This window comes from Coenobita brevimanus, chromosome 62, assembly GCF_032717465.1.
Source record: "Coenobita brevimanus isolate Jiangsu-jjx chromosome 62, ASM3271746v2, whole genome shotgun sequence".
Taxonomy (NCBI): domain Eukaryota; kingdom Metazoa; phylum Arthropoda; class Malacostraca; order Decapoda; family Coenobitidae; genus Coenobita; species Coenobita brevimanus.
Genome location: NC_137015.1, coordinates 23,729,887 through 23,801,975, shown reverse-complemented (window position 1 = coordinate 23,801,975; position 72,089 = coordinate 23,729,887).

Below are 72,089 nucleotides of genomic sequence, written 5' to 3'. Positions count from 1 at the left end.
TATACTGCCCAGGTCTCACCACCATACAGCATCGCACTCCTTACACATGCCACACACGTCTCATTCTCTGCACACAATCTATCTATCTGTAACCCGACGCTCCAATCCCGTAAAGGGTGGCTGCAGACAAAACATCTCCAAGTCTCTCTGTCACCTGCCATTTGACTGCCCCCCCTCCAACTCACTCCTCCCTCCCTTATATACCTCTCAACTCCATCCCTTTACCTCATCCTCGGTCTTCCCCTCCCTTTTCCTCCCTCCACTTCACCTACATACACCCTCTTAGTCAGTAATTCATTCTCCATTCTCTCCACATGTCCAAACTACCTCAGTGTATTTCTCCTACTTTGCTCAATCACATCCACATCCACCCCTCAACGTTCTTTCACTTCTTCATTCGTCAACCTGTCCCTCCATGTCACTCCACATGCTCCTCTCAAGTAACTCATTTCCACTGCTCTCACTCTTGACTTGTTCCCCTCTTGCAAGGTTCATGCCTCGCTTCCATACGTCAGGGTAGGGATCACAATACTAATCATGCAATGACTTCTTAACTTCCATACTCACCTCCCTATTTCTCATCACTGCTTTTAGTGAACCAACAACCTTCCTTCCCTGCTGTACCCTTTCATGCACTTCATCCCCAAAAGTTCCATCCTTACTCATGACACTACCCAAGTATATACTTGAATGCACTCCATCCATCCATCCATTGCCAGACGCCTTAATCCCGTACGGGGTGGCCACAAACAAATCGCCTCCATGTTGCCCTGTCCCATGCCATTTCGCTGCCCTGCTCCCAACTCACACTGCCCTCTGTCATATACCCCTCCACTCCATCCTTCCATTTCATCTTTGGTCTCCCCCTTCCTCCCTTCCCCTCCACCTCACTCACATACACATTCCTAGTCAGTCTCTCGCTCTCCATCCTCTCCATGTAGTCCAAAAAATATTGCAGGTGGAAAATACACAAATCGTGGTAAGTTTCTCGTCTTTTTCCATATTTGAATTAGTGTTGTGTAATGGCTTCCCTTTATTTTGTTCATGTGATTCTTTTTACCAGAATTTAAAACAATGAACCTCACACCCTTTTTTTTCTGTCTATCTATCTATCTATTGCCAGACGCCTCAATCCCGTTTGGGGTGGCCACAAACAAATCGCCTCCACGTCGCCCTGTCCCCCGCCGTTTCACTGCCCTGTTCCCAACTCACGCCCCCCTCTCTCATATACCTCTCCACCCCATCCCTCCATCTCATCCTCGGCCTCCCCCTCCCTCTTCCCCCCTCCACCTCACTCACATACACTCTCATCGTCAGCCTCTCACCCTCCATCCTCTCCACATGGCCGAACCATCTCAGTGTGTTCCTCATAACGCTTCCTATCACATCCACATCCACACCACAACGCTCCTTTATATCCTCATTCGTCAGCCTGTCTCTCCATGTGACTCCACAGGCTCCTCTTAAATAACTCATTTCCACTGCTCTCACTCTTGATTTATGTCCTTCCAACAACGTCCAAGCTTCACTTCCATACGTTAGAGTTGGTATCAGAATACTGTCATGTAGTAACTTTTTCACTTCCATGCTCACTTCCCTGTTTCTTATCACTGCTTTCAAAGAACAAGCAACCTTTCTTCCCTGCTGTACCCTTTCAAGCACTTCACCCTCCAAACCTCCATCCTTACTCATCACACTACCCAAGTACTTAAACGTACTCACATTTTCCAATTCCTCACCATCCAACCTCACTGTACATTCACTGACTTCACCTCTCTCAAGGACCATCACTTTACTCTTCCCTACATTCACCTTTAGATTCCGTTTCTTACACACTCTCCCAAATTCATCCACCAAGCCTTGCAGCTCCCCTTCGTCTTCACTCAACAACACAGTATCATCTGCAAACAACAGTACAGGGAGTTTCCAAACACTATCCTCTCTCACCAGGACCACTCCAACATTCAATACCCTACCTTGTACCTCTTTTATTACCCCATCCATGTACAGATTGAACAACCACGGAGACATGACACATCCCTGTTTCAACCCAACCTTCAAAGAGAAAAATTCACTTAGTTCACCATCCACACGCACTGCAGCCTTAGCACCATCATACATACTCTTCACAGCATTCAACAACTTCCCATCTATTCCATATATTCTTAATACTTTCCACAATCCTTGTCTATCCACCCTGTCATATGCTTTCTCCAAATCCATGAAAGCCACATACAACTTCTTTCCCTTCTCTAGAAACTTTTCCACTAAAGATCTAAGAATGAATATCTGATCTACACAACCTCTTCCCTTCCTAAAGCCTCCCTTTTCTTCTCCAACTAATTCCTCTGTTCTTTCTCTAACTCTGTCTATAAGTATCCTACCATACGCTTTTCCTATTATACTAAGAAGGTAAATGCCCCTATGATTACCACACACTTCTATTTCCCCTTTTCCTTTGTACAAGGGAATAATTATACCTGACTTCAAATCCTCCGGGACTCTACCTTCCTCCCAAGCCAATCTGCACATCTTCCACATCCATTCTACTACTATCTCTCCACCTTGCTTCAGCATTTTACCACACACTCCATCAATTCCTGGGGCTTTCCGCAATTTAACTTTCTTCATTGCTTCCACAACTTCTATCCTACTGATTTCTTCCTGTCTTCTCACCTCCCTCCTTCTCCCAGCCATTCCCCAGCCACTTATACTCGCATTACTTCCATCCTCTATGTTCAGCAATTCCTTAAAGTGTTCTCTCCATCTGCTCATTTTTTCTCCCTTCTCCACTAGTAATCTACCATTTTCATCTTTCACTCCCCTGCTAACCTCACGTCCACCCTGTCTTACTCTCTTCACCTCTTTCCAGAGCATTTTCTTACAGTCCCTCCACTTTACAGTCAAATTCCTTCCAAATTCCTCATCCACTCTCTTCTTACTCTCTCTTACTAATCTTTTCACCTCTCTATTACTTTCTACATATAACTCTCTCTTCCGCCTCTCAACTTCTTCCATGCCCCTATTTCTCATCCATTCATTGTATTCTTTCTTCTTTTGTCCCACAGCCTGTCTCACCTCTTCAGTCCACCACGCTGTTCCTTGCACCCCCGTCCGTCTTCTCTTCCTCCCACACACCACATCACATGCTGCACATATTTCTTCTGTAAATAACCTCCATACACTTTCCACGTCCCCCATCTGCTCCAATTCATATTTGCCCAATCGTTCCTCCACTTCTCTCTTATACTCTGCCTTTTTCTCATCCTCTTGTAACCTTTCCACTCTCCTTGCAACTACTCCTTCCTCTCGTCTTTCCCTTCTTCTCTTCCTCCATCTTACTTGGATCCTAATTCTGGCCACCACCAAGTAGTGGTCAGAAAGTCCACTCCCCCAACCTCTATAAGCTCTTGCATCCATTAAACCTCTTCGCATCCTTTCATCCACACACACATAATCAATCATTGCCTTCCTTTCATTCAGTTCACCACCCACCCTTCTCATCACTCGCCATGTATACCTGTGGATCATTTTATGCCTGAAGAGGGTATTGGCTATCACCAACCCCCTCCCAGCACAAATGTCCACTAATGCACTGCCATTCTCATCTATCTCAGCAGGCACACCCCACTCACCAACTATTTCATCCACCTTCACATTCCCTACTTTACCATTCAAATCACCGATCAAAAACACTCTCTCATTCCTTCCAAACTTTTCCATGCACACTTCCACATTTGTCCAGAACTCTTCTCTCACTCTGCTAGCACGATCTTGCATTGGCACATACACACAATCGCCCACATTTGTATTCCAACTTTCAACTTTACCCACACAATCCTTGACCTTTTTTTTTTCTTCTTTTATTTTTGGTTTAGGTTAAAGATTTTCATGTTTTGATTTTTTTTTTTCTTTTGGCAATGACATACAGTAGATTCAGTACTCAATTTACTGAACTCCAATGTAGCTGATGCCCGTGATAACTAAATTTTTCTTCCGGTATTTTTGCTGTGTTTAACAGGAAATATCCATTGATAGAGCATAATTCTGTTAAGGAAATTATGTACACAGTAAACATTCCTGGGGGTATTAATTATGGGTTCAGACAGCTGTGTGTAGCAGTGAGAGTTAGCATAGTTTGCTAGGTTTGGGTGCACATTCTCAGCAACTCGGCTAGACCGCTGGTTTCAAGGATTTAGCAGAAAATAGCTCAAAATACCGGAAAATTTTCCAGTATACTAAGCCTTGGTTATGGAACTCGATTTAGTGGAAAATTTGAGATAACGGAATGGGGGTTGGCTGAATTAGTTTGTTAAATTAAGCATCTACTGTATTTTGCTGTTTTTTACTCCTTCCCATGGCGGAAAAGAATAATCCAACAAAAATGACGATTAAAAATAGATTGAAAAGCATGAAGGATGGAACTAAGACTGGTGTGTGCTGTTAGATATGAGAAACTAATGATACAAGGAGGGAAGGATGGAACGAAGGCGGGATGGCTGGATGCAGGTGCAAGGAAGGAAGGAGGGAGGGATGCAAGGAAGGAAGGCGGGTTCTGTTATATGCGCATCCACTGTACAAGAAACCAGTTATACGAGAAGGGAAGGATGGGTGGAAGGAAAGAAGGAGGAAAGAAAGGAAGGAAGGATGGATACAAATGCAAGGAAGGAAGGAAGGTGGGTTCTGTTATATGAACATCCGCCATACAAGAGACCAGTGGTGCGAGAAGGGAAGGATGGATGGAAGGAAGGATGAAGGGAAGGAAGGAAGGCAGGCAGGCAGGTTCTGTTATACAGACATCCACTATACAAGAAACAATGATATAAGATTTTTTTTAAATAATAGAACAGAGGATGGAAAATGAATTAAAAAAAAATAATCCGTACTCCTGATTGCTGGAGTCCTCCATTCATAAAATATCTGTAACAGTTGGATTTGAACAGCTGTAGGTTGAAGTTTGGAGGGAAACAACTCTGGGGAAGTGAGTTCCAGAGAGATGCAGTTCAGAGAATAATAGATTTCTGATAGGCAGAAGTTCTGCAATATGGCTGTGTGACATTCCAGCCATGAGCACTACCAGATGTCCATGTAGCAGGGGGAAGACATGGAGAGGTGGCACAATGGATGCAACTTCGTCTGAGCATTTGCCATAAAAGTATCTGTAAAATAATGCAAGGGAGGCAACATTCCTTCTTACCTGTAGGGGAGGTAGTTTATTTGTAATGGCAGGGTTATTAATAATTCCAACAGCTTTGTTCTAAAGTTTGTCTAGTTGCTTTAGTGCAACCTTCCCACATCCACTCCACAAGGGTGAGCAATATTCAAGCTGAGAATGGGCAATTTAGGCTCAAATTTGGTGATGCCAGCAGGGTCAGTTACCCTAACCTTATTTTTCCATGAGTTATATACAGTAATCTCTCACTTATCCGGATGTGCAGTATCCGGACCTGTCCATGATTCGGATACTGGGCCTTGGCTCTATTAAACCATTATCTGAATTTACTTGCTATTATCCGGACGTAAAAGTCCCCGAGAACTTCGGCCGGCCAGCTAACATGTTCAAACATTTGATATTGTGGCCACTGGGCTCCAGCTGCAAGGGGGATATAGGCTGTAACCCACAACCAGAGCTAAAATGTCCATCCACCCCTGTAATGAATGGTCAAAGTCGCATGCTGGTCCCATCACTCCCTATGAACTTCCACTACCCGAGTAATACCGACCGCAACCCACAAGCGGTGTCAAAATGTCTGTACGCATCCCCACTGAATGTCCAATGTCACACAGCCACTGGGATTAGCCTTTTCCAAATGTCACCGCGTGTCTAACAGAGACCACAAGCCACAAGTCAGGTGAAAGCACCCGTCCTTCTCTACACCGAACGTTCAAACTCACCCATTCACAGGGAGTTGTGTTTCCCAATGGCGAATGCGCTTGTAAGACAAATCACAAGCCACAAGGCCGGTGAAAGCGCCATCTTCCTCATGACAGAAGGGTGAAAATCCTACCCACGCCTTGCTTCTCCCCCCTTCCTGTCCCTCCTCCATACCCTCCCGTGCTCCCTGCCTTGCTAGCCAGGCATCCCAGCACCCCCTTCACTCCCTCTGTCCCTCCCCTCCTTCGCACTGGAAGCACTGACCCGTGACATTTTAAAATTTTTGGCAGTTTATTTGAATACTACTGGTTGTATCAGAATTTTGTGAAATCCACAAGAAAGCTCATGAAATTCTGCAGCTAGACTTATGCTTAACTCATGGAAGGTACGGGCAAAATTTTGCACTTGGATGGTGGGAAGTTATTTGAAGGTAAGTTGGATGGTGGGAAGTTATTTGAAGGTAAGTTTTACTCTTGAACACCATTTATTCTAACAGCAGTTTTGTTATTTTACTCATCAGTTTTCTGTGTTTTTATTAGCTAATCATACAGTAAAGATGATGGTATATCATTCATACCAATATAACCAATTTCTGGTGGCATATTTGGCCATGGAATTTTTGTGTGTGCACCAGGAGCAGCTGTCACAAAGATAACTGATTTTCCAACCATCTTCAGTTTTTTTGTTGGTTTTTGTTGTTTCTGCATTGTGTAGCATTACTTTGGATATTGCTATGTGTTTTGATGTCTCAGTGTGGCAGAATGACCTGAAAACTGTGCCAAAATTAGGAGGGCTACTGTACATACAATAGTGTATAGCTAGGGGGTTTGGGGGTGTTCAGTGTTTTTTTTGTTTTTCATGGTTTTCTTGGTGTTAAAAATTATTTTTGATATTCCTGTGTGTGTTTTGTCTAAATATGCCTGAATGACAGGAAAACACTGGCAAATTAAGCCTAGGTACTGTACAAATAGGTTAGGTATAGGTTGAAGGTTGGGTATATGTAGGGTCTTGGTATAGTAGGGGGAATATTGGTCATTATTTGGACATTGCCACTACCCTGACACACCTTTGCCTTTATTATGTCGGATAATTGACGGATTGCATCACTCCATTATACCAGTTTTCATTATCCTATTTTTCACTCCATTATACCAGTTTTCATTACCCTATTTTTCACTCCATTATACCAGTTTTCATTACCCTATTTTTCACTCCATTATACCAGTTTTCATTATCCTATTTTTCACTCCATTATACCAGTTTTCACTACCCTATTTTTCACTCATACTAGCTTTTGCTGCGGTATTTTCGTTGTGTTATACCAGTTTTCACTCCGTCATACCAGTTTTGCCATCCAACAATCCTCATTAACATATCCCACTGGTATAACAGGACACGGCTGTATAATGTGGATATGTTATACAAAAACAGTCAGTATTTCAGTACAGGAAGAAAAGACTTCTAGCCTTTGGTTCCTTCTTTCTTGAAAAAAATGTAAGTGGATGAAAGAGGACTTGAATAGCTGGTTTTCTTGGTTGTTAAGGAAGCTCCCTAACACCTCATCCTTATTGATTTATTTTTGGATATGGCTGGCTAATATAATTTTGTATGTTATTTATGCAGTATAGTGATATTTGAATAATTTATGTAGCACAGAAGAGGATGGCAAGATGGAATAAGCAAAATAAATCAGTTGGGAAGAGGTGTTAAGGAGCTGTAGGCAGAGTTTGGTGATATTAGAATGATTTAAGTAGGAAGGAAGAGGATGGCAAGATGGAATAAGCAAAATAAATCAGTTGGGAAGAGGTGTTAAGGAGCTGTATGCAGAGTTTGGTGATATCAATAATTTAAGTAAAAGGGAAGAGGATGGCAAGATGTAATAAGCAAAATAAATCATTTAGGAAAATGTGTTAGGGAGCTTTATGTAGAGTATGATGAAATTAGAATGATTTAAGTAACACAGAAGAGGATGGCAAAGTATAATAAGCAAAATAAATCACTTAGGAAAATGTGTTAGGGAGCTTCATGCAGAAACAACCACAGAAGAGAACAGTAAGGTGTAGTAAGCAAAATAAATTACTTGAGAAAAGGTGTTAGGGAGCATCCTTAACCATATCAGGGCAGAAAGGATGATGTTTTATTCCCTTTACTACAGATCCAATAGTGGCAGTGTGGGCTGGAGAATGTGACAAGGATAGCACATGAATTGGAGGACAAGATGAGGTTATTCCAGGAGAAGACTTTGAGGATGAGACCAGGATATTCCAGGAGAAGACTTTGTAATAAGACAGCAGGGCCAGATACTTCACTGAGTTGGTACCACTGCCTCCATTTATACCTGGTACACTGGTCATCAGGTATTATAAACTGTACTGCATGTGTGTTGGTGGTAGCTGGTGCTGACTATCATCCACTCACTTGATGTACTGCAATCTCTTTTTTCCTTCACCTTTATCAGTATTTTTCTGTCTGTCCTCCTCTCTTCCTGTTTCTCACATCATCCACCCAATTGATGTAGTGCTGCCTACTTTTTCCTTCACCTTTATCAGTGTTTTTCTGTCTGTCCTCCTCTCTTCCTATTTCTCACCATCATCCACTCACTTGATGTAGTGCTGTCTGCTTCCTTCTCTAACGTTATCATTCTTTTTCTGTGTCTGTCCTCCTCTCTGCCTATTTCTCACCATCATTCACTCACTTGATGTAGTGCTGCCTGCTTCTTCACCTTTATCATTCTTTTTCTGTGTCTGTCCTCCTCTCTTCCTATTTCTCACCATCATTCACTCACTTGATGTAGTGTTGCCTACCTCTTCCTTCACCTTTTTCATTCATTTTCTGTGTCTGCCCTCCTCTCTTCCTATTTCTCCCATTTTTCCTGTCCCTTTTTATTATTCTTTCCTTTTCAGATGGCTTTACATTAAGTGACAAGCCTAATGGTTTCCTGTAAGCCAGGAAACCATTTACAACGCTGGGTGGTTACCATATAACCAAACCATATGTGTTCCCTATGTGTCAACAAGTGGGTTGATGGAGGGTTAATGCCCCTCCCCGTAAAATAACTAACTCAAAGACAAACGGCCGCCCCTTACCCGATTATGGCGTCGTGATATAGTCAGATAGATAAAAGAGTGATAGGACATATGTTCAGGAAAACGAGGAAAAAATAAGAGGGAAGGAGACTTAGAAGAGACTTAAAAGATGAGAGATATTAATGTGTAGTGTATAAAATAAATCACCAAGGAAGAGGTGCTAGGGAGGTTCGTAAAATTAAAACAATGCTATGGTATTTTTTTTGTATTGGGAATTGATATAACTCCAGAAGGAATTATTTATGAAGGATGTGTTAGATCAGTGAAGGAGCGTTGTGGTATGGATGTGATAGGAAGCGTTAGGAGAAACACACTGAGGTGGTTTGGCCATGTGGAGAGGATGGAGAGTGAGAGACTAACGAGGAGAGTGTATGTGAGTGAGGTGCATGTGGAGTCACATGGAGAGACAGACTGACAAATAAGGATATATAGGAGCATTGTGGTGTGGATGTGGATGTGATAGGAAGCATCAGGAGAAACACACTGAGGTGCTTTGGCCATGTGGAGAGGATGGAGAGTGAGAGACTAACGAGGAGAGTGTATGTGAGTGAGATGGAGGGGGGGAGAGGAAGGGGGAGGCCAAGGATGAGATGGAGGGATGGAATGGAGAGGTATATGAGAGAGGGTGTGTGTGAGCTGGGAGCAGGGCAGTGAAATGGCGAGGGAGAGGACGACGTAGAGGTGATTTGTTTGTGGCCACCCCGTATGGGATTAAGGCGTCTGGTAATAGATAGATAGATAGACATAAACCACACAGACATTACACCTCTTACCATACTCCTTTCACCTTAACTTGGCCCAGATTTTCATGGTGATGTGGGTCAGTGGCAGAAAAAGTCATTGGTTTCTTAGCTAGCACTTCTTTGTGACTAGCACCATATTTGTATTGTACTGTTTATAAAGACTTCAACCATCTATCCATCTATCTGTCTATCTGTGGAAGGGGAGAGGAGGCAGAGACCAAGGATGAGATGGAGGGCTGGAGTGGGGATATAATTATGAGAGGGGGATATCAGTTGGAGGGAGTGAAGCTAAATGACAGAGGATAAGGTGACGTGGAGACGATTTATTTGTGGCTGCTCCTTACAGTATTAAGGTGTCTGGCAATAGATAGATAAACAGACAGATACGTAGATAGACAGTGGAATGTGTGGTATTTGCACTGGTCATCATTGTATTGTGAAGAAGTAATGATGAGACGATGTTGAAAAAGATGATGATGATGATAGTGATGACGACGATGATGATGATGACGATAGTGATGACAATAATGATGATGATGACGATAGTGATGACGACGATAATAATGATGACGATAGTGATGACGACGATACTGATGATGATGATGACGATAGTGATGACTACGATAATGATGATGATGATGGTAGTGATGATGATGATGATGACAACAATAATGATGATGATGATGACGATAGTGATGATGACGATAATGATGATGATGATGACGATAGTGATGAAGACGATAATGATGATGATGATGACGACGATAGTGATGATGACGATAATGATGATGATGATGATGATGATGACGATAGTGATGATGATAATGATGATGATGACGATAATGATGATGATGATGACGATAGTGATGACGATAATGATGATGATGATGATGGTGATGATGATGATGGTGATGATGATGATGGTGATGATGATGATGATGACGATAGTGATGACGACGAAATGATGATGATGGTAGTGATGATGATGATGGTGATGATGATGATGATGATGATGATGATGGTGATGATGACGATGATGATGATGGTGATGATGATGATGATGACGATAGTGATGACGACGATAATGATGATGATGACGATAGTGATGACGACGATGATGATGATAATGATGATGATGATGACGATAGTGATGACTACGATAATGATGATGATTATGGTAGTGATGATGATGATGATGGTGATGATGATGATGATGATGATGATAGTGATGACGACGATGATGATGATGATGATGACGACGATAATGATGACGACGACGATGATGATGATGATGATGATGATGATGATGATGATGATGATGGTGATGGTGATGATAATGATGATGGTGATGAAGATGAAGATGAAGATAACGATGATGATGACGACAATGATGATGATGATGATGATGATGACGATGATGAAGGTGGTGGTGGTGGTGGTGGTAATGATGATGATGATGATGATGATGACGGTGACAACAATGATGATGATGATGTTGACAATGAAGATAACGATGATGATGATGATGATGATTTATTTTATTTTTGCCGCTCTCAAATTTTCTCTCTGTGGACAGTGATGTTGTGGTGGAGGCGGAGGCACAAGAGCTGCTGCGACTACCTTCTTTCAACAGTTGGGCGCGGGATGAGCCGGAGATATTACTGATGCTGCAACACATGTGAGAGAGAGAGGGGGGGGGGAGGGAAGAGTGAGGAAGAGGATGGGAAGGGAAGGGAAGAGAGAAAATGAATTGGAAAGAATGAGAGAGAGAGAGAGAGAGAGAGAGAGAGAGAGAGAGAGGGGCAGGAAGGCGTGAGGAAGGAAAGGGATAGAAAGGGAAGGGAAGAGAGAAATGAATTGGAAGGAATGAGAGAGAGAGAGAGGGGGGGGAAGGAATGAGGAAGAGGATGGGAAGGGAAGGGAAGAGAGAATATGAATTGGAAGGAATGAGAGAGAGAGAGAGAGAGAGAGAGAGAGACGCAGGAAGGAGTGAGGAAGAAAGAGGATTCCAAGGGAAGGAAAGAGAGAAAATGAATTGGAAAGAATGAGAGAGAGAGAGAGAGAGAGAGAGAGAGAGAGAGAGAGAGGAGTGGTGAAGAAGGAAGAGGATAGGAAGGGAGAGAAAATGTGAGTTTATGAGACCAAAATTGAATTGGAAGGAATGAGAGAGAGAGAGTATACAAGAACTCTGCTGTGTTTATATATTGCTGTTGATTCTGGTTGAACTAAACTTACCAAGTGAGAGACTAACTAGGAGAGTGTATGTGAATGAGGTGGACTGGGGTAGAGAGGGAGAGGAAGACTGAGGATGAGATTGAGTGATGAAGTTGAGAGGTATATGAGTGAGGGGTGTGAGTCGGGGGGGATGGAGAGTGAGAGACTAACTAGAAGATGTATGTCAGAGAGGTGGAGGGAGGGGAAGACCGAGGATGAGATGGAGCGATGGAGTAGAGAGGTGTATGAGAGAGGGGGGGGGTGAGTTGGGGGGAGGGCTGGGAAATAGCAGGGGACAGGGTGACGTGGAGGCACTTGGTTTGTGGCCACCCCTTATGGAATTAAGACATCTGGCTATAGATAGGTGATAGACAGATAGATAGATAGATAGGTAGATAGACATACATGGATAGATAGATAGATAGATAGATAGGTAGGCAGATAGACATACATAGATAGATAGATAGGTAGAGACATACATGGATAGATAGATAAATAATTACCAATGTCTCCCCTCCACAGGTATACAGATCTAGGCCTGCCGTCCTAGTTGGTTATAGAGACACAAGTGCTGTGTAATTTTCTGTGTCGCGTCTGCCACTGTTACAACCAGGTCCCTTTTAACAACTTCCAACATGCCTTCTGTGTTGCTCACATGGTAAGTGGCTCGTATCCTTGTCATAGATTTTCATTATTGTTAGTATTTATTATTATTATTATTATTATTATTATTATTATTATTATTATTATTTTATATTATTATTATTATTTTATATTATTATTATTATTATTATTATTATTATCATTATTATTTTATATTCTTCTTCTTCTTCTTCTTCTTATTATTATTATTATTATTATTATTTATATTCTTATTCTTATTATTATTATTATTATTATTATTTTATATTCTTCTTCTTCTTCTTATTATTATTATTATTACTGTATTATTATTGGTCACTCTCATCTTAAATGTCAGGACCAACTGTCTAGCCCCGGGCTCCTACGCTCCTCCTGGGGCAACGTAGGATTGCATGATGGATGGATGGATGGATGGATTATTATTGGTGGCAGGTGGGGGCGTCTACCATCCACTCACTCAGTGTAGTGCTGCTCTTGGGTGTCTGCTCTTTCCTCTCCTCCATCCTTATTTCCTTCATCCTCTTTTGTCTTTCCTTCATTCATTCCTCATCCCTCTGCCTACGGGTGACTTTACACTCCCTCTTCTGTCTTTCTTTCCTTCATTCTTTCCCCTACCATCTGCCTGTGAGTGACTCTACACTGAGTGACAAGCCAAATGGTTTCCTGTACACCAGGAAACCGATTTACTACACTGGGTGGTAACCATATAGCCAAATTTTGGCGCCTGGTGGTTTGGTGGATAATTATGGTGCTCCAATCGGATTGAGCCGTTGCAGGTTTATATCCAAGGGATGGTTGGGGTTTATTGCTCACATAATGCCACTCAGGGATGAGTGAGGCTGGTCACTCTCATCTTAAATGTCAGGACCACTTGCCTAGCACAGGGTTCCTATGCTCCTCATGAGGTAATGTAGGATTGGATGATGGATGGATGAATGAATTATTATTGTTATGCTGGGTGTTTTAGCGTCGGTTTCCTGTCCCTCTAACACCTGGTGTGTAGCTGGGTTCCCTGGCTAGACCGGAGCTTAGACAAATAAGAGAGAGGCAGGACACAAAAACTCATTGCAACAATCTTACACATGTATTGACACATTCTATGTGTGGAACAGGTAGATGTCACGAGAACAGGAATCTGGGTAATTATAAGTTATATGTAGAGATCATGGGTAGTAGTATCACGCAGGATACTGTTGGGACAATATTGGGAATAAAAGTGAACAGTGCACTAGTCAGCACTGGGGGCAGGGGGCAGAGAAACCACTAGTCAGCACTGGGGGCAGTGGGCAGAGAAACCACTAGTCAGCACTGGGGGCAGGGGGCAGAGAAACCAATCACTGTTGCTTCGTGGGAAGTCTGTCTCATGCTTAGTGTGGGCAGCGCACTTTATTGGTCTTAGGTGGAAGCTATGCTACTGGGGGCCGAGTCACACATGTATAGGTGGGCACTGCCATCACTGTTTGGCCGCATACACTAATTCACTGTTTCGCTGTTAATCCACACCTTGGTTCTGGTAGCACCGATTGATCTTAGAGCAAGGCTATGTAACTGAAATCGAGATATGCTTGTGTAGGCAGACACTACATTCACTGCTCAGCCGGGTTCACTGTTTCACTGTTACACTGCTATTCCAGCTTTCGTTACATTAACACTGACAGGTCTTACTCTAGGCTTCCCTTACACAGAGTAGCTCACTGCCCAGCCCTAGTGTCACTGTATCACTGTCACGGCACTTTCACTGTCACTCACCATCGGGACTGGGTGTGGTGGCGGTGAGGGTAGACGGGCGGCGGGGAACTCACAGCCCGGCTGCTGATGGGGGCTGAGTTCCACCAGGGGTCTTAGCATCCAGGGGCCACGGAAACACTCGTAGGGGTGTCCTGTCTCGTCCGGGGCTATGTGGGGCAAAGGGCCCCTCACTGTCCGGGCTGGGAACTGGAGTACGGCCCTCAGGACTGGGGCCAAAGAGCTGCCTGAAGCGATCACTCAAGTGCCTGACGGAGGACGAGGGTCTCCGGTGTCGGGGTGGGGAGATGTCCCACCTGGGGGTCCTAGGGGCAGTCTCGAGGTCCTGTTGGCTTCGGTCTCCGGCAGTTGGGGACGCCAACAGGAGCTGGCTGCAGCGTTGTCCTCCATTGGGGTCCGTCAGGCTGGGCACCTCGGGGACCAGCTGCACAGAGAAGAGCCCGGTGGGAGCCACAGGGCCTCTCCAACAGTCCTCGGGGCTGGGACCTTCCTCCTGAAGGTTGTCTCACTGTGGGGATGTGGCAGCACCTGACGGAGGAGCGGCTACTGGCCGTCTCCTTCAGTAGGCCCAGCTACTGGCTGTGGCCTTTCAGGAGCGCGGCTGCAGGCCGTTGCTGAAGCCCGGCTACTGGCTGTGGCCCGTTTGGGGGAGCAGCTACAGGCTGTCTCCTGAAGGAGGAGTGAGCAGCTACTGCCCGTCTCAAGGGCACCTTCAGAGTGGCTACAGGCTGTCTCCTGAAGGAGGAGTGAGCAGCTACTGCCCGTCTCAAGGGCACCTTCAGAGTGGCTACAGGCTGTCTCCTGACGAAGGCGGGAGTGATACAGGCCGTCTCCTGATTGCCTCCCGAGCGGCTACAGGCCGTCTCTTGGGCACCTTCTGAGCAGCTACAGTCCGTGTCCTGAAGGAGGTTTGACCGGCTACAGGCCGTCTCTTGGGCACCTTCTGAGCAGCTACAGGCCGTGTCCTGAAGGAGGTTTGACCGGCTACAGGCCATCTCTTGGGCACCTTCCGAGCGGCTACGGGCCGTGTCCTGAAGGAGGTTTGAGCGGCTATAGGCCGTCTCTTGGGCACCTTCCGAGTGGCTACAGGCCATGTCCTGAAGGAGGTTTGAGCGGGTACAGGCCGTCTCTTGGGCACCTTCCGAGCAGCCACAGGCCGTGTCCTGAAGGAGGTTTGAGCGGCTACAGGCCGTCTCAAAGGGCGCAGCTACAGGCCACCACAGGGGTGCTGCCTTGAGCTATAGGAGTAGCTCCACCCCGATCCTGTTGGGGGTCAGCTCGCCTGAAAGGTAGTCTCTTTTTCCTGCTGTGGTGGCGGCGGGTGAGTTCCGGGTCATAGGGGCGCTCGGCACGGGCGGACTTATGTCCCTGTCACTAGGGGTTGGGCCGCGCTCTATTCGCCCCTCCGTAGGATCCTCCTGGGGGTGTTGAGATGCCCTTGGCAACGATGTCCGGCATTTTTATTATTATTATTATTATTATTATTATTATTATAGTGGTAGGTGGTGGTGACTATCATCCACTCACTTGATGTAGTGTTGCCTACTTCTTCCTCAGCCTTTATCATTCTTTTTCTGTGCCTGTCTTCCTCTCTTCCTGTCTCCCATCTTTCCTGTCGCTTCTTATTGCTCTTCTTTCCTTTACAGGTGGCTTTACATTGAGTGACAAGCCAAATGGTTTCCTGTAAGCCAAGAAACCATTTACAACGCTGGGTGGTAACCATAGGCAAACCATACGTGCTCCCTACGTGTCAACAAGTGGGTTGGTGGAGGGTTAGTGCCCCTTCCCATAAAACAAATAACTCAGAGTCAAATGGGCACCCCTTATGGGATTATGGCGTCTGGCAATAGATAGATAATAGATAGATTATTATTGTTTTTTTCTCTATCATACCTCACCCTGTCCTAAGGTGATGATGATGATGATGATGATAATGATGATGACAGTGATAATGATAATGATGATGATGTAAATGATGATGATGATGATGATAGTGATAAGAGTGATGATGATGATGATGATGATGATGGTGATGATGATGATGACTTCTTGACAGATGTATGGTATGGTGTGGATTGCAGGAAGGACTAGGTAATTTAGATGTGTTCATTCTCCCTACATCCTGCATATTCCACGACCCTGACCATCCTGGATTTAATAACATGTACCAGGTAAGGGAAGCACTGTATTGTTTATTTATATTTGGCCTGGGTTTTATATTACAGTATAGACAAAGCAGCCTAAGGGATATATAGAAAGAGCTGTTTAGTAGATGGATTGATAGATAGAGTGTAGTGTTAAAAATAGGTAGATAGATAGATATACTGTACTGTTAGAAAAATGATAGATAGATTGATAGATAGCAATACTTGATGCATTTATATTCACTCATTGATCAGAGCTATCTAGTAGATAGATAAATAGATTATAGTGTTAAAAAATAGATAGGTAGATATATTGTACTGTTAGAAAAATAGATAGAGAGATAGATATACTGTACTGTTAGAAAAATAGATAGAGAGATAGATATACTGTACTGTTAGAAAAATAGATAGAGAGATAGGTGGATAGATAGCAATATTTTATGCATTTATACCCACTCGCTGATCATTGTGAAGACAGAATTGGCCCTGAGTGTGCCGCACTGCTCAAGCAATAGATAGAGAGATACATACATACATACATAGACAGTTAGATAGATGCACAGATAGTTTAAAAGATTCATTTTGGCTACAGATCAGTGCAAAGACAGAGTTTGAAAATCATCATTGTTTTGTTGCATTTGCCACTTTCAAGCAATAGATAGATAGATAGCCAGATAGATAGATAGACAGATACATAGATAGAGACAGCACCACGTAATAGATTCATTTTGCCCACAGATCAACACAGTAGATAGACAGATAGATAGATAGATAGACTGATAGATACACAGCACCACCTATTACACTCATTTGGGGAGGGGTAGACCAAGGATGAGTGGAGCAACATGAATGCAACATATTCAGGTGGGTGTGAAGAGAGGATGGAGAATGAGAGACTGACTAGGAGAGTGTATGTGAGTGAGGTGGAGGGGGGAAGAGGGAGGGAGAGACCAAGGATGAGTATTCTAGTCCGGACTGTTAGTAATTACGGATACTATAAACCCTTTTATGGTAGGGACAACTCCATGACCTTACTCCAGTTGGCACAAAGCCATTTTTAATCCACAGAAACGTATCGGCCGAGGAGCACAAGAAAATTCGTGAAGGGATGATCCGCTGCATCCTGGCGACGGACGTGGCGCGGCTCAGTGGGCTGCTGTCCAACTTTAAGGACATCATTGAGGATTAGATGTCAAGAACCAGCTCTTGTTAACCTTGTATGTATAGACTGTGGCTGATTTGGACTGTTTTTTGCTCCCTCATGATAGGCATAACTCATATTATTTGTCATATCATGCATAAACCTACAGTATAATTGCATGAGTCTACCCTGGTCACCTAATGGCAGCAGCTGTCCATGCTGCTTGATCTCTGGCAGCCTCTGGTATTTTATCCCAGCTAGTGCAAAAGGGCCTGAGAGTTAGCCATAGGAATTGTGGTAGGTAGGGGCAACTACTATCCACTCACTCAGTGTAGTGCTGCCTACAGGTGACACAGCACTGAGTGACAAAACAAATACTTGACTGTAAAGGGGTGATTACCATACCGTCAAATGGAGCCGTGGTGGTTTAGTGGATTAGGGTGCCCCAACCAGATGTTATGGTGCCCCAACCAGATGTTATGGTGCCCCAACCAGATGTTATGGTGCCCCAACCAGATGTTATGGTGCCCCAACCAGATGTTACGGTGCCCCAACCAGATGTTATGGAGCCCCAACCAGATGTTACGGTGCCCCAACCAGATGTTATGGTGTCCCAACCAGATGTTACGGTGCCCCAACCAGATGTTACGGTGCCCCAACCAGATGTGACCCAATAGGGTTTACATGCAAGAGGTGAGTCTTAAGAGGCTAAGGAGGTGAATACTGTTACCACGAAGGAGGGAAGGGGAGGCCAAGGATGAGATGGAGGGATGGAGAGGTATATGAGAGGGGGGGGGTGAACTTGGAGCAGGGCAGTGAAATCGCAGGAGACAGGGCGACATGGAGGCGATTTGTTTGTGGTCACCCCTTACAGGTTTAAGGAGTCTGGCAATAGATAGATAGACAAAGACTGTTATGGTAAGGTGGTAGATGGATGACAATGAGAGAGGGGGATGTACGTTGGGGGGAGGACAGCAAAATGGCAGGGGACAGGATGACATGGAGGCGATTTATTTGTGGCCACCCCTTACTGGACTATGGCTTTAGGGTATAGATAGATAGATAGATAGATGGATTGATTGATTATGTATGCTCAGTACAACTCTAGCATTTTATTTTAGCCAACACCAGATATCTTATTAATCAAAGAGAAGCCTGAGAGTGTTAATACTGATTGTAACATCCTGCCCAGCTGAGCAAGGCAGCAGACCTCAGCACTGAAGCGTGGCCGCTGGACACTGCTGAACCCTGGCTGCAGTGTCTCAGTACTGATTAGTCCTGCCCAGCTGTCCAAGGTGCTGATCAAGGCAGCAGACGTCAGCACTGAAGCGCGGCCGCTGGACACTGCTGAACCCTGGCTGCAGTGTCTCATCCAGGTAACGTGTTTTTTAACTGTGATTGAGAAAATTAGGAGAAATACACTGAGGTGGTTTGGACATGTGGAGAGAATGGAGAATGAACGACTGACTACGAGGGTGTATGTAGGTGAAGTGGAGGGAGGGAGAGGGAGGGGGAGACCAAGGATGAGGTGAAGGGATGGAGTTGAGAGGTATATGAGGGAGGGGGAGACCAAGGATGAGGTGAAGGGATGGAGTTGAGAGGTATATGAGGGAGGGGGAGACCAAGGATGAGGTGGAGGGATGGAGTTGAGAGGTATATGAGGGAGGAGGAGACCAAGGATGAGGTGGAGGGATGGAGTTGAGAGGTATATGAAGGAGGGGGGAGTGAGTTAGGGGGAGGGCAGTCAAATTGTGGGTGACAGAGCGACTTGGAGGTGTTTTGTCTGCAGCCAGCCTTTGCAGGATTAGTGCGTCGGGCTATAGATAGAAATTTCTTTTTCATTATAGGTGGTGGCTTAGGCAGGTAGTGTTCTGTTTATTCCTTTTTTCTTTTTTTCTTTTTTTTTCTTTTTTTTCAAGGTGGAAGTGCGAATATCTCAAATTTGTTGTATGCTGATGATGTAGTGCTGCTTGCAAGTACCGGACAAGAACTTGGTAGGCTAGTGCAGAGTTTTGCTGATGTCTGTGAGCGTCATGCCTTGAGAGTAAATGTAGAAGAGTGTAAAGTGATGGTTACTGAGAGAGAAGGTGACTCCCAGTGTGATGTTACAGTGAATGGAGAGAGACTGGAATTGGTGAGAGAGTTCAAATACCTGGGTACAGTGATAGAAAAGAGAGGAAAATGTGCAAAAGAAGTTGAAAGTAGAGTGACACAAGGAAGAAAAGTAGCTGGTGCAATGAAGGCCTTGATAAGAAACAGAGGCTTGAGTGTTGCAGCTGCACGAGGGTTACATGAAGGAGTGTTAGTGCCAACTTTAACATATAGATGTGATACTATAGTGTGGCATGAAAATGAAAAGTCAAGAGTAAGAGCAGTGGAGATGGGACTGCTGAAGAATGTATGTGGAGTACAGAGAGTGGATAGGATACGAAATAATGTGATTCGTGAAAGATGTGGAGTGAGGAAGTCGGTGGACACCAGAATTGAAGAGAGTGTACTGAGATGGTATTGTCATTTGGAGAGAATGGACAACAATAGAGTAGTGAAAAAGGTATATCTGAGCGAATTTGAAGGAGGGAGGAGGTGAGGTAGGCCAAGGAGAAGGTGGAGAGTTATGGTGGATGAGTGTGTGAGGAAGAGAGGTTTGGAAGTCGGTGAGGCTAGGGAACTGACAAGAGATCGAGCTGGCTAGATAAATGTTGTGAGGAGAAGTGTGTGATCTGGGATTCTGGCACCCCTTTTTAGCATGGCAGCGTCCTGATCGACTCAACCGGATACATTTATGTGAAGCTACAGAACGTGGTGAATGTTTTGGCATGTCCGATGGAGCCAGGATTCTGGGGGCTTGAATGATGAGTGAATGGAAGCGTGGCCCATTGGATTGGGCAAATTTGGGCTGTCTGGACATTGCTGCTCCTCACCCTGCCCTTGGGTGGGAAGGGAGGTCCGAATGATGATGATTTTTTTTAATGCAAGGGAGAAGGAATCAAAGGCCAGGAGCCTGCAAACAAGGCTGACCAATGCAAGAATGGAATATGTTTTGAAAAAATAAGTATGATTTGTATACGTGGTTGGGATCACCAGTGGGTTGAGCTGGTGAAGGTTTATATTCAAGGGGTGGTTGGGGTTTATTGCTCACATAATGCCACTCAGGGAGGAGTGAGGCTGGTCACTTTCATCTTAAATGTCAGGACCACCTTGCCCAGCCCCGGTCTGCTACGCTTCTCATGGGGCAACACAGATTTTGGTTGATGATGATAATGATGATGATTATTATTATTATTCGTTTATTTATTTACTCATCCCTTCCAAGAGTGGGCAAGAGGTATAAATGATGACGATGATGGTGGTTCTTTGTGGTGTAATATTTGTGTAATGTGTGATGTACTAACAGTTGCTGCAACATTTGTATGTGCTGGCTGCTGAGCCTTAACCGGTCATGCCAGTATGTGCTGGCCGCTGAGCCTTAACCGGTCATGCCAGTATGTGCTGGCTGCTGAGCCTTAACCGGTCATGCCAGTATGTGCTGGCCGCTGAGCCTTAACCGGTCATGCCAGTATGTGCTGGCCGCTGAGCCTTAACCGGTCATGCCAGTAGACGTTGACACCGGTTGCCTCTGTCAGGTCAAGGTGATGATTGGGTAAGTCACACCATCATGCCACTTACATATTCCCTCTTTCCTTGTTTCTGAATCCTGCATAACCTGTTGTACTTTTCTTTTTCCATATTTCTGGACCCTGCCTTACCCCCATTTGCTAAATAGAACTGTCTATATTTTCCTATTGGCCAAAGTGCCTGGAACTGACAACAATGACAGAGACTGTTAGTGCTGGTGGTGTTTTGGTGATGAAGTGGTGGTCTGGACGGGTTTACATTCTAGAGGTAAAAGAAAACCTGGAGAGGAAACTGTTCAATTTATTTTTATGCCAAAACTTTCTCCTGTCAGTTTACCTCAGAATCTGAAGATTTTCATTGTAACAGTTGGGTTTTTAAGCAGTCTGTATGATTTTTATGAGACACACACACTAGCAGCGACCTTTGATGTTGTGCTGTCAGGAAAGTTGACACACAAACAGCCTACTGTATATAACATTCACGCCTCATTACTATTCCATCCAGATTTCAAGGAATGTGTGAGTATCCTGGTGTGACGTACGTGGTGGTGGTGCCAACGCTGCTTCCTGAATTGAGTAAACTATCCACAGTGACCCTGGAAGCAGACACCCCTGACCACCACTACTGGCCTGTCACCACCCAAGGCCACGCCAGCTGGGATGTCCTGGCTTGGCTGCTGAGATCTGGGGCAGGTGTAGCAGCTAAACTTTGAGATGGCTGCCAACTTTATACCAGAACCACCACCCCTATCCCAGAACTACCACCCCTCACCCTGCTGCTGCTGCTGCTAACCTACCAGCACCTTCATATATAACTGATCCAGCTGCTGGTTGGGCCATTAAGGTATGTTGGTTGGTAAATTGTGGCAGACACATTTGGTCTTCCCACAGAGGTTGTCCCTTGCTTATTCAGTCTGTACAGTTGGTCATCCATTTCCTATCTTTATGTGAAAATCTTGTATGTACTTGTAAGCAGACTTTATTAATAACCTTGGTGTTTATTCCTGTTAATAACCTTGGTGTTCATTCCTGTTAATAATGTTGGTGTTCATTCCTGTTAATAATGTTGGTGTTCATTCCTGTTAATAACCTTGGTGTTCATTCCTGTTAATAACCTTGGTGTTCATTCCTGTTAATAATCCTGGTGTCCATTCATGTTAATAATCCTGGTGTTCATTCATTTTTTCCTAACGTGAAAATCCTTTACATACTTGTATGCATCAACTTACACTTTCTTTGACACTTCAGTTTACATACTTAATGGGTGAATAAGAGTTGAGATGAATTGATGTAGTTGTTTATTTATTTGTCATACACTATATCTTTTCCAACATTTCCACAGCTGTGTACTTAGTGAGGTCAGTGGCTGCTCTGCTCAGCTGGTGCATGTTGGTGGAACATCACCCTCATCGTCGGCAGCATCAACCAATATGTCATCCTCGTCATCAACCAAACCATCTTCAGCATCATCCAGGTCACTGGGGTCATCTGAAGGCTGCAGCAATGAGAGGAGAGAAGAGGACAATGAAAATGGGTTCACTGCAGCACTTATGACAGTTGTATATAAGTACCTGTCTGTTGGAATGCCCCAGGCCGTACCCCACTCCCTGGCGGCACTACAGGTGATATTCTAATTTGTCAGTGTAATGTACAAATCCTGCACCAGCACCACACAACACATTTAAGTGTAATGCATAAATCCTGCACCAGCACCACACAACACATGTAGTAGTGTCCTAAAGCACATCTGAAATGTGAACCCAGTGAACTGTGGGCTGAAGCTGCCCTCCTCCTGTAGTTCACCATCCACTTTTCTGGGGATAGGGAGGTAGCTGAGGAATGTTTGTCAAACCTGGCAGTGGCACTGACCAGCACACCACATGAAGCCATCCCTCTTTATATACTTTATTAAGCTTAAGCTGTTTTTAAAATGGCTTGTGTGCTACATGTCTTTATTCAGTTACCAAGCACTGCATAATGAAGTCATTTAAGTGGAATATCAAAGTAACAAAAACTAAGCCATTTTTGTTAACAGTAAACTTATGGAGGCTTGTTGATGCTGTTATTTGGGTAGGCACCATTATAAATACTTGCCAGTGTATCACCTCAGACATTACAACAGCCTGGAGTTTGGTAACATGTTGGGAATAATTTTCTGTGAACTGGTGGGTTAATCAAGGACATAAATTACTGGCCATGTGGGGAGGATGAAGAATGAGAGACTGGCAAGGACAGTGTGTGTGCATGAGGTGGAGGGGGAGACCAGGGATAAGATGGGAGGATTAACTGAAAAGATAAATGAGAGAGGAGGACATGAGTTGGAGGGAGGGCAGCCAAAGGACAGGACAATGTGAGAGCAGTTTGTTTCTGGTCACCCCATACAGGATTAAGCTTCTGGCAATAGTAAGATAAATTATTCCTATGTATTGCCAGCAGCATTATCCTTTAAAGTTACTTCACTCGTGTTTATAATTGTTGTATGCAGTCAGTAGTCAGAGTCAGGAGTCTGAGGATGTGGCTTTCATTCCAATAGCCTTTCTTGGGATCTTTATGCATCTGTTACAATAGATATTCATTATTATGTCATACGTTAATTTGGATTGTGTGTTTTAGATATAACTAACCTTTACTCTTGTTTATAATTGCTTTATACTTATAGCATTATAGTGTAAGTTGGTAGTGGTTAAACACCCAGTCCCCATTTTTGCCCATAGGTTATGTACTCTAGTGGTAGGTGGTGGCAACCATCATCCACTCACTTGATGTAGTGCTGCCTACTTCTTCCTTAGCCTTTATCATTCTTTTTCTGTGCCTTCCCTCCTCTCTTCCTATTTCTCCCATCTTTCCTGTCACTTCTTATTGCTTTTCTTTCCTTTACAGGTGGCTTTACATTGAGTGACATGCCAAATGGTTTCCTGTAAGCCAAGAAACCATTTACAACGCTGGGTGGTAACCATATAACCAAACCATACGTGCTCCCTACGTGTCAACAAGTGGGTTGTTGGAGGGTTAGTGCCCCTCCCCGTAAAACAAATAACTCAAAGTCAAATGGCCACCCCTTACGGGATTATGGCGTCCAGCAGTAGATAGATAGATAGATAGTTATGTACTCTTTCATACGAATGGATTTCCATAAACGTAACTACTCATACCATCAGGAGCCCTTTTGTATTAGGCTTTTGTATGAGTAACCACAGTGTCATTTTCAGTCGTGCATGTGTGGATGGTAGGGAAAAAGTTGAGTGGTACCTTTAATCGTTTATAAGTGTAGGTGTTACAGAAGCAGTTAAGAAGTGGTAAAGGCAAGATGATTAACCAGGTTGTACTTAAGGTGGAACCATTACTTCAGATTGTTTGGTGATGTGTTAATGACTGTGGCATATGTCACTGGGTATGCTGTGTGATTGTTATGTCACTGGGTATGCTGTGTGATTATGTCACTGGGTATGCTGTGTGATTATGTCACTGGGTATGCTGTGTGATTGTTATGTCACTGGGTATGCTGTGTGATTGTTATACTCTCTCTCTCTGGTGGGGAGGAAGGGGCATCCTACCTCATCCTTTTTCTTAGGTAGGAATTGGAGGAGAAATACTGGGATGCAGTGTATGAACAGGCAGTTCTGGTGGTGTGTCTGACCTCTCCGGTTTGTTACATTTACCCCAAACAGAATAAAGTTGTCTGTACATAGCAGGATTATACAGTACTGAAAATCAGTGTAATTGCAGAGAAGGGATTAAAGTGACTTGTTATCCCACAGGGCATTCGGCAAGTATCAGATCTGAGCCAGCGAGCAGGATTGTTAGTGTGGCAGGCCAAACTGATCAGCCAAGCTGCCCACTTCCTCCACCCTGTCACCCCTCATCCCCTGGCCAGCCCATCATTCACTGTGGAGGGGCAGCAGCAACACACAAGGCCAGCCCATCATTCACTGTGGAGGGGCAGCAGCAACACACAAGGCCTGCCCATCATTCACTGTGGAGGGGCAGCAGCAACACACAAGGCCTGCCCATCATCCACTGTGGAGGGGCAGCAGCAACACACAAGGCCTGCCCATCATCCACTGTGGAGGGGCAGCAGCAACACACAAGGTCTCAAGTGTCACCCAAACAAGTACTGTCTCCTGGTAAACGCCTCCAGTCACTCACTGATACTTGGATGATGCAAGGTTAGTCATATCTGCCTGTGTTTGCTGTCACTGTATGCAGTTAACTTTGTTTGTCTGTACATGTCCAGCTGTGTATTTATCACAAGGTTCACGAAACTTCACTGATTTATCTAGATGATGCAGTGTTTGTCAGGTGGATTTACTGTATATTACTGACAAGTCTGGCATGTCATTTTTGGCATAGTTGTTACTGTTATTATTATCATCCATTCATCATCCAATCCTATGTTGCCCCATGAGGAACGTAGGAGCCAAGGACTAAGCAAGTTGGTCCTGACATTTAAGATGAGAGTAACCAGCCTCACTCATCCGTGAGTGACATTGCGTGAGCAGTAAGCCCCAACCACCCCTTAGACGTAAACCTTCACCGGCTCAATCCGATTGGATTTCTTTCCTTCATTGTTTCTTCTCCTCCTCCTTTCCTTCTGTCACATTCCCAGCCCCTTCCTCCTCCATTGTCCTCTGTCAATGCCAGTTCCCCCTCCTCCTTTTCTCATAGTGCAAGCCTCTTCCTCTTCCTTCTCGTCATCTTCTCTCTCAGTTCCAGCCTCCTCCTCCTCCCTTCACTGCCAACACTTCCCATATTCAACAAAGAGCAACTGGTCACTTGCATCATAATCTAGCCTGGACTAAGTAGAGTAGACCCAGGCACCTGTGTCCCTGATGGGGCACTGAAGGATATAATATTGATTGGATGAGTGATTTTCAACAATTTTATTATTAATTTGTTTTTAACCAGTTCTGTTGCAAAAATTATGCTACCAATCAAGAGTTATTCACTTAATCCCATTCACAACAGAGGTGCGAGGACAAGTGATCAGCCACCTTAAAGGCGAGACAGACTGCCAGTTGACACCTGAGTGTGCCTTCATATTTCACCATTCATGATCTTCCTACACCTTTTGATGTACAAGGTAATTAATGTATTGCAGTTTACAGTTGTTTTTATTTTGAGTAAAATACATTTTAGGTCCACTGGATTAAAAAAAAAAAAAAAAAAAAAACTTTTAGGCCCACTTGATTAAAAATTATCTTATTCCTTTTATATATATAATTTGTCTTGTTTGTGAAAGTTGTAATATTGATAGTAATGGTGGTTGTATTTATCATAATGAAAATAATAATTATAATGATAGGTGGGGGAGCAGTCATCCTATCCCTTCTGTCAGTCTCTTCCCACATTCAGTGCAGTCTCCCCCCCCACCCACCCCCTCATAATAATGATAATAATAATTGAAGATGGGGGAGCAGTCAACCTTTCTCTATCCCCCCTCCCACCTGATAGTGACCCCCTCCCCTCTGCTTGATGCAGCCCCCCCCCCTCTTTTCCCTTGATGTAGTCCCCATCTCCCCCTCTCTCTACTTGATGTAGTCCCCATTCCTTTCCCTCTCTCTACTTGATATAGTCCCCCCTCCCTTCTACTTCATGTAGTTCCCCATCCCCCCTATCTGCTTGATGTAGTCCCCATCCCCTCTACTTGATGTAATGCCCCATCCCCCCACTCTCTGCTTGATGCTTTCTCCTTCCCCATCTCCTTGATGTACACACTCTCTCTCTCTCTCTCTCTCTCTCTCTCTCTCTCATGTAGTGCCCCTGAGTGACAAGTGAAATGGTTTGCTATATGCCATGTCATATGCTATGGTGGGTGGTGGTTTAGTGGGTTAAGGTGCTCCAGGTGGATGGACACTGTAAGGGTTACATCTGAGGGGTGGGCAAGTGAGGTTGGTAACCGTTGCCTCATTGGCACTGAGTACCTCCAGCTGCCTGTGTATAGAACAAAATGGCATTAGATGTTGTATTATTGTAACTCCCGGGGCCATATTCTTGTCAGTTAAGGAAGCTGCTTGGCATCTTTTCCTTAGCTAATTATTTTTGGATAGGGCTGGTTAGTATCAGTTTGTGTCATTTATGCTGAGTATGGAGGTATTGTAATGATTTAAATGACACAAGAGGATAATAAGGAGTAATAAGCAGAATAATCACTTAGGAAAAATATTAGGCAGTTTCTGTAACTGTGGAGAATATGGGCCTTACTCACCCCATCCCCCCATCCTACCATTCACCCAATAATATTTTTATTTAGGGTTGAGATGATTACTGTTATTATTATTGTTTTCATCATCCTTACTACACTAACTCCACTAAAAGACTGGGTTAGGTAGGATCCAGAACCAGAAAGCATACAAGTAGGATTTTGTTGTATCAAGATGCATTTGAAGGAGGCCTTCATGCAGTGGCACTGATATAACCATGTACCCAGTCTTTTTATCCCCTGAAAGGAGGAAGACTGACTGTAAGATAACAGCTTGTAGTTCACTAGTTCACCTTCAAAGGAGCCTGGGACTACAACAGCAGGAAAACCATCATATTGATAAAGATGATGAATATGATGGTAATATTTCTTAATGTGCTGATGATCAGTTATTTATGATCATCGGCACAATAAGAAATATTACCATCATATCCATTATCTTTATCAATATGATGTTTTTCCTGCTGTTGTACTAAAACATTTGGGGCCATATTGTTATCGGTTAAGGAAACCTGTTAATATCTCTTCCTAAGCAGTTATTCTGCTTCTTACTCTAGTAACACATTTTCTCTCCCCAAACCAGGCTGAAGCAATCCACTGCCTGTTGTCCAAGCTCTGCAACTCACAACTTCCATTGTCCGTCACATCACTTGCTAAAGTTTTATTTATTGACCATAGGTAGAAGGTGGTCATGCATATACTGTACAGCAGTGTTGTATGTTAATTGAACTGGACTATAATAATGTACAGGGCATTTTTATACTGAAGGTTGTGTGGGAGGGGGGGGGATTTTTTTTTTTTTTAATCAGGTTAGAGCTCTAATACATATATAAAACAATTAGTACCGGTAGTTAGTTCATACTTTGTCACTGATGTGTGCAGGCAGAAAATTAAAGCAGCTTTAACCACTTCACACTGAATGTTTACCGAGGCCATTCAGTATGGGGCATAAAATGTTTGCTTTCAGACACAACACAGCAAAAGCCAGTCAGTTTGCCATTAGTTTCTTGTGATGGCCTGAATAAGTTAACGTAAGATAGATCCACAAAGGCTTCAAAGAATGTCAGAATAATACAAAGTTTGAATGCACAACTAATATTACAATACTCTTTTAACTCTAACTTGGCCTAAAATAACATCTCTTCCATTATCACTGTACAGTACTTGTAACAAGAGATTAACTAGAATATTGTGCTAGTCATGAGGAAGTGCTATGAAAACGATGTATTGTTTCTGGCACTGAGCTTCAAGAAATTAAACTACAAAATTATGAAAATTGGGCCAAGTTAAGGTGAAGAGAGAACAGTATAGCCATGAACCATATATGTATAGTAAATGAGTGTTTTTATGTAAAAAAATAAACTCTTGTATGTACATTGTTAAAACCTTGTTTCAATTGCCAAATTTCTTTCAGTCTTTTGTTCTTGTGCTAAACCCTGTGATGTTGGTATTGTCAATCAGTTATACCATTGTTCTGTACCACTATATAGTGGAAGTATTAGTGTACAATGGAACATTAAAGTTGCCACTATTCAAGCTGGCAGCAAAATAGTAATAATAGCTTATGGAGACTTCAAAACTTACAGATTTTATACATATATATATACATATATATATATATATATATATATATATATATATATATATATATATATATATATTTTGAGGCCAAATAATTATATTGGAGTGGCATCTTTAGTATTACATATTATTGATACAGTACTGTATATAACCACCCCACACTGCTTAGACCTGTACACTGTTAAAAGTTTACCCCCTACACCTTATGCAGGAGAGAGAGGCAAGGTAAACAGAAGGGGAGATAGGATGGGATTGTCTGTGTGTGTGAGAGAGAGAGAGTAAGGGGGAGACGTATGATAAAAGGATGAGTTAGGGAGGGGATGTATAATAATAGGATAGAGGGAGAAGGGGGAGTTGAATGGGAGGAATGGGATGTGTGTGTGTGTGTGTGTGTGTGTGAGGAGAGAGAAGGGTACAAATAACAAGGGGAAATGGGATATGTATGTGTGTGTGTGTGTGTGTGTGTTAAGGGGGAGATGTATGATAAGTAATATGAGAGAGAGAGAGAGAGAGAGAGAGAGAGAGAGAGAGAGAGAGAGAGAGAGAGAGGTACATATAAGGGGAGATGAGATGTGAGAGAGAGGGGAGGGTACGTATAAGGGGGGAGGGGAGAGAGAGGGAGAGATTTAAGCAGGGTCAGGTATGATAAGGGGAGATGGGATGTCAGAGTGAGAGAGAGCGTTACAGGTGAGAGGGGGGTAATTCTTTCCTCAATATATGGCCCAGAAAAAATACAAAATGCTTTCCGTGCACTGACCCACGCCATATAAAGATATAATACTGGATGGTTTAGTAGTAGTAGTGGTGGTGGTGGTAGTAGTAGTAGTAGTAGTTCAGGTGAAGTGTGAACCCAGTGGACTGCAGGTTGGAATTATTGTGTACTGCTGATTATTATTTTCCCACCCATCACCAGTAATTTATCACTAAATTGTCTCAGCTTTCCTGCCCATATCCCATACCCCCGTCATCCTGCCCATATCCCATACCCCCGTCATCCTGCCCATATCCCATACCCCCGTCATCCTGCCCATATCCCATACCCCCGTCATCCTGCCCATATCCCATACCCCAGTCATCCTGCCCATATCCCATACCCCCGTCATCCTGCCCATATCCCATACCCCCGTCATCCTGCCCATACCCCATACCCCCGTCATCCTGCCCATATCCCATACCCCCGTCATCCTGCCCATATCCCATACCCCCGTCATCCTGCCCATATCCCATACCCCCGTCATCCTGCCCATATCCCATACCCCCGTCATCCTGCCCATATCCCATACCCCAGTCATCCTGCCCATATCCCATACCCCCGTCATCCTGCCCATATCCCACACCCCCGTCATCCTGCCCATATCCCATACCCCCGTCATCCTGCCCATATCCCATACCACGTCATCCTGCCCATATCCCATACCCCCGTCATCCTGCCCATATCCCATACCCCCGTCATCCTGCCCATATCCCATATCACGTCATCCTGCCCATATCCCATACCACGTCATCCTGCCCATATCCCATACCCCCGTCATCCTGCCCATATCCCATACCCCCGTCATCTTGCCCATATCCCAAACCACGTCATCCTGCCCATATCCCATACCACGTCATCCTTCTCATTATCCTGCCCCTCTCCCCCTCCGAGCCATTTCGTCCTCCCTTTATCATTATCAAGATTGGCTGGAAAAATAAGTTACACAGTTTCAGCCTGCAGTCCACTGGGTTCACATTTCAGCTGAACTTGTGACTAGAACTACTGCTACTACCACCACTAAAGCCATCCAGTCTGATATTTTGATATGGCGTGGCGGAGTCCACAGAAGCATCTTTACCTTATTTCTGGGTTATGAATTATGAACCCCCCCCCCTCCCCGACTCTCTCTCCATTAACATTTTCCCCTTCATTATTTACATCTTTTTCACAGCCCTGAACCTCATATACAATGTACCTTGAATGTACCGTGTTGAACACTGGAGTACCGTTTCCTGTATCCTCTGTAGTAGTGTACAAGACAATACTTACCAGGCCCAGGGATGAACAGGGGGGAATGAGGCCTTGGTGTTCACCACTGGTAAAATTAGTTCACATATTTACTACCAGATGGCAGCACTGGTATAGTTAGTTCACATATTTGCCAACAGATGGCAGCACCGTCGAATCCGATAGGCGACGGTGGCGCCATCTACCAGGCTAAAAATCAAGGGGGTGCCATCAATAGGGCATCATAAGGCCCGGGTGTTCAGCAGTGGTACAAGCTTCCAATGTTTGCCGCCAGATGGCAGCACCAGTCTTCTCAGGAACGGCAAAACATAAGACCCCTTCCCTGTGCAACCATAGGTCAAAGAATGACCAATAGATGGCAGCACTAACAATGTCTGGTGCTGCCATCTATTGGTCATTCTTTGAACTATTTTTGGTTGCAAAGGGAAGGGGTCTTATGTTTTGCTGTTCCTGACAAGACTGGTGCTGCCATCTGGTGGGGAAAACTGGAAGCTTGTACCACTGCTGAACACCCGGGCCTTATGCTGCTCTATTGCTAAATCCCGGAGCTCACCAATCTTTTTTTTTTTTTTCGCTCTCCCATATTTTGGAATTAAAACACAGAAGACGACTTTATTTGCACAGGCGAAAATATTATTGAATAAAGACATAAAAAAAAAAGAAAAAAGAAAAAACGCGTGGAAAAGCTGGAATAAAATACATATCACATCATCGGCTCTTCAGGCCGATGATGTGGACGAGGAGGAAGAGGAGACGAGGAAGAGAGGGGAAGAACAGGAGGGGACGAGGATTAGGAGGGGGGCGAGGATTTGGGGGGGAAGAGGATTAGGAGGGAGATGAAGATTAGGAGGGGAAAGAGGATAAGGAGGGGGCAAGGATTAGGAGGGGGAAGAGGATTAGGAGGGGGACGAGGATGAGGGGACAGTGAAGTGGGGGATGAGGATGAGGGGGAAGAGAGGGGACGAAAAGGAAGAGGGGGGATGAGGAGTGGGGATAAGGGGGAGGAAAAGGGGACAAGGAGGAGATGAGGAGGGAGAGAAGAGGGGATGTGGAGGGGGAGGAGAAGGGATGAGGAGGGGGAGGAGAGGGGATGAGAAGGAGGGGAAGGAGAGGGGATGTGGAGGGGAAGGAGAGGGGATGTGGAGGGGGAGGAGAGGGGATGTGGAGGGGAAGGAGAGGGGATGTGGAGGGGAAGGAGAGGGGATGTGGAGGGGAAGGAGAGGGGATGTGGAGGGGAAGGAGAGGGGATGTGGAGGGGAAGGAGAGGGGAGGAGGAGGAAGGGACGAGAAGGAGGGGGAGGAGAGGGGACGAGGATGAGGGGGAGGAGTTTTAGGGGTGGAAGAGGAAGGGGGACGAGGGGCAGAAGGGGAGGATGAAGAGGTTGAGGGGGGTGGGGGTGAGGAGGATGAGGGGATGGAGGAGAGGATGAGGGGGTGAGGGAGAATGAGAGGATGGGGGAGAGGATGAGGAGGGGGTGGGGGAGAGGAGGAGGATGGGGTGGGGAAGTGGAGGATGAGGGGGGTGGGGGGAAGAGGAGGATGAGGGGGGTGGGGGAAGAGGAGGATGAGGGGGTGGGGGAAGAGGAGGATGAGGGGGGTGGGGGGAAGTGGAGGATGAGGGGGTGGGGGAAGAGGAGGATGAGGGGGGTGGGGGAAGTGGAGGATGAGGGGGGTGGGGGAAGTGGAGGACGAGGGGGGTGGGGGAGGAGGAGGGGGGAGTATGATGACAAGGTGGAAGAGAAGAGGGGAGAAGGGGGAAAGGCGAGACGGAGGGGGTGATGATGATGATAAGGATGATGATGATGATGATGAGGAGGAGGAGGAGGAGGGGGTGGGACGACGAGGAGGCTGGCACTGGAGGACGAGGCTGGCACTGAGAGAGAGGAGAGAGGAGGAGAAGGGAGAAGGAGGAGGAGGAGATGGGGAAGGGAGGAAGAAGAGAAGGGGGAGGGGGGTAGGAAGTTGGCACTGAGAGGTGGAGAAAGAGGAGGAGGAGGAGGTTGGCACTGCAGGAGAGGAGGAGGAGGTTGGCACTGCAGGAGAGGAGGAGGAGGTTGGCACTGAGGGAGAGGAGGAGGAGGTTGGCACTGAGGGAGAGGAGGAGGAGGTTGGCACTGAGGGGGGGTAGGTGAAGGAGGAGAAGGAGGTTGGCACTGAGGGGGGGTAGGTGAAGGAGGAGAAGGAGGTTGGCACTGAGGGAGAGGAGGAGGAGGTTGGCACTGAAGGGGGGAGGTGAAGGAGGAGGAGGATGGCACTAAGGGAGGAGAGGAGGCAACTCACCTGGAGGTGTCTTGTGTTGCGGATGGGCTCAGTCTGCTGGTGTGGTCGTGGGTGTGGCAGTGGGCGTGCTGAAATGAGGCAACAGTAAATTAAATACCCATTAACTGCACACACACACACACACACACACACACACACACACACACACACATATGTACACCTAAACATTATATTGTACAGTATACTGCTTATATCCCACAATGTATTTTATTACTTCACTCTTCCTTCCATTACAATATTACATTTCAGGAGTGGTCCATTCGTGAAGGTGCTGATGTAGACTGTATGCCACTCCTTTAGCACCAAATGTCTGGCCTAAACTAAATAAGTCAGGGAAATAGCAATAACAAAATATCTGTGAGCACCAGTACGTGAGAGAGACAAAGGAGAAGTGAAGGAGCGTAGGGGTCTTGATGTGGAGGTGGTAAGCACATGAAAAGATAGATTTTGAGATGGTTTGGCCAATTGGAGATAAGGGACAAAAAGACACTGACTAGGAGTGTGTAAGCGAGGTGAAACGGGAGGGAGAGGGAAGGGCAGACCGAGGATGAGACGGAGGGATGGCATACAGAAACATCCGAGAGAGGGATGTGTGAATTGGAGGGAGTTCAGTCAGATGGCAGAGGACAACGCGTTTATGGCGACCTCTGACGGGATTCAAGTGTGTAGCCATACAGACAGACAAACAGACAGAAATATACAGATACAGATAGATAATTAGACAGATAGAGACAGATAGAGACAGACGCAGACACACTGACACATGCAAATAGATATGGGCAAACTGATAGAGAGAGAGAGAGAGAGAGAGAGAGAGAGAGAGAGAGAGAGAGAAACTGATAGTGTGCCGGGGGTAAAACCCAGGCTGCTCTAAGATTAATAAAGATAAGTAACACAAGCACTGCCATAACCCATCATTCATTTTACTCCTGCTACCTTCAAGCAATTTTACTTGTTACTGGGGCTGGTCTTCTCTAGGGTTTCGTAACACATTTTACAGAGTAACTTATTCCAGTATTACATGTTAGCCTTCTTCTGTATGTTATTTATCTCGTTTGGCAGCAATTTTTGTATTAACATTACGAGAAGATAATGAGGCATAATCAGCAGAGTACATCAGTACGGAGGAAGTGTTATAAAATAATTATATTACACCTAAACATTACAGTACATGTTATCTGTCATTATAGTGTATAGTTGGCGTCAGTAACTTAAAAGATGCTACTGGGTGTAATGTGCAGAATAAATAGCTAAGGAAAACGTGTTACGAATCTCAAGGTCCACTAAGAATACGAGGGTGAGTCTGCGTTGCCATGGATACCACTGGTCTTACCCCTCACAACAGCGACCTTCCCATCATCTTTACTCCGCGGTGGCCATAATAAAAATGACGATATTTTCACTATTGCATCATTTAGGACTGTTTCCTTGGTGCAGACGGGTGGGTGGACCGATATTACAATACCGACATAGCTTAGTTCTCGCCTGTATAGTCGAATAATTGTATTTAAAGCTAAAATGATGTGCATACTAATGTTACCAACAGTAAAAGTACCCTTGGCCTCTGATTTCGGTTCCAGATCAAAGGAATATTATAAAGACTGCTAGTTTCTCTTACATATTTCGTCCTTGCTGTCTTAGTTATCATAATTCAAAACCATTCTGTGAGATATTCGTGTCTGTCTGTTAACTGAATTACTGACATGCAATTTCCGGAGACACCCTGTGATCTGGCAACTGTGTGGGGTGATGCGAGGCTGCCATGGCTGTAGTACCGTAGTCGTAAATGATCTTAACCATTTCTTACGATAAATATTCCTTTATGGAAGTAAATCGGTATCAGAAATCGGTTTGTATGGAGGTATTTCCAGCTAAATATTCACCCTGGTATGGTTGTGAAGTGTTTGGGGGATATACCAGTGAAAACAAAAGGCTCCTGTACACAGGTAAAGGTGAGAAATGTTATGAATATTACGTCATATTTGTTAGAACTTAATGTGTCACGTCAGCTAATGTGGTGCTAATGTGCACTTGATGTCTGCCTTAACTTCACTACATAACTACACCCAAATTGGCAAGTTTCTCAGTCACACCAGTTGATAATAATAATACTAAATAGATCAACGGCGCTAAGGTAAAATTATTTTAATTCTGACGTCATTTTTAGGGTGTTGTTGGTGAGAGTGTCAAGTTGTAACACTAAGAAAAGAAACCCTTGCAAGTAACTAATTGGCTGATCTAAGTTTAATGGCTGTCTCTTGTATCATTATTAGGTCATTCTGGAGGCTGGTAGTCCGCCTGAAGATGGTACAAACTGGGCTCTTGGCCTATACAAGGAATATCACAAAATTATCTCTTAAATGAAAGAAATCGCAAAGATACCACTCTTGTAATTTCTGTGTTGCGTTGGTCTCCCTGGCCCAACATGGATGCCAAAGACTGCCAATTCTAGCTTCATAATTTCAGCAGCAAGATCCAGAACAGGGGTTGTTTTTTAACGCTGCTTGAGGTGTTTGTCGTTGATAATATATGGTAATTAACCGTACTGATGTGCTGCTGTGGCTGTGTTAGTGAAAATAAAGTCATAGGAGAGTGTAGTTCAAACACGGAGGTTATCTAATCTCGTTGAACTGAATCAATGAATCAGCTCGACCAAAGACATTTGTCAGTTCAACCAACACCTCGAGGCCTCACAACACCACGCAGTTCCCAGATCTAGGTGTGCTGGCCATTTACGAAATTTGATTTTATTATGATATGAGTAGTTATACAATTAAGGATAATGGCATAAAAATAGTCGTTATTGAAAATATTAAACTTTCATGAACCCTAAGTTGACTAAAAACAAGAAGCCTCAGTAATTTTGCTATGAGTTAAGATTGAATCGGCAGGAACCTGGTCTTATTATACTTGAGAACACTGTGTAGCATATTATTTTGCTGTAAATAATCTTTATCCGCAACGACTGCAATAAATAAGAGGTGTAACTATTGTACTATCCATACACCCACCCTTCTGCCCCAAAAAAGCAGCCGAAAAAGATAAAATAATGGAAATATCGTCATTTTTATGTTGGCCACCGAGGAGAGAGGAGGACAGGGAGGTCGCTCGTGTTGGAGGGAAAACGAGTGGTTTCCATGGCCACGCAGACTCAACTCGCACATTAATAATATTTGCTGTTTTGGGACTGTGTGCTTGATTTACGACATAAGTAGCTGAGTGGTAAAGACAGTAACATAATAATTCAATGTTTTACGCATTACTTTGGCAATATAAGTCTTCAATATCGCTTGAAACCAGAAACCTGAGTTGCTTTCCTTTGCTTGTCAGACCGATGTGGGATGACAGTATTGCTGTTTAACTTGGCATCACTGTAACACCAATACTTTTGCCTTTAATATACTTATTTAGGTATAAACGCGATACATAAATGATGCCAGTGTTGTAATGACCCTGTACCCACTCCCCTGTACCAAACACACATGGAAGTTACGTTTGTGGAAAAATCGTCATTTTTATGTGGGCCACCGAGGAGACAGGATGAGGGGCACATCGCTCTCTCTCTCTCTCTCTCTCTCTCTCTCTCTCAGGGGTTCCTAAATGGGGGGGGAGGAATCTGATACTCCATCGGGTGATTAAACAGCTAAGGCCAAAATGGACAAAGTATCCTTTTTGATGTGCTGTTCGTTCTATAAATGATATATTTACTGATCAAATGCTTTGGATTTTAGTCTGGGCTTATTAGGATTTTTTTTTTTTTGAGATCTCAGTTAATACATAAGCGTTACATAAAAATACAACATGTACAATATTCCTGAGCCTTTATAAGAATGTCTATAACACCGCTGGCTTCCTTGCCGTTACCCTTTACACAGAACCGCTAAATGCAGCCAGGGAACTTTACAACTGAATTACTGAAAATAACTCCCGCGGAAAAGTGCCCCCCCCCCCCAAGAGTTGACACGGACGGTCCTGTTGAAGGGAAAGCCTATGATCTCCATGGCAAGGCAGACTGACGGTGGTAATATCTCCATGGCAAGGCAGACTGACGGTGGTAATATCTCCATGGCAAGGCAGACTGACGGTGGTATTATCTCCATGGCAAGGCAGACTGACGGTGGTATTATCTCCATGGCAAGGCAGACTGACGGTGGTATTATCTCCATGGCAAGGCAGACTGACGGTGGTATTATCTCCATGGCAAGGCAGACTGACGGTGGTAATATCTCCATGGCAAGGCAGACTGACGGTGGTATTATCTCCATGGCAAGGCAGACTGACGGTGGTATTATCTCCATGGCAAGGCAGACTGACGGTGGTATTATCTCCATGGCAAGGCAGACTCATGGTAGTATTATCTCCATGGCAAGGCAGACTGACGGTGGTATTATCTCCATGGCAAGGCAGACTGACGGTGGTAATATCTCCATGGCAACGCAGACTGACGGTGGTATTATCTCCATGGCAACGCAGACTGACGGTGGTATTATCTCCGTGGCAACGCAGACTGACGGTGGTATTATCTCCATGGCAACGCAGACTGACGGTGGTAATATCTCCATGGCAAGGCAGACTGACGGTGGTATTATCTCCATGGCAACGCAGACTGACGGTGGTATTATCTCCATGGCAAGGCAGACTGACGGTGGTATTATCTCCATGGCAAGGCAGACTGACGGTGGTATTATCTCCATGGCAAGGCAGACTGACGGTGGTAATATCTCCATGGCAAGGCAGACTGACGGTGGTATTATCTCCATGGCAAGGCAGACTCATGGTAGTATTATCTCCATGGCAAGGCAGACTGACGGTGGTATTATCTCCATGGCAAGGCAGACTCATGGTAGTATTATCTCCATGGCAAGGCAGACTGACGGTGGTATTATCTCCATGGCAAGGCAGACTGACGGTGGTAATATCTCCATGGCAACGCAGACTGACGGTGGTATTATCTCCATGGCAACGCAGACTGACGGTGGTATTATCTCCGTGGCAACGCAGACTGACGGTGGTAATATCTCCATGGCAAGGCAGACTGACGGTGGTATTCCAACTGGCTTTTATTTCGTAACACCTCTACCTTGGCAAGTTATTCTGCACTCCAAACCTCAGTATGTTTATGCATGTTACTGATGTAAACTATATTTATATTAAAACCACAAAATTACTAAACAAGACAATGTTGAGGCGTTATAGGCAGAATAAACCTCTAAAGGTTGGGTGTTAAGAAGCCTAATATACAACCTTAGCTAATTACTCATCATATTACACCTGGTTAATATGTGTGTGTGTGTGTGTGTGTGTGTGTGTGAGAGAGAGAGAGAGAGAGAGAGAGAGAGAGAGAGAGAAACGAAATCTGGAAGTAAATGTAGGAAAGAGTAAAAATTCTTGTGTTTGAGAGGACTGAAGTGATGGAGTGTTTGTGATGCTGCAGGATTAGGAAATGCTTTAGGTGTGTGTGTGTGTGTGTGTGTGTGTGTGTGTGTGTGTGTGTGTGTGTGTGTGTGTGTGTGTGCGTGTGTGTGTGTGTGTGTTTTGTGTCCGACTCTGGGCATAGGCTTCACAACCTGCTATCAAGGCCCAGCATTCCTCCTACAAACCATACACCTCTACATGTCACCACTTCGGCGCTAACACCCACCGTCCATATTGAATACATACTAGGGCTGTCTCATACAGGACTGATGTATTGGTATTAGCGGGGGTATTTTTATGGCACTAACACCCACCGTCCATATTGAATACATGCTAGGGTTGTCTCATACAGGACTGGTGTATTGGTATTAGCGGGGGTATTTTTATGACATGTCGGCGGGTCTTCTGGTAGATCAGTAAAGCCTGATTTAATGAAATTCAAATCCTTAAACTGTTCCCTGCTCCAGTGAGGATTTGAACCTGGGTCCGTTAGAACGTCAGGCCACCTCTCTATCGATTGAGCCACGCCTTTAATACACTGCCAACTCACCTGCAGGCCCTTGTGTGTTGCGGAGACGGCTCAGGCTGCTGGTGTGGGCGTGGGGATGGCAGTGAGTGTGCTGAAATGAGACAGAGGAAATAAGCATGTTTACCTATTAATTAAACATGGAGTTCATTATCCCACGCGTGTATACTGGCACTGATTACTTCACTACCCTCACAGCACACACACACACACACACACACACACACACACACACACACACACACACACACACTTGCATGCATACTCGAATCACTACCACTACACTTTATAAAAAATGTTTCACAGTAATGTATATACTTTTCGAATTGATCTGACTATGTACCGTATAGACTTTTTATGGGCTATAATTAGATGTGTTGTATATGGTATGTACGGTATATGGTCTGTATGGTATATGGTATGTACGGTATATGGTGTGTACGGTATACGGTGTGTACGGTATATGGTGTGTACGGTATATGGTGTGTACGGTATATGGTGTGTACGGTATATGGTGTGTATGGTATATGGTGTGTATGGTATATGGTGTGTACTATATATGGTGTGTACGGTATATGGTGTGTACGGTATATGGTGTGTACGGTACATGGTGTGTACGGTATATGGTGTGTACGGTATATGGTGTGTACGGTATATGGTGTGTACGGTATATGGTGTGTACGGTATATGGTGTGTACGGTATATGGTATGTACGGTATATGGAGTGTACGGTATATGGTGTGTATGGTACATGGTGTGTACGGTATATGGTGTGTACGGTATATGGTGTGTACGGTATATGGTATGTACAGTACCGGTATACGGTATGTATGGTATATGGTGTATATGGTACATACGGCAGTTTTGTTACATACAGCACCAAAATAACTTTGATGGACTGACCAATATAACTAAATGTCCAACACCGCCGCCAATGCCACCACCTCCTCAACCACTTATTAATTACAAATACTTCACATTTATTGCTGCCCCTGTTACTTTATCTCGGTGTGTGGGGGGGAGCAGACCCATCAAGCACATGCAAGAAGGCGCCTTGCTGTGGCAAGCAGCGCCTGGCCAGGGTGGGAACAAAGTCCTTCCACATGGCGAGGTGCAGGTAAAATGGAGGAGGCATAGCCCCCAAGAGGATATGCTTTATTTCGTAACACCTCTACCTTGGCCACTTATTCCGCACTCCACACCTCAGTACCTACATGCATGTTACTGATGTAACCTGTATTAAAATCATATAATTACTAAACAAGACAATGCTGAGGTGTTACAGCCAGAATAAATTGCTAAAGGATGGGTATTACGAAGCCTATTTGACTGAATGATGGCCCAGGTTGTCTGTCTTGCAAGGCTTATTTCACGAAGCCTGGTGCCAGAAAAAGACAATACTGTGGCTCTACATCCTTGCCACAGCACTTCTTCGTGACTAACATCATATTTTAATGCTGACCTACTGTTATAACTCAGCGCTCAAGGTGGACAGATGGCAAGTTTAGGTCAAGTTGGAGTAGAAGTATATATAGTTTATTATTATTATTATTATTATTCCTGCCACCTCCATATGATTTTACTCAGCTTGATGTGACAAGAGAGAATTCTATAGAGAACCCAGGAGACTCCGCAACACACCTCCTTAGCGAATAAGTTTTCATATTACACCCTAACATTTATCCTTCCCATCACTAACATCAACAGTTTTCATCGATAACATAAACAGGAAGACTGAGATGTAATGACCAGAATAAATCGCCAAGGTAGGGGTGTTACGAAATAAATGTTGGAATAAGACAGTGATTCTGTGCCACCATGGAGATCACCTCTCCTTGCTGGTATGAGAGAGAGAGAGAGAGAGAGAGAGAGAGAGAGAGAGAGAGAGAGCGTGCCCCTCGTCCTCTCTCCTGGGTGGGTCACATAAAACTGGCGATATTTCCACCAACGTAGCATCCACGGCTGTGTCTTTGGTACAGGCGGGTGGCTACAAGTATATTACAACACTGCCATTGTTTATATATCGCGTGTGTACCTGAACAACTTTATACAAGACAAAAATAATACTCTGTCAGTGGTGCCAAGTTACACAACAATACCAGCAGCCCACGTCCCTCTTACAAGCAAATTATAACCTCTCTCTCTCTCTCTCTCTCACACACACACACACACACACACACACACACACACACACACACACAGACACACACACACACTGTCTGTCTGTTTTCAAGTCTGCAGTAAATTAAGGCCTGATATTGTCTTAGTACAACGTAAACTATTTAATTCCTACGTTATTGTCTTTACCACATGGCTACTGGTGTGGTAAATGTGGTACACTGATCCACCCGTAATACACTGTGATCTGGAAACTGTACCACCCATAGCCACAAAACAGAGAGAGAGAGAGAGAGAGAGAGAGAGAGAGAGAGAGAGAGAGAGGCATTTCTTACCATATACACGTTCCTGTAGCAGTGAATCATAATACGTACAATTGTGTTGTATTTATCATTGTAATATTCACTCTTAGTTCCGTATATGAGAGAGGGGTGTGTGAACTGGGAGCGGGGCAATGAAATGGCGGGGGACAGGGTAACGTGGAGGCGATTTGTTTGTGGCCACCCCGAATAAGGGATTGAGGAGTCTGGCAAATAGATAGATATATAAATAGATAATTCCGTTGTGAAGGGTTTGGTGGCGTTGTGAATAGCGATCAAAATATTACGTCAAAGAATCCTATACGGCACTAAGGCCTGGGATGATTTATAACTATGGCCCGTGGGTGTTGAGAGAGCGTCAGGCTGGCATTTATAAAGGATCCTAACTAATCTACAGCATAAACTCAACGCCATAAGTTATCTAGTATGACAGGCGGTTTGTTTTTTATATTTTGTCACTGTAATATTGTCCAATTATTTTGTAAAGTGTTTGTCCTTTGCCTGAGTGAAAATAAATGTATATACAGGCAGTTATAGACACAGTTTATGCTTAGAACAGTTTATAAATACAACACAGGTTTTGGCTGAACTAAATCAGCGGGTTTGCCTTATGTGCTGTTAGTGTAGATAGGTTTTCTGTTTTAATCACACTACATAACTACCCAATAAATTGCCTCCTTCCTGCATACATAATTAACAGTAATAGCACAGAAATAAATCAAGGCAGCTAAAATAGTATTACCATTAAAACAGTAAGTTGCATTGCTTGGTGGTGCTGTAGTAAAGACTGTCAGGTTTGGATACCAAGAACAGAAACAGCAGGTATAAGTTGACCTGAGCCTTTCCAATCATTTTACCTGGTATATTTTGTACAGGAAAACTTAGCCTAACATCTGGCCTGTCTTGTCCTACCCTAACAAATGTTCTGTTCTCACAAAGCATCAGTCTTGGCCTATCCTCTCCTATTTTCCCTTTCTGCACTACACCCTCCTTTCATTCACCACACCAACCACTTCACACCAACCATGCTTCGAACCTGCCAGTGCTCCAGCATTATCCTAAATACTCGGGTTTAATTTACCCAACTTATGGTGCAATTAATGTTGTTACATGGCATGTGTTCACTTGGGTTCAGCCAGACAGCCGCATCAATGATAACTGCAGCTTAAACACACATTACCTGACGTGAAGGAAGCAGTTCAACCCAAACCTTGAACCTTTTCCAGCACAGACTGACACACAACAGTTCCCACATCAGCATTGGATTACCTGTTGACCAGGTGTGGATTTTACCACCAGGATAATAAGAAAATAAAGGAGATATACCATAGGAAATATAGTTACTTGTAATATTAACACCATACAAACCATCACTTTATTACAAACTAGGAAGTAAAGCTGTTTTTATTTGTCTTAAGAGTGTAACTGGGATGGTACGTTTCCTCCTTATATTGGCAATACTGAAAGAATATTATTTTTGGCATAAATAATGTTGTTCAGGTACACAGGCGATACATAAGTGATCCAGTGTTGTAATAACCATATACACACCCGCCTGTACCAAAAACACACAGCTGGCAGGGGAACTTAGTGAAATATCATTTTTATGCTGGTCACCGCGGAGTGAGGATGGAACGTCGCTCCTCTCTCTCTCTCTCTCTCTCTTTCGTTAGCCAGTAAGGAGAGATGAAGTTGACGGGAAAGCAAATATCTCCATGGCAACGCAGACTCTCGGCCTTATTGCAACTGACACTTGAGAATTTCCAATACATCTTGCTTAGCGATTTATTCTGCATATTAGGCCTAGTTAATGAGTTTGGAAGTGAGTGTATGAAATGAAATCCGGAACTACATACAGCAAAGACTAAAGTTACGGTCTTTGAGAGGTATGAAGTCAGTGATGCTATACTCATTCTACACTAACTTGGCCAAAAACTGCCATCACTCTAATTTGAATGGTGAGTTGTAGCCAGAGATTAACACTAGAGTGTGATGCCAGTCACGAATAAGTGCTATGGAATGGCTGAAGAGACACAGTATGATGCCAGTCACGAATAAGTGCTATGGAATGGCTGAAGAGACACAGTATGATGCCAGTCACGAATAAGTGCTATGGAATGGCTGAAGAGACACAGTATGATGCCAGTCACGAATAAGTGCTATGGAATGGCTGAGAGACAAAGTATGATGCCAGTCACGAATAAGTGCTATGGAATGGCTAAGAGACACAGTATGATGCCAGTCACGAGTAATTGCTATGGAATGGCTAAGAGACACAGTGTCATAAAGACTTTGTAGTTACTTGTAGAGAAGTATATTTTAGACTTGTGGTCGAGCGGCTTTTATATCTTGTAGTAGTTTCCCCACCAGATGTCATGTAGTGACGGGAGAGGTAAAGAATAGTATGGGACTATTTTTATTTGTCTTGGAAATATTAAACAGGTATAAGAGTATAAGTCCCGGGTAGCTACCTCCCTGTCTCGCTATCTCTCTCTCTTTCTGTTCTAAGGCTAATCTCCGTCTCGACCTCTCTCTAGGGTCGCTTGTCTCCTTCTATCTAGCCTGTTCGGTGGCTAATCTCCGTCTGAGCTCTCTTTCCTAAAATCTGGTGTAGCAGGGGTGTGTCACGTATGTTCCTCGTGGATCTTTGTTCACGAGAGGACTGCTGACAGCTAACTGCATCATCTCCTTACTGGCCGCTGTCGTCAGCTTTCCTCAGTGTTAAGAGTGTGTAAGCATGTTAGCACTGCTCGATTCTCGCAGACACAACACCTTCTCATCATTTGACTTCCTGCTTCTATCTGTCTCTCTATCTATCTATTTATCTATCTATCTATACAATATGTAGTCTTTACCACACTGCTCGGTCGCGCGAAAATGGCGTACCATCGACATTCAATAGTCATAACATATTAATACATACTACATACACATTATAATGAACTTATAAGCTAATGAAGTGAAATACATAATATTGTAAAAGTAAATTGTATGAATATTGTATACATATAATATAGTAAATAGTGATTCACCTAACTTGTATGATTATACTGGTAATACAGAATTGTGTTATAATTGTATGACTTATATTGTGTTAACGCATAATTGTGTTGGCCTTATAATTGTAGTTACATTTTGTTAATGCAACTCTTACATAAGTGTCTTGGCCTTATAATTGTAGGTAAAGTTACATAAAAGTTACATCTTGTTAATGCAACTGTTACATAATTGGCAAAGTGTAACATAAAGCAATCGTTTGTCGTTACATAATTGTTACATATCGTTTGTAGGTACATAATTGTAGTTAGTGTAACAATGCAATCGTTTGTCGTTACATAATTGTTACATATCGTTTGTAGTTACAAAATTGTAGTTAAAGTTACATAAAAGTTACATCTTGTTAATGCAACTGTCACAGAAATGGTACATATTGTTTGTAGTATTGTTTGTAGTTACATAATTGTAATAAGTGTAACATAATGTAATCGTTTGTCGTTACATAATTGTTACATATCGTTTGTAGTTACATTATTGTAATATGGAGTAACATAATTGTAATAACTGCAGTCCTAACATATGCTGCGGTCGATGATAGTGATGATGTGTCATGCCACTTGTTTGTGGAGACACAATTTGCTTTTTGTTTGTAGTTTATGTGGTATTTTGGCATATGTAGTAACACTTACACTTATTTTCATTTGTTTGTTATGTGATCTTACTTTATTTCTCTTTTTTCTTTCTTACTCTTCTTTCTTTCTTTCCTTTCTTTTCTTTTTTTCTTTTTTTTTTTTTGTATGTATTGATTTTCTATAGTTTGTTTCTCTTTGCTTGTGTACGCTTTTTTCCATGTTGTTCATGGTTACATAATTACTGGCTAATTTCCTTGGGATACTTTTTCAAAGTTTAGTTTATATTGCACAGATACTATAAAATGATATTATATAGTCCCATATTTTGTTATTTTATATAAAAAATATATACACTATATACAGTATTAACTATACACACTGACTTGTTGTTCACCTGTACCTATCGTGGGTAATATGTGTGTCAGCACTGTGTGGAAATCATTGTCTTCACGATTGTGTGGAAGATGTTCACTCTTGCTAACGGCATTTGTGTTGGCCATTTTTTTTTCTCTCTAGTTTACCTTGTAACTTAATTTATATGTTTCCACTAGGTAGCTTTAATTAATAAATGTTTAATACAGTTCTTTTAATCGCTCACTGAGTAACTGTGATGGTATATTTTCTTTATCGCTTGTAGATGTACTAATGTATAGTTGTATGTATGAAACACGTATTTTATGTAGGTATAAATGGTAACACTCGTTGGTAGTAAATAAATGTTATAATAAATGAATGAATATATACAGTGTAGAATATTTATTGTTGGTGATTATTTAGTGTTTGAGTTATGCAGATAACTGAAGTAAGTATGTGTATTTAAACTGTAACTATACAGCACGTTTTTTATGTTTGTGCAGAAGCTTATTGTCTATCACTGTGTATTGTATAAATGAAGTAACTATGTAACTCACTAATTTTTACCGTGGAGGAAAATGGTGTGAGTGGTGTTGCATTTGTGATAGCGTTGTCCTTCGCGGGTTGATTGGCGTGTTGTCGTCTCAGCACATGGTGACGTCGGCTTCCCACACAGGTAGCTGTGGTGAGTGAATGAGTAGCGATGAGTAACTTGAGTGAAGACGAGTGAGTAAGACGAGTTGTGAATATGGACTTGGTGTTTGCTTCGTCGTCCTGACCTCTTCACACCTGCGTAAGCGTTGGGGGTTGGGTGGATGTAGCAGAGAGAGGAGGGTGAGGTCTGGTGGTTATGAGTTGTGAGTCGTCTCTCACTCTTCGTTTGTTTGTTTGTTTGTTTGTTTGTTTTCTTTCTTTCTTGATGTATTCTTGGTCCTTTTTTCTTGTGATTTACTCGTTGTGGGATGAAGACTGCCGCTTCTTGTAGGTGCGTGTAGAAGATTATACAGACGACGTAGAGTTGTTAATTGTAGTTGATTGTAGATGGTTGTAGTTCGCTGATTCGTCGTAGACTCGTAGACTTTGTAGACTATTCGCACTGTAGGCTGTATTTTGTAGGATTCAATGTTGAACTGAAGCTAATCTTGTAGAGTCTCGGTTGCTTTTTGTAGAAATTTGCTTTTAATTCGGAGACGATATCCGCAGATTTGCTGGTTTGTCGTTAAGCTACTTGCAAGGCGTCGGTGATCTCTTGACCTCTGCATCAGCGTAATGATCTGGGAGACGGAGGGGGCAGGATGGAGAGAATACTGTCAGGAGCTGATGTTGTTGGTTGTTTTCAATCTTGATATTTTGTAGGAATTTAATGTTGATTCGTAGACGAGGTTCGTATACGTTCGCTGCTACCAAATGTCATAAAGACTTTGTATCATAAAGCAGCGACTTGTATTTGCTTGTAGAGGCGTATATTTTAGACTTGTGGTCGAGCGGCTTTTATATCTTGTAGTAGTTTCCCCACCAGATGTCATGTAGTGACGGGAGAGGTAAAGAATAGTATGGGACTATTTTTATTTGTCTTGGAAATATTAAACAGGTATAAGAGTATAAGTCCCGGGTAGCTACCTCCCTGTCTCGCTATCTCTCTCTCTTTCTGTTCTAAGGCTAATCTCCGTCTCGACCTCTCTCTAGGGTCGCTTGTCTCCTTCTATCTAGCCTGTTCGGTGGCTAATCTCCGTCTGAGCTCTCTTTCCTAAAATCTGGTGTAGCAGGGGTGTGTCACGTATGTTCCTCGTGGATCTTTGTTCACGAGAGGACTGCTGACAGCTAACTGCATCATCTCCTTACTGGCCGCTGTCGTCAGCTTTCCTCAGTGTTAAGAGTGTGTAAGCATGTTAGCACTGCTCGATTCTCGCAGACACAACACCTTCTCATCATTTGACTTCCTGCTTCTATCTGTCTCTCTATCTATCTATTTATCTATCTATCTATACAATATGTAGTCTTATGGAATGGCTAAGAGACACAGTATGATGCCAGTCACGAGTAATTGCTATGGAATGGCTAAGAGACACAGCACTGTGTTCCTCCGCCACTGAGCTGTGTGAAATAAGATTCAAAAGGACAAAAATCTGACCTAAGTTACGGTGACAGAACTACAGTGACGATGACTGGTCAGGAAACATAGCGTGAGTGCCTTCAATAAGTTACCTAGTTTACTGTAACCCTAGACATCCTTACTACGCTGGGTGGTAACCATAACTGACTCCTGGTAGTTAGTGGGTTAGGGCACAGCAACTGGCTGGGGCTGCAGGGGTTTACATCCAAGGCAAGGTTAGTGGGTTAGGGCACGGCAACTGGCTGGGGCTGCATGGGTTTACATCCAAGGCAAGGTTAGGGGTTATTGTGTTGTCAATGCCACTCCGGGACCAGTGAGGTGGGTCAGCCTCGCCTTAAATGTCAGCACTGTGTAGACCAGCCCCCGGGCCCTACGTTCCTGATGGGGCAGCACTGCATGATGGACAGATGACAGGGAGCAACAAGGACGCAGGTGTAGGTGAGGAAGTGTAAGGAAGAGTACAGCGGGGAAGGAAGCTGCCCCAGGCCCTGAACACACTGACAAGCAAGGCACAAGTGAATATGAAAAAAAAAAATAATAATAATACTGTGCTGCCTATTTTAACATACGGAAGTGAAACTTGGACTCTGCTGGAATGACAAGCCAACAGTGTGAGCAGTGCAAACAAGTTATATGTTGAATTACATGTACAGACAGGCAGACATTATAAGGAAATAAATGAGCGCTGCAGTATTGGTGTGTGTGTGTGTGTGTGTGTGTGTGTGTGTGTGTGTGTGTGTGTGTGTGTGTGTGTGTGTGTGTGTGTGTGTGTGCGTGAAGTATCCTGATATGGTTGGGCATGTGGAGAGAACGGAAAGTGAGAAATGGACTATGAGGGTATGTATATGAGTGAGGTGGAGGAGGGGGAGGCCAAGAATGAGATGGAGATCGAAGATGAAATAATGACTATGGCTGTGAAAGGTATAGAACAGCCTCTCACACTGCCTAAAATATCTAATACTGCCAGTCTGCCTTCACCTGACACAGATCCCTAACCCCTTATACTTCAGTTGATGGCCAAATGTGGTTATATAGCAGAGTGGATTTGACTAGTAACCAAGGAGACTCATTCCTACATCATTACTAAGGTTTATCATGCAACGACATTTACTACGCTGGATGTGGATGTGATAGAAAGCGTTGGGAGAAACACACTGAGATGGTTTGGCCATGTGGAGAGGATGGAGGGTGAGAGACTGACGAGAAGAGTGTATGTGAGTGAGGTGGAGGGGACAGAGGGAGGGCCAGTCCAAAGATGAGATGGAGGGATGGAGTGGAGAGGTATATGAGAGAGGGGGGTGTGAGCTGGAAGCAGGGCAGTGAAATGGCGTTGAACAGGGCGAAATGGAGGCGATTTGTTTGTAGCCACCCCTTACGGGACTGAGGCGTCTGGCAATAGAGAGATAGATAGACAGATAGATAGACCTATTGTTCAAGGTGTGGGAGGGACACAGTTCCATCAGATGAACACAAACCAACTATAGCAGAAAGATTAGAGTATAATAATGACGCACCTGGAATAGGGCTGTGCTAGTTTGTTCTTTTTTGGGGAGGGAACATCCAAGGGATGGTTGGGGTTTATTGCTCATGTAATGCCACTCAGGGATGAGTGAGGCTGGTCACTCTCATCTTAAATGTCAGGACCAACTTGCCTAGCCCCGGGCTCCTACGCTCCTCATGGGGCAACACAGGACTGAATGATGATGATGATGATCAACAATCTTGCAGGATTTATTCTGGCCTTTGGTTCCTTCTTCCTTGTAGTAAAACTCTTCCATGTAGTAAAACTCTTCCGTGTAGTAAAACTCTTCCATGTAGTAAAACTCTTCCATGTAGTAAAACTCTTCCATGTAGTAAAACTCTTCCGTGTAGTAAAACTCTTCCACGTAGTAAAACTCTTCCATGTAGTAAAACTCTTCCATGTAGTAAAACTCTTCCATGTAGTAAAACTCTTCCGTGTAGTAAAACTCTTCCGTGCAGTAAAACTCTTCCATGTAGTAAAACTCTTGCGTGTAGTAAAACTCTTCCATCCCTCCATCCATCATCCAATCCTATGCTGCCCCATGAGAAACGTAGGAGCCCGGGGCTAGGCAAGTTGGTCCCGACATTTAAGATGAGAGTGACCAGCCTCACTCATCTCTAACTCATGGGCACTCTCACTCACTCTCTCTAAATCATATCGCTTACCAATACTGCAGTTTCTTCTACTCTCTCTAACTCATGGCCACTCTCTCTCTCTCTCTCTCTCTCTCTCTCTAAATAATACCTCTTAATAATACTGCAGTTTTTTCTACTCTCTCTAACACATGGGCACTCCCCCTCACTCTAAATCACATCTCTTAACCATGCTGCAGTTTCTTCTTCTCCTACTCTCTCTCTCTCTCTCTCTCTCTCTCTCTCTCTCTCTCTCTCTAACCCATAGGCAGCCACTTACATCACTGCAACCCACCCATCATGACTTGCGAGTATTATCAAGGGGAGGGAGAGCGAGAGACTAACGAGGAGTGTATGAGTAAGGTGGAGGAGGAGAGAGGGAAGGGGAGGCCAAGGATGAGATGGAAGACAGAGTGGAGAGATAATATGAGAGAAGGGGGTGAGCTGGGAGCAGGGCAGCGAAATGGCGGAAGACAGGGAGAAAAGGAGGCGATTTCTTTGTGGCCACCCCTTGCAGGATGAAGGCGACTGGCGATAGATGGATTGATGAAAAAAAAATTGACAAAATGCAAAGAGCTATTTTACCGCTAGTACATAATAATAAATCTGTCCAATATATACAGCTTCCAAAAAACGAAAGTAAAAGTCTATTACAAAGACAATCCTCACCGTAAACATCAGGTGGTTGCCATGGTAACGAGTGGTGCCTCTGGCCTTTTCCATCGATCACGTATCGCCACTATTGTACACCAAACTGCTCCACACAACCACCATGCCGCCTGGCCACAAATACCAACACATAGAATAAGGTGGAATTGAACTGAATACTGGATTCCTAGCGCCTGTCAAAGACCATATGGCACTAATTCAAAGCCAAGACACATGATAAGCAAAGGTAATTTACTGAAGAAGACAGTAAGTGAGAGAATAATTACTAAAGGATGTTGACTACTTTAATACTGGATTCCTAGCGCCTGTCAAAGACCATATGGCACTAATTCAAAGCCAACGACACATGATAAGCAAAGGAATAAATAATTGGAGAGAAGACAGTAAGGGAGAGAATAATGACTAAAAGTTGTTGACTTATACAAGATTCTCACTGTACGAGTAAGTCTGGTAGCAAAAAGTACTGTACATCAGAGGAAACTGGTGATGGTAGGAATGCAGCAGTAGCAGTACCATAGTAGTAGTAGTAGTAGTAGTAGTAGTAGTAGTAGTAGTAGTAGTACCAATGTAGTAGTGGTAATACAAGTTATTAGGCCTAATACTGTTGTAGCCCCAGGTTCATCTGAGACGTCAAACCGGTGGACTGCTGGCTGAAGCTGTGCTGCCGTAGTCCACCCTCCTCCACCTGTCGGGGGGCAGGGCAGTAGTTGGGATGTTATTTAACCATGCAGTGTAGCCGGCCAGATATATCAGTGCCACCACATGAAGGCGTCCCTCTCCACCACCAAAGCAAAGTGGCAAATCAGCTTTATAGTTAAAGATGGAACTGTATTGGGCTTTTTTCCGTAAATTATTGTAAATATAACCCCTTCAATCCAGTGGCATCTATTTATCTATCTATTACCACATGACTTAATCCTGTAAGGGGTAGCCACAGACAAACTGCCTCCACGTTGTTCTGTCCTCTGCCACTTGACTCCCCTCCCTCCAACTCACACCCTCTTCACTCATATATATCTCCATTCCATTCATCCATCTCCTTCTTGGTCTCCACCTCACTCACATACACTCCACGTCAGTCTCTCATTGTCCATCCTGTCCACCTGGCCCAACCTATGCTTCAGATATTCTTGCTGCCTCAGGTGTTTATATTCAGCTTAGGACAGACTTCAAACTGGCGAGGTTAGATACAGTATAACCTTCTTTACTGCCTTTACTATACCCGGGTGCAGTGGTGGCTGCTGGCCACTACCATCCACTCACTTGATGTAGTGCTGCCTACAGTATAACCTTCTTTACTGCCTTTACTATACCCGGGTGCAGTGGTGGGTGCTGGCCACTATCATCCACTCACTTGATGTAGTGCTGCCTACTTCTTCCTTCATTCATCATTCCCTATTTGTGTCTGTCCCACTATCACGCACTCACTTGATGTAGTGCTGCCTACCTCTTCCTTCACCTGTCATTCCCTTTTTGTGTCTGTCTCACTATCATCCACTCACTTGATGTAGTGCTGCCTACCTCTTCCTTCACCTGTCATTCCCTTTTTGTGTCTGGCCTCTTCTCTTCCCGTTTTTTCCATCCTTCCTGTTGCTTTTTATTACTCTTCTTTCCACTTCAGGTGGCTCTACACTGGCAAGCCTACTGGTTTCCTGTAACAAGGGAACCCTTTACAACGCTGGGTGGTAACCATATAACAGGATGATGTGCAGCCTACTATGGCGTCCCTGTTACTGGATGCAGATGCAAATTCCGTCTGGCAACCCAACCTCCATACTCTCGCCCTCACCTCGCAGTGGCAAGGTGCTGTCCACTGCAAGAATACATTGGTTCACTGCATGGCACGGCCCTGCAGGGGTAGTTGCTTGTTTGCGATTGATAGGTCTGCTCAACTAGACAGACCAGGGTTACTCAACAACTGCTCACGAGTAGTCTTTAAACTGAATAAAGTGGTCTAGAGATACCAAGAACAAAATTTTAAATACATCAATGGACTGAAGAGGTTACAGCTGTCTTAAAGTACAGTGTGGTGTACACATGGCAAGAATAACACTGACAATGGCACTGGATTGAAGGGGTTACAGCTGTCTTAAAATACAGTGTGGTCTAAAGATGGCAAGAATAAAACTGTCAATATGTTAATGGACTCAAAAAAAAAATAAATAAATAAATAAAAGGCAACCTATAACAAGGAATTAGTGTATTCTTCTCGAGTGACATCCATGTGACTTGACAACATTTGTTCTAACTTGCGACGATTCCCAACCCTTTTCAGCTTGGTGATGGCCAGGTGTAGTGCTTGGTGATGGCCAGGTGTAGTGCTTGGTGATGGCCAGGTGTAGTGCTTGGTGATGGCTAGGTGTAGTGCTTGGTGATGGCCAGGTGTAGTCTTGGATGGATGGATGGACTTACACTGATATAAAGGAGACCCATTTTGTCTGGCCATTTTGTAAGAATAAAAGTGTTTCATGAAAGACCTATTTTGCCCCCAATATCCTCATGCGGCTGTACCACCAACTTTAAAACCCCCAGCTACAGGAGTGAAAATCCTCTCTCTGAAGAAAATGGAAGTGACAGAATGAAAAATATGTGAGGTGGTGTGTGGGATGAAAAGAAGACGAAATGGGGTGCAAGGAACAGCATGGTGGAATGAAGAGGTGAGACAGGCTGTGCCGCAAAAGAAGAAAGCATACAGTGAGTGGATGGGCAGCAGAGGCATGAAGGAAGTTGAGAGACGGATGGGAGAAGAGGTGAGACAGGCTGTGGTGCAAAAGAAGAAAGCATATAGTGAGTGGATGGGCAGCAGAGGCATGGAGGAAGTTGAGAGACGGAAGGGAGAGTTATATGTAGACAGGAAGAGAGGTGAAAAGATTATAATTATGTCCTGTGCTTGCCATTCTCAACAGGGTTCAGAAAGACCTCAGCTTAACACACCAAGACACAGCACTTAGGATTATTCTTTTCGGTCTGAGTTGAATAAAATGACCTGGAGATGGCAAGAATAAACCAAGACATCATCGGAGTGAAGTGGTAAAGAAAGACGCTGACCTGAAGTGACAACACACCACACTCAAAGACACTCATTTTCACGTAGGTCTAGCTATCTATCTATTGTCAGACGCCTTATTCCCGTAAGGGGTGGCCACAAGAAAATAGCCTCCATGTCGCCCTGTCCCCCGCCATTTCAAAGCCCTGCTCCCAGCTCACACACCCCTCTCTCATATGCCTCTCCACTCCATCCCTCCATCTCATCCTCGGCCTCCCCCTCCCCCCCTCCACCTCACTCACATACAGTCTCCTCGTTAGTCTCTCGCTCTCCATCCTCTACACATGGCCAAACCACCTCAATGTATTTCCCCTAACGCTTTCCGTCACCTCCACACCACAACGCTCCTTTAATGTAGGAAATACAGACAGAGGGAGACAGTTCCAGAGTTGACCTACTGACTAAAATCACTTGGAGCCTGCCAGACTAAATTAAGGTGTCAGTGCACTAAGAAGGCTAAAAGACTCACCTTAATTCGAAAGCCACTACACTGGGGCCACTGGTTCTCTGTAACTTAGGCTGCCACGTACCGCTGCCTGACTCTGTATTCATGTTGCCATCTTGCAAGTAACTCAAGTAACGCACTAGTAACAAGTAACATCGTACCTGCAAGTGAAAGGAAAAATTAGTTGGAGGTGGGGGGAGAAAGTGAACAATATTACTCTTGTTATCATCAAAGAAAATACACCCACCTGTTGAACCTGTACCCCATGAAGAGTCCAAGAGGGGCCAAAATTGTTGTTCAAGGCAGTATGTAAACAGAGCTTCACAAGACACCCACCTGCAATATCTGATGTGTTCTGGGGACAGCTGTGTGTGTGTGTGTGTGTGTGTGTGTGTGTGTGTGTGTGTGTGTAGCAGTGGTAGTAGGAAATGACTACACAGTACATGATATATTGGTGTGTGTGTGTGTGTGTGTGTGTGTGTGTGTGTGTGTGTGTGTGTGTGTGTGTGTGTGTCAGTGAACAGACACTGACAACACTGACTAAGCCGTCGTTGCAACACACAAGAAACAGCCAGGTGGAGTAGCAGAGCAGCGTTATAAATGCACCACACTATCTTCACACAGGCCACACAACTTCAATGCGATATTAGAATACACAGTCATGTTGCCTATACTTTGCAATTTCTGTCCCAACCCAGCAGTGCTGTGAGCAATTTGTCTAATTACTGTACACGGTTTTTGTGAATACCAGTAAGTATTATCCTCAGCCAACTTTATGCCCACAGTTCCCTTTATGACCTATCAGTTCACATCACCAGCCCCTAGTACACCCTTAAGTTCTTTTTGTAGTAGTATGAGGAACGTAGTAGTACTAGCAGAAGTAGTAGTAGTAGTAGTAGCAGTAGTAGTAGTAGTTAGTCTCCATTAACCTCACATCACTTTATTTCTCCCAGATCTTCAGAAAACCGTCTCGGGGAGGCAGGAAGGAAACAAAAAATCATCTAAGGAAATACATCGAGACTTTTTTTTTTTTTTTTTTTTTTAAATCTGTATGTTGTGCTTCTTTAATTTGATCTCATGATATACCGTTTTCACTCTAACTTGGCCTAAAATTGCTATCTCTTCATCGCGAACTGAGTTGTAAAAGGATTAACATTAAAATAGTGCTAGTCATGAAGAAGTGCTATGGATAGGATGTTAAGCCACAGTATGGTAAAGAGATTAACATTAGAATACAGTGCCAGTCACGAAGAAGCGCTATGGAAACGATGTTGTTCGGCCACAGCTGTAGAGATTATATAGCATTAGAATACGATGCTAGTCATGAAGAAGTGCTATAGAAAGGATTTCGAGCCGCATTTGTAAAAAGACTAGCATTAGAATAAGATGTTAGTCACGAAGAAGTGCTATGGATCTGATGTGGAGCCGCAGTATTGTCTTTTTCTGCCACTGAGATGTGAAATAAGCTTCCAAAGGACAAGAGTCTGGTCCAAGTTAGAGTACAAATTCCAGCTTTATTCTTTGTATCAAAACCAATGTTATTCCGCTTAGGAGACCCCATGGTAGTGTGGGGCTGCATGAAAGTTAAAAATAAAGTTAAATTCGTCAGCAGGCAGCAGTAGTAAAGTGTTAGTGTGACACCATGTTGATCTAAACGTCTGTCTATCTATCTACTGCCAGACGCCTTAATCCCGTAAGGGGTGGCCTCCATGTCGCCCTGTCCCTTGTCATGTCACTGCCTTGCTCCCTGCTTACACACCCCTCTCATATACCTTTCCATTCCATCCCTCAATATTATCCTCGGCCTCCCCCTCCCTCTCACCTCCCTCCACCTCATTCATACACTCTCCTCGTTAGTCTCTCGCTCTCCATCCTCTGCACATGACCAAACGAACGAAGATAAAATTGTCAGCAGACAGTAGTACAAGTGTTACTGTGACTCCCTCCTCATCTAATTGTGAACCCGGTGGACTGCAGGATGAAGTTACCTCTCTGCAGCGCCACATCCTGCTGTCATGGGATAGGGATTGAGGAACGTAAATATTTGCAATGGTGTTGACGTGGTTATATCAGTGCCACCACATGCAGCATTCCTCTCCAACACGTCATCGGCTTGAAGGAGATAATTTACGTGGAATCCTCTTCAAAAAAATACCCCCAAAACTCACAATATAAACCGACAATAATCAATAAATCGACGGAATTACATAACATACATTCTTAAAATTTCGAGGGCAGAATGTTTACAAAACTTCGGCAAGGACACGAAAAAGCCGACGTCCTTTTAATATCTCCAAACAACAATATTCTCCCACCAAACTCACACTTATTTATCTCCACTACCTTACATAACAACAGTAAGCAGAATTAAGTGGGGAAATTAGTTGTTAGTAAAGAAAACGTGGGAGCAGAGCAGGATACTTACTACGCCAGCCATCTTCGACGTCTGCTCTAACAAGAATGCCAAATATCTCAATACACCCACCTTCCCTCACACACGTACACCTTACTAATCTCTACCTAACATTAGTGAGTAGAATTATGTAAGTAAATTAGATGGAAGCTGCCGAAAAACGAATCAGCAGGATACCTAAGCTGGCCTTCTTCGGCGTCTGTTCTTCCACTTACACGTCCGTCTCAAAACACATATATTTCCATCACATTCTTATACCCTAACAACTTCCATTACCTTATTTAATATTAAAGAGCAGATTTATGCACGTAAATCAGAGTGGTAAAATTATGGAAGTGGACCAGGATACTCAAGAAGCAGGCTTTCTTGAGCGTTTGCTGACTTGTAGCCCTTTATGATCACGAAACACCAATTCACTTGAAATGCCCACTTCTGCGTTATCTCCATTGCCATATCAGATGTTCACAAGCACAATAATACAAGTGAATTAACTGTAAATTGGAATCAAGTCAGGATACTCACCACGTCACTTCAACATGCTCTCCTGAAACATGACTTCGGATATATACTCGCAACACCAACCTCGGAAGTATTCATAAAAGATCTTTAACCATTTCCGGGATTTAATATGCCTTCACAGCATTTGAAAAAATATTAGAATAATTTTGTTTGGTTGATTATTTCGATTTTTATATTTTTAGGCTTGGTTGCGTTCAAACTGAAAGATAAACAAAGAATTGTACGAACGTGCACCGGAAGCTCAAAACATTTATAATTTTGGAACCTTGCCTGCGTCTCCGATGTGATGCCCGCGAAGTTCAAATTGGTATCGTGGTTTTGATCAATTCGCTGGTTTATATGCTAGTATCGCTGAACTTATGATCGAGTTAGCTGTGTAAAAGATTTATATGCTACATTCTTTACATGAATGCTACCCTCTTGCCGGATATTTTGGATTTCCTGACGATAAGATGAAGCCAAGGTCAATAAATACGAACAAAATTCCCACGTGGATCGCCTTTCTAGTTTCAAATTCTCTCCCTAAAATTAGTTTAAACCTTAGCAGTACTAAATGTTACCTTTTTAGAGATTTAAAATGTACTGTGACAGAGATTCCGCGATGCAGTGTAACACAGAGTATGTGTAATAGCGAGATTTTTTAAAGAATACACAAACTGTGTGTGTGTCTTGATAAGTTGTCTAATAGTTCGCTGTCGATGTTTTATTGCATTTTTAGTGAGTCTAGGTTATTTGGTGGCTGCATTTACTTTTGAATTATAAGTCCTCGACCCAAACTTTTCCTTTTACAACCTTAATCACGTACCTCAGCGGCAGAAAAGGATAATGCTACTACTCGACATCTATACCTCTTCATTACTAACACCATAGTCCAGCATTCGCCTTTTGCTACAACGCAGCATTCAGGATAAGATGGCAAATTTAGGCCAATTTAAAGCGAAAGGAGCACTGTAGGCCTTTACTTTTATTATTATTATTATTATTATTATTGCATCTGTGTTTACTTTGAAATTTTTGAACCATGGAGAGGGGTTACATGAACCACCTCCTTTGTAGCACCTCTTTCTTAGCGATTTGTTCTGCACATTACATTAATTTTCAGTATCCTCTTCCTTTCTGATAATAATGCCAGCTATGTCTGCATTAATATAAGTAACATGCAAGAGAATGATAAGGTGTAATGTGCCAAACAAGTTGCTACGGAAGAGGCCATTGATTTGACAGCCATTTCCCCGAGGCCCAGCAATTCTCCTACATCCCAGGTCCTTCACGTCACCACTTGGCCACTAATACCCACCGTCCACAAGTCTCACTCAGGACTGTGATGACATTAGCAGGGGTGTTAAGACATTTCAGTGGGTCGTGCAGCTCAGTCATCTGTTTTAGACTCAAATCAGCAGACTTTCGTTCCCTAGCCGGAATCGAACGTGCATTCTTTCCAACAGTAGACCTCTTCTCTGACCACCAGACCATCACCTCCACCATGACTTGAAGTGGCCTGAATGTAGCCCACGATTATGTCTATGGACCTGACCTGACCCCACTAGACCCATTGTGACCTAATTCCACTGGTAACCTGAATGTCAAAATAAATGGTCAAAGCACACCTACTTTACTGCCTTTAAAGTGTAGGGGCCTGAGGCTAGACCGACATAATCCAGTATATTTAAGGGCAGCTAAGCCGCCTACTTCCCTTAGAGGCAGTACAGGCTCTGTACCGTTTATAAAGGCAACACACACACGTGGCCACTGCCTTTAAAGTGTAGGGGCCTGAGGCTAGACTAACCTTAGTGGCAGTACAGGCTGTGTACCGTTTATAAAGGCAACATACACACGTGGCCATGGGTCACCTAATGGCCGCCCTCCACATTACTCCAGCCCCAGCAGCCTTTAGGCACTCACACTGTATAATCTGGTCCTAAGTCTTTTTCAGTCCGCTTCTTGGCCGTGTGGAGAGGATGGAGAGTGAGAGACTGATGTGGAGTGTATATGAGTGAGGTGGAGGGGGGGAGAGGGAGGGGGAGGCCAAGGATGAGATGGAGGGATGGAGTGGGGAGAGGTACAGTATATGAGAGAGGGGAGTGTGAGCTGGGAGCACGGCAGTGAAATGGCGTGGCACAAGGCGACATGGAGACGATTTGTTTGTGGCCACCCCTTACGGGATTAAGGCGTCTGGCAATAGATAGACGGATAGATTCTTGCAACCCTACCCCAAACATTGACACCTCTCACTCTCCACAGCCAGCTGTCAACCTACACCAACAACACATTCTTCCCCCTCAAACCCCCTCAAAATAAATAAATAAATCAAATAAATAACCTGCTGAGCCACCAAGGTAACTTTTATAAGAGACAAACTCGGGCCAAATACCGCCAGAACAGCAGTCAGTGGGGTGGAGTGTATTTGATGCCACACGGCTTTGTATACAGTACAAGAGGCGCTGGTGTATGTGAGCAAATAATGCCAATGACCATGTGGAGAGGATGGAGAGTGAGAGATTGACGAGGAGAGTGTATGTGAGTGAGGTGGAGGGGGGGTGAGGGAGGGGGAGGCCAAGGATGAGATGGAAGAATGGAGTGGAGTCAAAGGCTTTTCGTCTCATCAACTCTCCTCCTCTTACTGGCTCCCTTCATCCTTTGTCTCTTCGCCACACTGTTGCCTCTTTATCTCTTTTCTATCGCTACTTTAATGGTCACTGCTCCTCTGAACTGTCTGCTTGCATCCCTCCACCTCTACGACGGGTGTGCACCACCTGTCTAGCAACAAACTCTCATCCCTTTTCTGTCGAACTCTCTAATGCATGAATTAACCGATTCTCCCAGTCCTTCATTTATGCAACGGGTCAACTCTGGACCTGTCTCCCTCTGTCTGTATTTCCTTCTTCCTATGATCTCCAGTCTTTCAAAAGCAGTGTGTCCAGGCATCTCGAAATGAATAGATCTTGAATTTGGCTCACTTTTGTATTGTTTTTTTTTTTCTTGGAAGGAACGGTTTGTGGGCTCCTGGCCTTTGGTTCCTTCTTCTTCACATAAAAAAAAAGAAAAAAGATGGTGGGGCCTGTGGACGTGGTGCTTCGCCCCGAAGCCTGGGGCCAGGTGACATGGCTGATCTTCATGGTGTGGTTGTGATGAGAGCCTCGGCTGAATGCTTGCGAGGGAGGAGGCGGTGGTGCTTTTATCCCTGGGCGGTGCGCATTGGTTTACCCTGGGGATAGAGGTGAGAGAGGACTGAGCTTGGTGTATCATGAAGGTGGCAGGTGTTGTGTTAGGGGTGAGAGAGGTGGGAGGGGAGAATGGAGTGGTGGGGGATGGGGTGGTGGTGTATCTTGCGAGAGGGCATGAAAGATGGCCGGAGCAAGTGACAGTGGTTTTGAGGGTGGAGGTCGGTGGATCATAGATCATAACAGTTGGGTTTCGGGTGGTGTGGTTGATGGGGGTGTCAGTGGGTTGGTAGTGTGCTGGTGTGTGTGTGGTCGTGATCAGGGGCGGGGAGTGGGTGGCTGAGGGCGTATGGGTCTGGGTGGTGTGGGCGTGTGCAGGGCAGGTAGTGGGTGGGAGGTGGGCGGGGTGTTGGTGAGGGATGAGGGTGGTGGGGTGGATGGTTGTTGCAGTGCGAATGAAGATAGAGGTGAGGTATGATGCGTCATTGGTGAAGGGAGCGGTGAGGTATGATGTGGCAAGGCAGAAGGTAGCGTCGAGGAGGGTGGGAAGGGAGGAGGAGGGGGTGACGTAGCAATTGTAGGAATTGGGAGGGGGGTCTGGGGTGGCAGAGGAAGACGAGGTGGGGTCGGGGCAGGTGGGGTCGGCAGGGGAGAGGGCGGGGGCATGGAAAGGGCAGATGTGGCGGTTTCTGTATGTGCGGGGAGTGTTGTGATAATCTATGATCACTTAATAAGGGTTTGGGACGTGGGTGGCTGTGTAGGGGCCCATGAAACTTAGGGGAAGTTTGTGAGGGACAGGCAGCTTTGCCACCATCATGGTGTCACCTGGCTTGTAGGGGTTGGAGGGTGTAGCATCCGGCTACAAGTCCACGTTGTTCTGTAGGCGATGGAGTAGTCTTCTAAGATGGTGGAGGGTATCGGACGTGAGAGGAGTACAGGGTGGTTGCAGGTGTTGGCATAGGGGAAGATGGAGTGGCGCTTCCCCAATGATGCGTTCGTGGGGGGAGACGCCATCTTCCTTGGGTGATCTGAACGTGGGCGGGCCAGTTTTCATTCTTTGTCTCTTCTATTTGGGCTTGGATTTGATTCATTAGGGTGTGGTGGCTTCTTTCACATATTCCGTTGCCATGCGGCCAATACGGGGAGGAGTGAGATATTGGGTAGCCGAGTAGATTGACAAATTCCTCCCAGACAGTGCCAGTGAGTTCAGGGGCATTGTCTGAATGCAGGGCCTGTGGAATCCCAAAGTAAGGGAACACATGGCGGACCAGGGCCTAGGCTACAGCAACGGCGTGCTGTTCCTGGGCTGGGCACGCTATAAGGAACCTGGAATAGGCGTCCACAAAGGTGATAATGTACCAATAGCCCGCCATGGGTGGCAGGGGCCCCACCACGTCCACAGATAGCAACTGCCAAGGCTTATGGGCAGTGATGCTTCCTGGAGGGCCAGGTGTGCGGGTGATGTTTTTGCCCAGGGCACATGCTGGGCAGGATTAGGCGGTCTGTTTGGCTAGCTGGGAGGGGTTGGGGGTCCAATAGATGTCGCTGAATATCTGCAGGAGCCTTTTCGTCCCGAGGTGGATCCCGTTGCTAAAATGATGTCTCATGGCATCCTGGGCGGCATCAGGGACAAGGATGATGTGCCCAGACAGAGTGAAAAGATGGTCACCCTGTTGCTGTAGCTTGGTGAATAGGTGGGGTGGGATCCATGATGGGCAGTCCTTACTACGCCATTGTGCCAGGAGGTCCGATCCAGGCTGGAGTGTGTGGATGGGGAAGTGGGAGAGGGCATCGGCATTAATGTGGAGTTTGCTGGGATGGTAGGAGATTTCATAGTCGAACTTTTCTAGGGGCTCCCTCCATCTAGTGAGCTGTGCATTAAGAGTGTCTGATTGGCAGGGCCATTGGAACAACTGGTGGTCAGTGATGATGGTGATGTAGGTTCTTGAGAGGTAGGCCCAGAAGTGCTTCAAGGACCAGATGATGCCCAGGCACTCCCTCTTAGTGGTGGCGTAGTTCCGCTCTGCCCGATTTAACCCGCTGTGTCCCAGAGACGTGAATTCACGTCCTCACATGATGTGCGCTCATATCCCAGAGACATGAATTAACATGGCAACATTGCAAGGTCCCTAATTTGCACAATTTCCAATTTTTGCGAGTGATTTTGCGAGTGATTTTTGGCACGTATACACGGGACACCTTCCTCTATTCCTCTACAAGATGCCAAGCAGGGACAATGCCTTACACCACATAACCTCTCCCCCCCCCTGCATGCCATTGTCTCGGCAATTCACCTGTTACCAGTGACCTGGCCAATAAAGACATTCAGGGCCAGAGTGATTCCCCAATCGATGACAATGTGGAGGCGGTGGCTCAATCGGTAGAGAGGTGGCCTGCAGTCCTAATGGACCCAGGTTCGAATCCCGGCTGGGGCAGGGAACAGTTTAAGGATTTGAATTTCACTAAATCAGGCTTTACTGATCTACCAGAAGACCCGCCGACATGTCGTAAAAATACCCCCGCTAATACCAATACACCAGTCCTGTATGAGACAGCCCTAGTATGTATTCAATATGGACAGTGGGTGTTAACGCCGAAGTGGTGACATGTAGAGGTGTAAGGTATGTAGGAGGACTGCTGGGCCTTGATAGCAGGCTGTGAAGCCTATGCCCAGAGTCGGACACATAAAAAAAAAAAAAAAAACAGCATTAGAGGAAGAAACAGTCAGAAATGATGATCAGGTAATGTGGGAAAAAAAGGTCATGAATGGTGATGAGTTAGTGAGTGAAACAATGCTTATAATGCCTATATTACTGCTTGAAAACCAATATACTCTTGTACTACATATAAATTCGTATCAAGTAAATAAATAAATACTGTTTATGAGTGGATAAAATAGTTACCCTCCCATAGAACTCGTTTTCTTTGGTGCCAGCCTGTTAGAAAACCCAGTCAGGTAAGGAGGTACTCGTACCTAGATTGAGTATTTTAAACGTCATGTGAGCAATTTCTCTATGAATTTTCGATGTTTCTCACCAAAAGCTGATGTTTGAGCCAAAAAAAAAAAAAGGTCCAAAAATGTCGGGACTGGGGCGTACCACTGCCCAGAAAATGTCGGGATGGGGTGGGTTAAGGTGCGACTGGCTCAGGTGATGATGTGTTCCCATCCTTCCTACACTTGGGCAAGGACGGTGCCAATGGCTATCAGGGAGACGTCAGTATACAGCCGGGAGGGTAGCATATAGTCAGGGAAGGTGACAATCGGGGCGGTGGTGAGCTTGCGCTTCAGTGCCTGAAATGCTTCCTGTTGTTCAGTAGTCCAGTTGAAGGGTTCCCCTTTCCGGATCAAGTCGTGGAGAGGCTTGGTGGTATCAGTGAAGCCTTTCACGAATCGCCGATAGTAGGAAGCAAGGCCCAGGAAGGCCCGGACTTCATGGACGTCCCAGGATGGGAGAATGTCAGCAATAGCACGCAACTTGTCTGGATCCATCTTGTGACGTCACGTGCCCCAGGAAAGAGACGGTCCAGGCTGCCTTGACGCATTTGGAGGGCCGGAGCTTCAGGCCAGCCTTCCAGATCTGCTGGAATACTCTTCTGAGGCAATGGAAGTGATCGGCCCATGTCTTGCTGAAGATAATAACGTCGTCCAGATATGCCAGACAAATTTCCAAGGTCAGGCCGCTGAGGATGGACTCCATCAATTGGGAGAATGTTGCAGGGGCATTGCAGAGGCCGAAGGGCAGGACACTGATTTCATAGTGTTTCCCATTGCTGGTGGAAAACGTCATCTTCTGCCTGTCCTTGGCTTGCACGGGGACTTGCCAATAACCCAAATGGAGGTCCAGTGTGGAGAACCAAGAGGCTCTGTAGAGGGAGTCGAGGGAGTTGTCTATCCTAGGGAAGGGGGTGGCATCTTTGATGGTTATGTCGTTAAGGTGGCAGTAGTCAACGCAGAAACGCATGGTACCATCTTTCTTTTGGACAAGGAGGATGGGGGAGGACCAAGGGCTGGTGGAGGATGAGATTACACTGGCATTGAGCATTTCCTGGACCTGCCGGTGTTCCTCCGCCCGCTGCTTAGGGTTTTTCCATCTGGATGGTTGGCGGATTGGTGATCCTGTGGTGTGTATTTGGTGCATCAGGTAGATGGTGTGGCCGATGTCAGAGGGGCCTGATGCAAACAGATCCTGAAAGTCCAGGAGGAGGTGGCTTAGAGTGTCAGCTTGGTGGGTAGAAAGGTGATCGGGGAGGGAGTAAGGGGGTGGGGGTGGAGGGGGGGCTGTGGAGAATGGCTCTGCTTCCTCCATCTCTCCCACACCGAGCCCCTTTGGTAGTGTGAGAGGGGTCGTGGAGATGTTAGTGATTCTCACTGCCGCGACGTGTGGGGGTAGGAAGGTGGGGGATAGGAGACAGGCCGAGAGTGTTCCTGGCAGCAGTCCGGGGGAGAAGAGGATGGATGTTCCAGTGAGCCTGTTGAGGGGGAGCCAAGCTTCGTGGTGTGGGGGAATTGTCGTCGTGGAGGTGATAGTGGCGGGAAAGGTGGGGGGGGGAGCGGAGGTCAGAGAGGGGAGGGGGGTGCCATGGGAGGGGACAGGGGGAACACAAGGGGGGGGAAGAAGGGGCAGAGGTGGGGGGGAAAGAAGGCGAGAGGGGGGTGAGGGGGGATGTGGGGATTGGGGGCAGGGGGCAGGTGCATACTGCATTCAGAGGTTGGGGGGCAGGGGCTGGACTCTTGCTAAACTGGAGCTGCTGCTTGTGGCAGTCTATCATGGTGCGTAATTTCTGCAGGAGATCCAGCCCCAGGTATCCGTCATAGTTTTGGCAGGTAGAGTCAAAGATAATAAACTTGTGTTGAGTGGATGTGTGCTGGTGCATGTTTCCCCACGGATAGGCAGGGGGCCGTCCCCTGCGTCTATGAGTTGAGAGGAAGTGGGGAAAAAGCAGGCCGAAGGCAGACTTGTGACGGGAATAGAAGTGGCTGTAGAGGCAGGGCCTGGCCACTCCCATGTCGACCAGCAGCCTCGCTTTTACCCCTTTCAGTCTTATCTTGTCATAGACTGGGGGACAATACTTGCAAAAGGCAGCCCCCACTGCCGTGGGGAGGTGTGGGGGCGGTCCTAAAAATCCAGCTGTTGGGGTGTGTTTTCTTCCTCCGGCTCCGGTTCCTCTACGTCGGTGTTTTCCATGGGTGGGGTGTCATCTCCAGGGTCCTCATCTCCCAAGGAGGATACCTTGCGTCGCCCCAGGTTGTTCCTTTTTTGTCGGGCAGCTTTGAGCTGCTTCTGTATGTCATGGAGCAGGCATCGGTGGCTACATGCGGAGAATTCCCAGGGGTTGATCGATATCAGGTTCTGGCTTTCCATTTGACCGGGGCATTTGCTCAGAGGATGGACCCTGGGTGGGGAAGGTACTGGCATGGGCTAATGTGGGTCGGTGAGGATCGAGGTTTGCTGTGCAGTGCTGGGTTGTGGGTTGCAAACTTGCTCACCAGTTAATTTGTTAGGAGGTGGAGCGGGAGGTTAGCAGCCGTCGAATCAGCCGGACATCCCTGTCTAGGTCCCCCATTAGGTCGCGAATTTTGAAGTGCTCTTTGACCATGCTGGGGAGGACTCTAATCAGGGTATTGAAAGTGTGTTGCTCCCGGGTCTCTGCACTTGCTTCCGGGTATGCAGCAGTGACGAGCCGCCTTGCCTGGATTAGTGTATCATCCAGGTTATCCAGTTGCAATAATGCTACAAGTTTCCCAAGCGAGGGCGTGACTGCTTCTGTTACTATTGTCGTGAAATTGAAATTTGCCCAGGATAGGTCGGGGACGACTTTAGGGGCAATGCTGGCTGCTGCCTTGCCCAGCAGTGTTACAGAAATTCTCTCTCTGTCATCCTCAAACCCAAGATCGAGCAGCGGCTTGATGATCAATAAATATGTGTGCATATCGTATTGCCCTTGCTCAAATTTGGGTAGCTGAACATGTGGTTTGGTCGCCATTTTGGTATTTTATCTGTTTTGGTTCCTCCTTTAGTTTAACTCGGTCTGAGTCAAGAACCACCGCTGTCCACCAGTGCTATGCTAGGTGTTTTTAGGGCGGCTTCCCGTCCTAAGAACGCCTGGCCTAGTATTGGGATCTTTTCAAGACCGGGGCGATACCACAAATATAGGAGGAACACGGCATAAAAACTCAAGGCAACACCTTACACGTATGTTAACTAAGGGTTTACAAGGGCAATAGGATTTCTCACTGTTACGCAGCGTATTCTAGTTCCGACTTCTCAGTCCTAGGTACGGTGCAGTGTTTTTTTTTTTTTTTTGTTCCAGACCGGGTCAGGGTCAGCCAGGAAGGGAAAAACATAAACACCTTAGGTCAAACAGTACACTTATATATTAACTAAGAATGCATACACACACAATTCCGTGATTAAAGCCAGATGGATACAATGGTACAATATAGCAGTTGTAAGGTTCACTCTCAATTCCTGGTTCAGTTCGTCCAATACGGGACCGCACCTGAGTAATTATACAATATGTCCCTACAGTATCACAATGAGTATTCCACAGAAATGTTCAGGCACATCACATGTGACAATACGTACACAACAGAGCTCAGTGTCTCCAGCACAATAAAGATGACAATACACTGTAAATATACTCAACCTTAAGCCTTGGTGTCTGCATCACGGAGATGAAAGCCTAGCTAATACAAGATGTTAGTGTCACATAGACGAAGTCCTAGCTAACTTAGTCCATACCGCATCACATATAAGGGAAATATATATATATATATATATATATATATATATATATCCATCATCCAATTCTACGTTGCCCCATGAGAAGCGTAGAAGCCCGGGGCTAGGCAATTTGGTCCTGACATTTAAGATGAGAGTGACCAGCCTCACTCATCCCTGAGTGGCATTACATGAGCAATAACCCCAACCATCCCTTGGATATAAACCTTCACCGGCTAAATCCGATTGGAGTGCTGTAATTACCCACTAAACAACCAGGTGCCATAATTTGGTTATATGGTTACCACCCAGCGTAGTAAATGGTTTACTGGTGTACAGGAAACCATTAGGCTTGTCACTCAGTGTAGTCACCCATAGGCAGAAGGAAGAGGAAAGAATGAAAGAAAGACAAAACAGGGAGTGTAAAGTCACCCGTAGGCAGAAGGACGAGGAAAGAATGAAGTAAAAAAGGACAGAAGAGGAAGGAAGGAATGGTGAGAGGAGAGGAAAGGGCAGACACCCGAGAGAAGCACTACATCGAGTGAGTGGATGGCGAGCGCCCCCACCTACCACAAATTATACATATATATATATATATATATATATATATATATATATAGAGAGAGAGAGAGAGAGAGAGAGAGAGAGAGAGAGGGAGAGGGAGACTAGCACCAGTCGAGCAGGGCAGTACTCCCAAGGTGGATGGAAAGCTGATGACAGGGAGAGCTGGAGCTCCCATTTCATCAGCCCTCGGGACTAGGTCCCGACCATCCCCCTTTGCTGAACTTTTTCAGTGTCTCAGTAACACAGAGAGTAGGCCAGCATGCTCTCCAATACAAGTTTCTCCAACTATCAACACCAAACTACATGCACAGTACACACCACACTTCCTTTTCAAAATTTTCAAAAATGGCGTCGAGAAACATAGCCTCGGAGTCCCCAGGGGGGGGGACCATAAATGCCCCCACCTTTAGCCCCTCTCCCGGTGACGACTCAAGGTGCCTGGAACCACTGTCTGACTCTCTTCTTCTTCATTTCTGCAACATTCGTGGCCTTTCCTCTAACTTTCGCTCTGTTGAGCACCACCTCTCCTTCTCTAAACCTCACCTTCTTTTCCTAACTGAGACTCAGCTGTCTGAGGCAACTGACAGCAAACCCGTTTCTGTATCCTCCTACTTTCTCTATACTCATTTCAAAGCCAAAGGTGGCTGTTGTGTATATATATGCAACAACTTATCTTGCTCTCGTGTTCCTGAAGTCGATTCTTCTGAATTCTCTACACTCTGGCTTCGGCTTTCCTGTCATTCGCTGACTAAATATATCTGTGCTGTTTACTTATCTCCTAATTCTACTGACTATCAAAAATTCTTTGACTATCTTACTTCTACGATGGAACACATTCTATCCATCTCTCCTTTCTCTGAAATCTCCATTCTTGGAGATTTCAATGTTCACCACCACCTTTGGCTCTCCTCTCCTTTCACGGATCCACCTCGTGAACAAGCCTACACCTTTTCTATCCTTAATGACCTAGAGCAGCTTGTACAGCACCCTACCCGTATCCTTGACCGCCTTGGAGAGAGCTCCAACATACTTGATCTCTTCCTTACAACTAATCCTTCTGCTTACACTGTTAATCTTTTCTCTCCGTTGGGCTCCTCATCATAACCTTATCACCTTAACCTGTCCTATCGCTCCGGTACAGCCTGCGGACCCTCCAAAAAAACGTCGTCTCTGGCACTTTGGAGCTGCGGATTGGGAGGCCTTCAGGCAGTACTTCTTTGATTTTCCCTAGAATGATTATTGCTTTCATGGCCATGAGCCATCTGGGTGTGCCTTGCGCATTACGGAGGTTATTCTCTCGGGCATGGAAGCATACATTCCTTTCTCATATCCTTTGACTAACGCAAGAAAGCCTTGGTTTAATCACGCTTGTTCTAATGGTGTCCGCAACAAGGAGAGGGCTTATAAAAGGTACGTACCAGAGCCAACTCACCCCTGAATCACATCTTTTATACATTTCTGCCCGGAATCGTGCTAAGTCTGTTCTTTGCTCTACTAAAAATAATTTCATCCGTACAAAATGTTCTCAACTCTCCAACTCAAACTCTTCCCGCTCCTTCTGGCACCTTGCCAAAAACCTTTCTAACAACTTTACCTCATCATCCTTCCCTCCTCTTTTCTACTCTGATGGCTCTGTAGCTATTTCTTCTACTGATAAAGCAGATCTCTTCGCTCAGACTTTCTCCTCCAATTTCACCTTAGACGATTCCGGTGCTGTTCCTCCATCACTTCCCCCTTCTGACTATCCTCATGGCTAACATTAAAATTTCTTCAGCTGATGTATTTTCTGCCATCACTGGCCTCAGTACTAATAAGGCATATGGGCCTGATGGAGTCCCTCCTGTTGTTCTCAAGAACTGTGCTTCTGTGCTTATACCCTGCCTAGGCAAATTCTTTCGCCTTTGTCTGTTAACTTGTACCTTTCCTTCTCGCTGGAAGTTTTGCTCTCATTCAGCCAGTCCCAAAGAAGGGTGACCATTCCCAACCCTCTAACACCCGCCCAATTGCTTTAACATCCTGTATCTCAAAAGTTTTTGAGTCTGAAATTAACAGAAAAATTTTAAAGCATCTTTCCTATCACAACCTTTCTGATCGTCAGTATGGGTTCCGTCAGGGACGCTCCACAGGCGATCTTCTCACCTACCTTTCAGACTCCTGGTCATCCTCCTTTCGGGAATTTGGCGAAAGCTTTGCCATTGCACTTGACATCTCAAAGGCTTTCGATCGAGTCTGGCATAAACCTTTAATATCCAAACTGCCCTCTTACGGTTTCTATCCTTCTTTCTGTGCCTTCATCTCTAGCTTCCTTTCTGGTCGTTCTATAGCCGCTGTTGTAGACGGCTATCGTTCTTCTCCTAGATCTATTAACAGTGGTGTTCCTCAGGGCTCTGTCCTATCACCAACTCTCTTCCTTTTATTCATCAATGACCTTCTAAGCTGTACATCTAATCCTATCCACTCATACGCTGATGACTCCACCCTTCACCTTTCCATTCGATTCCCACAACGTCCATCTCAGCAGTTACGTCAGCAGGCAAGGGATGAGGCTATGGCACACCTAATGTCTGACTTGGCTCGTATCTTTGACTGGGGTAAAAATAATCTGGTTGTTTTTAATGCATCAAAGACTCAGTTTTTGCACCTATCAACCCGACAAAATCTTCCACAGGTATACCCACTTATGTTTAATAATACTCAACTTAATCCTGCATCATCCTTGAACATGCTTGGGGTTTCATTTGCTCGGGACTTGTCTTGGAAAGATCATATTACATCTCTTGTAAAATCTGCTTCCAAATGATTGGGTGTGCTAAGCCAACTCCGTTCCTTCTTTGCCCCTGCACAATTGTTGACTCTATACAGGGGTTTCATCCGTCCCTGTGTGGAGTACAACCCTCATGTGTGGGGAGGCTCCCAACATATAGCTCTTCTCAATAGGGTGGAGTCAAAGGCTTTTCATCTCATTAACACTCCTCCTCTTACTGGCTCCCTTCAACCTCTGTCTCTTTGCCGCAGTGTTGCATCTTTATCTCTTTTCTATCGCTACTTTAATGGTCACTGTTCCTCTGAACTGTCTGCATGCATTCCTCCACTTCTACGACGGGCGCGTAGCACCCGTCTACCAGCAAACTCTCACCCCTTTTCTGTGCAACTCTCTAATGCAAGAGTTAACCGTTACTCCCAGTCCTTCATTTATGCAACAGGTCAACTCTGGAGCGGTCTCCCTCTGTCTGTATTTCCTTCTTCCTATGATCTCCAGTCTTTCAAAAGCAGTGTGTCCAGGCATCTCGAAATGAATGGATCTTGAATTTGGCTCTATCTTGTATTTTGTTTTTCTCTTGGAAGGAACCGTTTTGCGGGCTCATGGCCTTTGGTTCCTTCTTCCTCATAAATAAATAAATAAATAAATATATATATATATATATATATATATATATATATATATATATATATATATTGTTACATAGCCTATGATTTCATCATCCTTTGTGTAATTCTAACATACAGTATGCTTCATGTTTGATCACGAGCGTGTTCTACCTCACTCCCCCCTTCTACCCTTATAGTAGAGTAAGTCGTTCTTTCTGTTGTTCAGAGCAGGAGTGTCAACTCTTTGTCCCCTATGGCTTCATTTGCGCGTCCTTCTTACAAGTTGTATCAAGCTCTGCCGGCCCCTATATAATGAACTCAGTCTCTGCATTAATTGCCACTTAGATCTACTCCTCATTTTGTTCACATCTCTGTCCTCCCCTGTACAGTTGTTATTATTTTTGTGAGTGCTCAGGAAGTCTCCAACCATCTGGCTGCTGTGTAATTTGAGTATAAGTGTTGTTGCATTTTTTTTCTTGTACTGTATAGCATAAGGTGTTAAGTCGTAGGCCTGGTGAGGTTTTTGTGGTTCATGTGGAGTTTTTGTCAGCCATTATTAATAATATTTTTGTATCTGTAATAATATATCTTGCATTCACTGAGCAATATCCGGTTTTCTCATTTTATCAGGGCTGACTTAGATAAATTTACTCTTGCTAATTTCGTGTTAATAGAGGCTATTGCAGTTAACCATATATTTAACCTGTTTTTTGCCATTACATTATCCTTATGAGTCCTGAAAGTTTAGTTGTTAGTTTGAGCATTAAACTTTAACTTGTAATTTTACCTAACTCTTTTGTTTTGAACCTAGAACTTTACGGGACAGTAGTGATTTTTAGTATTCTCACTTAAAGTATTCATTATCTCTCACTGTTCCGTAACATAAATTTGGCGACCTCTTATCAGGATATTCAGGATATAATCATAAGGATATTGCTTGATATTTTGTGACTGTGATTTATTCATGATGTCTACTATTACTACGCTTGATGAAGCCAAAGATTTTTTGTCAAATGTGCAAACAGTGTGTGATGTAGAAAACAGAACAAAGAATGAACTTAAGCTTGTTGCTCAACAATTGGGAATTGCTGTTCGCTCTCATCATTCTAAAGATCAAATTGTTGACATGATTAATGAAAGCTTGTTTAATGTAACTCCTCCAAATGAGCAAACGCAGATTGAATTAGCTAAGTTACAGCTAGCCCTGCAGGAGGCTCGTGCTAAGGAGGCTGAGTTTCAGGCTCGTGCTAAGGAGGCTGAGGCTAAGGAGGCTGAGTGTCAAGCT